Source organism: Patella vulgata, chromosome 6, assembly GCF_932274485.2.
Source record: "Patella vulgata chromosome 6, xgPatVulg1.2, whole genome shotgun sequence".
Lineage (NCBI taxonomy): Eukaryota > Metazoa > Mollusca > Gastropoda > Patellidae > Patella > Patella vulgata.
The window spans coordinates 70569153-70641241 of NC_065884.2; the positions used below are offsets into that span (position 1 = coordinate 70569153).

A 72089-nucleotide genomic window follows, 5' to 3' on the forward strand; every position below is an offset into this window, starting at 1 on the left:
TAACGAAAGACTGAAAGCCTAATTTAATTTGTCAGTCATGTACACTTTCCCAACAAAATAGAACAGATGGGAACAATCCGACAAGTAGTTCCTGAGATATAAGCAAAGTGGAAAAATAATAGTGTTTCACACCGAAACTGTGTGAAAGCCTAACACTCGTTCTAACACAAAACAAAAACAATATAAATAATAAGGGAAAATCTAAAGATGTGTTATGTAAGAGCTAAATCTGACTATTTGAGGTCTTTTTCTGGCTTCAATTGTTATATAAATTATTATTTAGACATTTATTCACATGCCAGGCCCATAATCAACTCTCTAGACCAAGTTAGATTACACAATGTTTGCCATATCCTCGTTAAACACTAATATGGATGCCGCTCACAAGACTTGCTGAATATAGGACTGAAAATCCAGACTTTGTGTATTATCGTGGCATTGGTACTTGACAATCGAGACTATTTAGGATATTTCTTGCCAAAACTTCAAACATTAATAACTTTGCTCTGAATAAAGTAATTTGACTGAAATTTCAATATATTCATTTTTCATTATCAATTTTTAAACTATCATAGCAAGAACGGCCAGCTATTTATCTAAATCTTACATAGTGCATCTTTAACACAGAACGTAACTATATCAACAAGTCTCCTCTAAAAACTTAGTTTTGCCTTGCAAATTATGTTTGTTTATTGGACTTTTGTAGCCCTTTAGAGATGGTCCACACGCTATATAAAAGTACATGAACATTAATTTTAATTTTACTATGACATAAGAAATATTACTATAATACAATTTTACTACAAGCTGATCTTGATTTTTGCAGTGGCTTCACATTCTGCAAATTGTTTATCACCAATGTCTTTCATTGTTCTCAATGCCTTCGCTACTGCTGAGGAGATAACCTGAACAGCCAGACTGACCTTCATCTTCTGTTGAGCAAATTGTATATGTTTCATTGATAGTTTGTTAGCTAGCTTCAGACCAGATTCATTTTGAACATCATTAAGTTCTTTTATAAATTTCCAAAGGACCTGTCCATCATCACTAGTAAATCCACCGTAGGCTTGAAGAGTGTTTCGAAATAATTTGATCATATGACAAGCATCAGGAAAGATATAAATAGTGTGGAAGTCTTAAACTCATCAGTAGAAGTGGAAAAATCAAGCTTGGCTCCAAGCAATCTACACATAGCCATATTAGTGGCATGCCCATCCATAGTTATAGCATATACATTAAACCCTAGCTCAACAGTTTTTCAAGACGATGAGTGACCAGTTGTTTTTGTGTTTCTGCAGATAAACCGCCTGTAAAAAAGTATAAAACAGGAGCTTTCTAATGCCCACAACCATAAATACCAATACTTCTTTGGCTTCAACCTCTTCAACTTCTCCATAACCTAAATCAACATAACCCGTGAAATGGCCATTGTATTGGTTGTAATCCACTTGTTTTCTGATGGACATAGCATCTAACATGAGACAGCAACTGAAAAGAAAAATATTTTCTTATTGAGCATATTTTATTGGCACTTGCTTTTGATCTATGTATGCACCTTTTCACGTCCCTTTTTATACGCCCACATTGAAATGTGGTTGTATATTGTCGTCGCCCCCGTCCGTCCGTCGGTTCAACATCCACAAGCAATTGTGGACGCCCTAGAGGCTAAAGTTAATATCCGATTGACTTTAAATTTATACACAGTGTTTAAGGTCATGAGACAAAGAAATCTATTCATTTTCAGCGATTTTCGATAATTACTGCCAGAGTTATGGTCCTTGATCACTTCAAAATATCTTGTGGACGCTCTAGAGGCCAAAGTTAATATCCTACTCTGCCACAAGAACATTTCTCCGAAATAATATACACCAGCTTAAATAAAATGTTACAATGGATCTAATTTTATATGGCAACACCGATCTTCCAGATGATACCAATTATAACATATTTGTAATAGTGCAAAAATTTATTAAAGATAGCAAACGGTTTTGAAGCTTTAATTATTAAATCTATGTCTACATTATGTAATATTTTTTTTATAACCTTAAATGTAATTATAATATACATGTATATCTAAACATAACACTCCAAGAAATGTATATATGTTTGTAACTCACTACCTATACATATGTCCACCATTGTTTACTGTAAACATAAGATTAAATTATTTTATATGTTTGGAGAGAACCTATATAGGCATTTGCCTGTTGTTCAATCCATTTCAGTTTATTGAATAAAATATTGTTTAAACTAAAGTTAATATCCGATTGACTTTAAATTTATACACAGTACTTAAGGCCATGAGACGAAGAAGCCTATTGATTTCCAGCAATTTACGATGATTACTGTCAGAGTTATGGCCCTTGATCACTTTGAAAAATCTTGTGGACGCTCTAGAGGCTAAAGTTAATATTCGATTGACTTTAAATTTATACACAGTGTTGAAGGTCATGGGACGAAAAAGTCTATTCATTTTCGGTAATTACTGCCAGAGTTATGGCCCTTGATCACTTCAAAAAATATTGTGGACGCTCTAAAGGTTAAAGTTAATATCTGATTGACATTAAATTTATACACAGTGTTTGAGGTCATGAGACGAAGAATCCTATTGATTTTCATTCAAAGATTTCCGATAATTACTGCCGAAGTTATGGCCCTTGATCACTTTGACATTAAATTTATACAGTGTTTGAGGTCATGAGACGAAGAATCCTATTGATTTTCATTCAAAGATTTCCGATAATTACTGCCCTTGATCACTTTGAAAAATCTTGTGACGCTCTAGAGGCTAAAGTTATCATCCGATTGACTTCAGATTGATACATAGAGTTTAAGATCTTGATACGAACAAGTAAATTTTTATGACTTGAACAGCTAAATCCATGATTTTAAAAGTTTTGTATACTAAGCATGGACAACTCACAGGCAGTTTGTAAAGTAGTTTAGTCCCTCTGGATTTTTCTGGTGGGGGTTCCCTTTGTCAGTTATGGACGGAGAGCCTGGCCAGGAACAGCATCTAGTCAGTCAGATGAGATCTCGTGCACACATTGGCATGCACGTTAAAGAGACCCTGACAGTTGGCATTCGAAATAAGATTAGGTAGTAGTTGCGCTGCTGTCCGGGCAAAATTTCCCTCATCATAGCACACTGCATGGCGTAAGCGGCCTTCATTTGCTCGGTTGGTGCAGAAAAGTAGGACATTAAATCCTATTTCATTTCATTAACTAATTTAGTGCTAAATAACATATCTTGTCAGCAAGATAGACTATTTTAATGGAATTTCTACACTGCCTGATATACTATAAAATATATTAGCTTCAATATTTAAATAAAACATTCGTACAAGAAGCTGAAGAACACACTATAAATATAGACTACTAACTGATTCTACATGTTCATCAGGTTTCATGCTTCGGACAGTTTCTTCTTGGAAATCTTTTGTGGCCTTTGTGTATTCTCTCACCTTCAACGAATTTTCAGTTTTCCTTTGATTTACTATTGGAATCTAAAAGATGGTTTACCTGAAGATGAGCTGGAATAATAAAAAGGGTAGGGATAACGCCATCCCTTAATCGGACAATTTGCCCAGTTGCGTCAAAATTATCCTCTGTGAAGTGGTCACTACACAGAACAGATCCAGAACCTGCCTCACGTTCCCGACGACAATTAGTCATCCAAGTTTTAAAATTTAAAGGATGTTTTTTCTTGTCTGGAAATCTGGAATAAAACATTTGTTTATAAAACTTAATTGTATAGACACTGCAAAAATCCTCATAACATAAAGTACCGCTGGTTGAATAAGTATGTCAATCATGCAGATTGATAGGCCTTAGGCCTACACTCTATACTTCGCTAACCCTGTTCTGTGAAGCGTAACTTCATCGATAGATACATTGGTTGTCCGAAGTGGCAAAGTGATCCTAAACACGATAGGCCTATATGATCTTCGATCCATTTCTATAGGTCCGCCAGGCTAGAGTATGACAGCAGACTATGTTCGGCTTGGCCCATCGAGATTATTATTAACGCTGTGTATATTTTGCCGTCTGACGGTTCTTTACTTTATTTACTATTTAGCCGTCACTTCCGTTTGACATGCGCAGTTGTCTGATGCAGTTTTCGCTTTGGCAATGATGCCGGCTCTTTCAACTCGTGGGCTATTTTACCCTGACATTAATTGCCGTCGGTCAGTTCAACTATTTTACGATCTCACGACGAATTTTATTTTACCGTATCACGACGAAATTGGACAACAAGTTTATGATATAAATCGGAGTTTTATTACTATTTAGTAATTAGTATTAGGCCTACACAGATTCAGATTGACTGACTTGTTCATTCATTTGATTTGTGTGTTGACTGTTTGGTCGTACGTGGGTGTTTGTCCGTTTTTTTGTCTTGTGTAATTGTTTAAGTGTGGTGGTATCAGGGATCGAATTTGACGGACGCAAACACGCAAAATGCGTGTTGATTTTGTAGACTGCGTGTTAGAAAATATGTCAAAAGAAAAAAAATGCGTGTAACATTTTTTCGCTTATTGTTACTGAATATGATTATTCAATAAAAAAAAACCAATATACACACATATCATAATTGACCTTTTTTTGTGTTCGACCATCTGTCCTTTCATTATTGTCGTTATATTCCATCAAACAAATTCTGACATCGGTGAAAAATATACGTTATTGGCGAATGGCTTTCACGCGACACAAACAGTTTTAATAGTAAATAAACACGTACCGTTTTGATTTTTCTGGATGATATTTAACATAAGTATTGAAAAAATGTTTTCCTTTTGATGTTATTTACGATATTTTATTGCTTAATGATGAATAAATACTGTTATAAACTCCTGAATATTCAGTTGCAAATGCCGATAAGGAGCTTTGTTTACGTCACGTGACTTCTCGCTCACTTTTCCAACCGTTAGCATTATCCCGGTTATACATCTTGACAAATTGTTTATACCGATACTTTGATTTTCCAAAGGAATCATTGATTTTCAGATTGAAATAGATTTTAATAATGCAGAAATATAAATAATGCCAACATTGCCAACTATATATTTTGAGAGTTCCGGTAGACTGATTGATTAGTGATTATCATTCAGCAGACGTGCGGTCCGTGATCCGAAAAATTGCTATTTCAGTATTTGACATCAATGGATACTTTTTGACATAGTACTTATGTTTTATAGTTTAATTTACTATCCTTGTATTATATAATGCATCTTGAAGAAGGTGTACGCTTGAGTGAGAAAAAACGAGTTTTCAAGGGTAGCTATAAAAATAAATATGCACGGACGAAAGAACACAAACTTTTTTTTATGTTTTTTTTTTGTGCCTCCGCCAAATGTAAATATTTTAAATTTAAATAAAATATTATAATTAATATTTTGAAAATTAAAACTAATAAACAACAACTTTTGCAAGTTTCTAAATTTTGTTTGTAAATTCGGTACTGTATGCTAAAAATAATATTGACTAGAAATAATAATATTGACTAGAAAGTGTCAAGTGAATACTCCAGGGGTATTCCCAACTTTTTATGCATATTTATTTACATTTGAAAGAAAAAACCCTGATAAACTGAAAGTATTGACATTTTATAAAATATTGCAATATAGTGATTATATCGCAATGTTTTCAGGAATATCGCCCAGCTCTAGTGTTGAGGGCAGTTTTGTGTGTTCATTCTTGGGTTTTATTAGCCATTAGCCTTGCCACGTACAACCGGGGATTCGAAACCACGCCAGTTGACTCAATGACAGACTTTGTGGTACAGCGCGCACGTGTACCAGTTGACTAGCTAGTAGTAAGTAGGTACTAAGTAGTAGGTCTGATGGGGGTGTTCCCACTTAGCCGGCAGGCTTTGATGTCAAATTTTGCCGCTAATCCAGAGTTAATCCTAGAACAATGGTGTTATAAACTATAGTCCATATCTTTTTTAAGACTAAAACTGTATTGATTTTAACAAATTTAACTTTTATTAAATAACATTAAATAGCTTACACATATAAAAATATATTGATTTTAACAAATTTAATATTTATTAAATAACATTAAATGATTTACACATATAAAAATGCATTACAATTTACACATTTAACTTTTATTAAATAGCATTATATAATTTATAAATAAATGCCTTACAACATAACAATCATTTTACAGCCCCACTAAATAGGAAATATTTGTTCCATACCGATTTACACTTAAATATATATATTAATATAGTGAATTGAATTCATGTTTGAAATCATAACGCCGGCATGAACTGTGTTTAAAATGTCATTAATTAGTTGGTTAATAAATTTTATTAAGAGGGATTAAGAGCTCATTAACGCTGAACACTAGTGAACAGTTCTGGAGTGACTACTTTTAAACAGACTATAGTTTTAAGATCAATCAAAGGATTAACAGTCTGCCGGCTAAGTGGGAACACACCGCCTGAAGATATGCTATTACTATTACGTTGTTGCAACAATCATGTGTAACTCTAATTTGTTATTATTACTGATTTATAGGTGTTGACGAGAATTTTAAATTTTATTCTGGCTCTCACCGGTAGCCAGTGTAGCTGCTTCATATACAATGAGATGTGATCATATTTTGAGGTTCTTGTGACAAGTCTTGCAGCGTTATTTTGAGCGATTTGAAGTCTATCAAGAGCTGCTTCTGGTGCTCCAGATAAAAGTGAATTGGCATAGTCTAAGTGTGAAATGACCAAGGCGTTGATAACAGATTTTAGAGCACCTGGATTCAGGTAGTTCCTAATTTTGGAGATCCTATTATCCTATTGTGTGGCAAAAAATTGTGAATGAAGGACAGACAAACCCATTGTAATGTGGGGACAATAAGAAAAACACAAGAACTAGTTAAATTTGTTGAAAATGCTAGAGCAAGGTCACATATTTTTTTTTAGAAAAATAATAAATTAGCAACACTATTTAATCGTTATATTTTTTTTAGAAAATAATAAATTAGCAACACTATTTAATCGTTGAATATAAGTCTTGTATATTAAGCTCTATGATATGACATATCATAAATTGCTGTAGCACCTAGTGCAATACCAGTGTTTTGCCTTTGGTGTTTTGCTTAATCCAACACATGATTGATGAAACCAATTCAAACAACCATCACAGCCAATCTGGCCCTCATCAAGGTCATTGTCACAGACATGACAGCACCAATCAACTTTTTTTCTTTTTTTCATTGCCGGAAGAACAAGCTTCCACCCTGATTCCGAAAAGTACTTTTTGATTCTGTGGACATCAATATTTCTATCCCGGAAAGCATCGGATATTTGGTCTGCCTTTTTAATGTGGACTTCTGCTAGGGTTGTACTAATCAGAGCCATTTCAGCGGAGTGACTGTCAACAAACCATTGGAGCATAACTGAAAAATTGAAGAGATTCATATTTAATGTCCTATGTTTGTGTACTATTTATCAGGCTAATGCCAATCAGCATGCATAGATAAAATTCTATCATCATTATGGTTACGTCACTTTCTGTCATGTGGAACACATGAATACTCTGTTTATTACCATAGCTCGTGGAATTATAATTAAACTTCACCTTCTTTTAAAGTAAGTTTGTTTGAAAAGACTTCTCGCTTTGTGTTGCCACCACAAGGCTTTTAACATTGTTCTTTCTAGGCGCAAGAAAGTACATTATTAAATAGTAATAAATAAAACCAAGTCTGAAGAACAAACAAATGCAAATAACTTTTTACTTCTAAATCCATTATTCTTCGATTCTCCCCAAAAAGTCAACAAAAATGGCCATGCAAAAGGGGGCAGGGTAATGGAAAGGGTGAGAAAGACTAAAAATAACTTTCGTCCTACATTCGTGCGTAGAAATATTTGTGAGCTGTGACCATATGCAAGTCAAAAAAAGGGGATTTACATAGGCTAAGCCTGTTCCCCAATCCCATTCAGACATCCCGAATAAAATATTGTTTATAAAAAAAAAGTCAAAAAAGGGGTGACGTAGGAGCGAGTTTAACGTATTAGAGCAGGTTATCCAGTTCAAGACACCAACGACTGTCATTCAATTTGAACTCTTCGCGTATTTCGCCGAACATAACTCATTAGAAATTACAGTAAAGACAAAGGATTAAATGTAAATCAGTTTATATACATTCATATTACATATCGAGACGTCGTAAAATATGGACAAAAAGAAACGAGGCGTTGTTGCAGGTTTTTGGTACTTCCACATCCGGATAAATTAGACCAACAAGATCGATGAATTCTTGACTGCACCTTTCACTTCTGGTTTGAGGTAGTACGTCCTGTAAGTCTTGGACATTTATCGGGACATCGTAATCAACTGTATTAAATATAGCTGTGGAGTAGAACATTATATCTGGTTTACCACTAATTACATCACAATTCCTCTGCTTTCTGATTATGATGTATATTCCACTGAGTAGTTATATTGTCTAAATCCGCCTGAAGTTAAGGCATAAAACACTATTGAAGACATTCTTTGTGAATTGGATCTCCATGGTTATAAATACCCGAATCTCGGAAATCTTTGAAAAAATTAATCCAAAAATCAGTGCATTGTTTGCGAAGAGTACCCCACCAAGACTCTATTCTCTGATTTCCTGTACTTTTTCCAGTTACAAAAGCTTCTATCCCCCGAAAAAGTATCATCATCATGCCTTCTAAAGTAAGGTTGGAGAATTTTTATTCCATAGTTGTCTGTCCCCGGGTCACACCTGACTATACGTGGAACGATTCCAATCTCCAAAATAATTGTAAATAATAGGAAGCAATAACGTTTGGGTCATTATTTGTTAGATCAGCCCCTAACCACAAAATTTTACGACTGACCCCATCATTTGCTCCGTGGATAGCAAATCCGTGTGGCTTGAGCTTGTCATATCCATCGATATGCCGAATGAAGTTAATCCCTGGAGCAGAATATTTTCTTCTTATTAAACGACGTGCTTTTCTCCTTGCTATCCCATCTGGATCCAGAACTCTTAAGATGTCCAGTACCATCTGCCTCCTCACCACGAACCCATAATTCCGAATAACACTTTCTCACATTGTTTGGCAGCCTAAACATTTTCCACTTGAGTTAAGTCGATTCGAAAGGCGCCATTTCACCAACATAAAGTGTTTTTCGCAATCCCATTCGCTTCAGAACTGGCTTCAGGTGCCGTACACTGATCCTTATTCGATGATTACATATCAAGCTCATAACAATCTCTGAATATGAATAACCCAGGTGAAAGTAGATGAAAATCAAATTGTCTCTAGAAATGAATGTTAATGGTGCGGGATGGTAAGGAGGGACCATTTTAATAACTTAATGTTACGGCAGAATGCCGTTTCCTTTCTTATTTAGTCCAAGTCTGTAATTTAAACGTAACGTAATCCAAATCCGAGTTTCATACTCGACCGGTATTAGCGAACGCCCTTGATGTGCAGAAAAACGGCATGTGTTTTAGAGACCATGCATTTCTAACGCCTGTTACCCTCTCACAAGTTGTAAGTTTACTTGAGAATTATGTAAAAGTGTAAACAGATATCGCAGATCATTTTCATATTATTTTTATTCACTGTCAAGTCATAATTCTGTCAAATTTAACGATTTACTTTCGGGTGTTTTTTCCCCACGCAAAATCGATATTGCTTGTGTCATGTAAGTTTGTATTCCTTGATAGGTGATGCATTCCATATTATGAGTCGTTTTAGTGCCAGCATCACTCATCAATACTTATTATTTATTAGTTATGTAGAACGTATATGTTATAGAGTTTATTGTAAATACATGCATGTGTATTTTTATCTTTTCAGTGAAACCGTTCTTCGTTCTCTCTTTCATCACACAATCATCCAACGTTCATGTATTCTGTAACGTATATATACCTACTTTCATTGTCATCATAATGAACGAGTTTATCAAACATGGGTACAGGAATAAACGAATAACGATTGATTTTTCTACTTCCTTTTTTATTTTTAACGAACCGTCATTGCAGGAGCAATACTTAATGTTTTTTCACCACACGTCTAACACGTACATCCCATAATTTATTGTACACTGATTGCCTAATATGAAGTTGGAAGTCGGAAGTCCCTCCACGACCTCCGTACAGATAGCAATATTATTATAAAACTTAGAAAGAGTCTGTTAACATACTATTCACAGGGTTATCAAATATCCTTTCCCTCATTATATATAACTACTATTTAGGCGTCGAATTCTAACTACCAAGGGATCGTTGACGTACACGCCAATGTGTACACGGGATCTCGGTTTATCGTCCCATCCCAACGATTAGACATTTGTCCTTGTCAGGCCGCCTGAGGTAAATCACACCGGAAAATCCCGATGAACTTTCTCGGTCAACACGGTTAGATCTATTTGATAAGCTCAACTTCAAGTTTGGTTAATGATCACAAGATGTAAACAAGACTAGCGCTAATCCCAATCCTAACCGTTGACCTAGCTCTATCGCTTACCCTAACTAACCTACAATCTCACCAACAATCACGTGCCTTAACCTCATATACATCTTAGCGACGTTGGTGAAATTTGAGTTGGCCTGAACAAACAGATCTAGCCGGACAACACCGGGAGCGAACCAGCGTCTTACTAAGCCACTGTGATTCCCCAGTGTAACCATAAACACAAATATTTTCTAACTTGGCCTAATACAAACACACTGGTAAACCCGTCCCAGGATAGGTCACGTCAATTGTATGCATCAATAGAGAAAGGTTATGTGACGTCAATAGAAAAAGTTGTCACGTGGTATGACATCAATAGAAAGGGGAATACCCTGATTTTAAAATTCAAACCAAACACATCGCCTGGCTACAGTAGATCGTTAAAATTAATAATTACTGATATACATTTCAACTGGCTGCACGTAAGTAGTATATCAATACTAAATTCTAAAAAAACAAACATGATTACGCCAGACTGCAGTAAATATTAATAATTAGTAACTGCAGTTAAACGTACATTATGCATGAACTAAAAATGAATTGAAATGGAGTTTAACGTCCTACTGTTCTGCTCCTAACCTGGGCTAATGAAGACGGGCATACGCCATACAGTGTGCTATGAGGAAAATTTTGCCCGGACAGCGGCACTACGGCCTGCTCTTATATCGAATTCCAACTGCCAAGGGATCTTTTACGTGCACGCCAATGTGTACACGGGACCTCGGTTTTTCGTCCCATCCAAACGACTAGACAGCTTTCCTTGTCAGTCCCTCCGTCCTGCATCACTGACAAGGGAGAACCACGCCGGAAAATCTGGATGAACTTTCTCGGCCAATGCAGGGATCGAACACCCGACCTCCAGGCTAGTGAGCTAGCGTCTTACCCACTTAGCCACGTGATCCCCGCATGAACTAAATCTGCTTAATGCAGGTCTTTCTATAGGACTGAAATGTTATCTAAATCATTATTTAAACATTAACTTATCCAGACCATAATCAACTCTCGATGTCATCGCTACTCTGCGATATTTACTGGATTTGAATCCGATCTGCTGCTCAACGCTCATTGATGATTAAATCCAAAATGGATAATCGAAACTATATTTTTTATCGTAACGACTGTACTAATGATGATCGAGGCTAGGTCTAAAATTCAAAAGCTAATATCTCGGTTCAGAGTGATCAATTTGACTGAAATGATCAACAAATTACCTTTACATTATCTAGTTTTTATACGCCCACAATTTCTTGTGGACTTGTATATTGTCGTCGCGTCTGGACGTCCGTCCACAATTGTTTGTCGACACTCTACAGGTCACAATTTTTATCCGATTTCAACGATCTTGAAATATAGATCTCGGCTGCTTTCGATATTGGCATATATCGGACCGTAACTTCATGAATTATGGCCCCTGATTGTACGAAAAAACACGTTTTAGCCTGTGGACACCCCCACCCCCCCTACGCAAATAGTGTAAACATCTGGTATATCACGGTTATGGCCCCTGATTGTACGAAAAAATGCGTTTTTTCTTGTGGACCCTATAGAGGTCACAATTTTATTCCGATTTAATAAACCGTTTGAATATATCACCGTTACACCGTAATCATGGTTGAGTTCGAATTTCGTGAAAATCAGACCAAAACTGACGGACAAAATGACTTCCCCCGTACGCTAATAGTGTAAAAATATGTCATCAAGGTTGTGGACCCTCGAAAGGTCACAATTTTGATAAAACTTGACATGCATGTTTATAACCCCAAGATCTTGGTTTCCTTTCGATATTTGCGCATATCGGATCGTAACTTCCTGAATTATGGCCCCTGATTGTACGACAAATCACGTTTTTAGCTTGTGGTCCCTCTAGAGGTCACAATTTTTATCCGATTCAAAACAACGTTTTAGTATATCACCGTTACACCCGAATGATGGTTGAGTTTGAAATTCGTGAAAATCGGACCAAAACTGCCTGACAAAATGGCCACCCCTCGTATGCAAATAGTGTAAATATATGGTACATAAAGGTTGTGGACCGCCTAAAAGACACAATTTTGATCCGATTTTGATGAAACTTGACATACATCTTTATAACCCAAAGATCTTGGTTCCTGCCGATATTCGCACATATGGCCCTGAATTGTTTGTTTAGCTTGTTCTCTATCCATCTATCCAAATGTGGGCGCTGCCTGGCGGTCGCTGGTTAACTATTATAGTGAGAACTACCAGCTCTATCTAAACTCCCATAATGCACCTGTAACATTAATAATTACTGATTATTAATTTAAAAAATGAAATGAATGGGGTTTAACGTCATACTGTTCTGCTCCTAGATACACATTTAAACTGGCTGCACTTGGGTGTAATGTTATATAGATTTTTGGTTTTGGTTTTTTACGTTTTAATGGGTTTTTATAATTCAGAACAATAATACAGGCAAAGACTTAACAGTAAAAATAACCCAGATAGATGGCTTACTGGAGTGTTATTTCATCCATTGTATGGAACCAGAGGTGTTCAAACAAATAGGCATTAAGTACAGACACGGTTTGTGTAGATTTATCAAACACATCACCACAAACACTATGGGAAACCGTAAAAGTAAAGCACTATTGTGGTCGTGTAAGGATGGTGATTATGATAGCATTGTGCCGTTGCTGAAACGCGGAGCCAGCGTTGAATATACTGATTTTTATGGTAATACTCCACTGCTTGCAGCTATCAAGAATCATCATACAAATTGTGTAGAGTTGTTACTGAATAATGAATATTCCCCTGCCAATACAAAACACAGGGACAAGACTGTGAACACACCTTTAATGGTGGCAGTAAATAATGTAGATATTGTCAGATTGTTGATAAACAGTGGGTGCCAATTAAATAAGACGAATCGGTTTAAAGATTCTGCACTACACCTGGCTGTCCGATTTAAAAATGTTAAAGTGGTTGAATTACTTGTGAAAAGTGGTATTGATGTTACCCTTAAAAATAAGAATGGCCGTACCGCACTACACATGGCTTCCATTCTTAACTACGAGAGAATTGTCAACATATTGGTATCGAAACAGCAAAACAGTGCTGAAGTCCGAGATGCATTGGAGTCTGGTGAAAGGGCGCTGGTCAAAAAATTACTTAAACACGTCGCTTTCTTGGATGTTGGGTTACTAGAAATCCCTTACCGTAACGAAGACTCACAAATGGTGGAGATTTTAATGGAGAGATATCTGAACCAGGATTCTACCACTTGCAAATGTTTGTTATTTTATCCTGTGAAGTATCGTGACTTAAAGTGGACTAAAATATTAATCGAACGCGGTATTCCCTTCGATCCGTCGTTGCTAGATGTCGCTTATGCAAACAGAGATTTCGAAATGGTGGATATTTTAATCGAGAAGGGCCTAGAACATACTATTGATAAACAAAGTAGTAAACCAATGATAAATTATGCTGTGAAACATAGCGACCTAAAGCGGGTTAAAATATTACTTGAACAGGACAGCCACTTCGATTCGTCGTTACTAAACGTCGCTTATATACACAAAGATTTCGAAATACTGAATATTTTAATAGAGAAGGGCCTGGAACATAATATTGATAAGACAAGTAGTACACCAATGATATGTTATTGTGCAGAGTATAATGACCATGATTGGGTTCAAAAGCTGTTGAATCATAAACGCTACACCTATATTCTAAATCGTGTAGGGTCGTTTCTAGATCAGACCGACATTTACACAGCCACCAAAGCGGTTGTCAAGTATTTTCATGTTGATAGAAATTCAATCGGATTTACAACGTACGAATACTCTTGATGTTTTTTTAATCCAAAGTAGGACTTTAAAAGTCATTGAATACGGTCATACATCATATCAGTGTGCTTGAAGGGCAATTTTGCTACGGCCTTTTTTTATTTCGAATTCCAAATGTCACATGACAGGAATTCATCATTTGTCACGAATAACTCAAAACAATGTTCTCATCTTGCGGCTAAGCGAAGTTTACACGATCGACTGACTCATCAGACAAATGGTCGGATGGACAGCTTGTGGCATGGATAGGATCAGTTCTATTCATGACCAACTCATGCAATAGCCAATCAAATTGCGTTATATTAGACAACGTCATGTGACCTGAATTCCTGATTAAAGATGTCTTTTTCTGTCCCTACGAGTACTTTGACGTCCTATAGAATTGATTTTAAACCTATCCACGACTGAATTAGAATATTTAATAACGGTAATAATATTGCTAGAATTTTTGCTCTTGAAATTAATGGTGGCAGTATATTTCATTAATTGATATCTTTGGCAAGTTAGTAATTTCAAACATATTCACATATGTAGTGTGTACTAAATCAACTTAGGGTTTAAATGACATATTGTTCTATAAAAAAGAGTTATTTAGCCAAAACATGTGTCGATAAAATACCATCAGATATCACGTGCATGGAACTTTACCATTGCATCATTTGGCTTAATTTAACCAATCATATCGTTAATTGCACAGGTTCAGGGTCATGATCACACTTGTTTGTGCATGATATCCATAAGTCTTATAAACGAAATCATATTAAACTTTAAGTCAGACTTCCATTAGATTCCAGAGAGGTTCCGTTTGAGTTCCTGGCTAGGGTGGGGAAATGGTTTTAGCTAGTATTGCTATGCTTGTGCTTGTATCCATATTATGCAGCTATATATATATATAATGTAGAAGCGAACTGTTGCATTGTTATTCCTGGTAGGACAAACGTCTTAAGAAAAGAGTAAGAAGTAAATACACAACGTGAAGACAGCTAGAGACAAATATTCTAGACGATCACAAGGCTGCAGAAATATGTAGTAAGAAAAGATGCATGAGTCGTACGTAGGATGTGGCGCCCGGTATCTGAAATCGCCCACTTTCCACGTCAGACAAAAGACCTATGGTGCTACATAACATTGTATACGAAACATGGACTTTGTGGAGCCCGCGGCATCTACACCAAGACGGGGGTGAGAAGCGTCGCCTTACTGCGAAATTATTGAGTTACTAAGAAGGAACAAATGTTAATGTTGCCATACAATGTATAGATTAGACGTTTGAATGTTGCATCCGACGGTTGTATTGATTGATTCTATCGTCTAAACGTCGCTTAAATGTATGCGGAGAGCGAAATATGTGTGTATGTTTGACACTCATACAACAGTGTATATTTAGCAAATAACTCAACTTTAGCAAGATTGTCAACTTTGGAACACTGTATCCACAGCTGAATTTCCAATGCCTGAAAAGGCACAGATGTATGTTCTTTCTAAACCTTAGAGCTTATTTCTTACCCCATAATATGTTGTTCTTAAATCGTATAATAGAACACAAATACTTTTAACAACCACATTGTTTAATCGCGGATGTTAGTGACATTTTAAAACGTTATATCTTTCAAATTATTTTGAGGAATCCTTCATATCAAGTATGCTGGAAAAATTTGATTGAAACAAAGCGCTAAGCTAAGAAAAATACAAGGCATGCCGACAAGTTGAATTCCATATTTTAAAGAACCCTTTTCTGTATCTGTGCAGCTCGTCAGAAATGTCTTTGTGTTTATTTGTTGTATATGGGTATAATTTGGGTGTTTATTCCCTCGAAGCCACAGTTATTGACCGTAACGGATTAAAGGAGGTCGTTTTCGACGCCTTCGTGGGAATCCAGCTCCTAGAGATTAGAATGGATTAAAAATATAACAATGGAGTTATAGATTGTTATGATCAGAATTTACACTTTCACAATCTCCAATGTGATTAATTAACTAACATTTTAACACGTTTGGAATATGACTTTAAGAAATAAAAACAAATTAATTTAATTTCACCAAATAAAGACACCCTGTCGAAATACTCGACTTAAAGTAAACAAGTCTCTAACTCAATATCATCCAAAATCTTCTACATTGCAAACACGAATTATTTGTCAATTTAAATCAACATTGATGTTGTGAACTTACGGGGAAAAGATGGGCTTTTGATAACCAATAATTAAGACAAAATAAACATTTTACCATTGGTACACGAATCGTGTACCATGGTGAATTTCAGTGCCATTTGTAACAAGGGACTCGTAGAACGAGGCTAGATATATCCCACAAGTCATGTCAAACGGTGACGTTATGTTCTTATTTGGAAAAGCATGCACAATAAACACAATTGTTAAAGAGTGGAATAAACAGACGCTAGAGATTGTCACTCGATTGTTCATGTGGACGTATTATACCGTCGCCCCTGTTTGTCCGTCCACAATTTGTTTGTGGACACTCTACAGGTCACAATTTTCATCCGATTTTGACTAAACGTAAAGTGTGTAAAAATATGGCATATCAAGGTTGTGGACCCTCTAGATGTTACAATTTTAATCTGCACATCGGATCATAACGTACGAAAAATCGCGCTTTTTAACTTGTGGTCCCTGTAGAGCTCACAATTTTTATCCGATTTAAAAACAAAACGTTTTGATATATCACCTTTACACACTAATGATGGTCGAGTTCGAATTTCGTGAAAATCGGACCAAAACTGTCGGGACAACAAATTGCCCGCCCCTTGTACGCAAATAGTGTAAACATCTATTATATCAGGGCTGTGGACCTCCTAGAGGTCACAATTTTGATGAAACTTGACATGCATGTTCCTTTCGATATTCGCGCATATCGGGCCGTAACTTCCTGAATTATGGCCCTTGATTTTAAGAAAAATCTCGTTTTGAGCTTTTGGTTCCTCTAGAGGTCACAATTGTTTGTGAATATATCACAGGTATACACTAATGATGGTTGAGTTCGAATTTCTTGCAAATACAGTGTGCTATGACGGAAATTTTGTCCGGACAACGGCAATACGACCTACTCTTCAATCGAATTCAAACTTTTACGTGCCCGCCAAAGTGTACTTGGAACCTTGGTTTTCCGTCCCATCCGAACGACTCGTCAGCTGTCCCTGTCAGGCCGCCTGTCAAGCCACAAATACAAGGGTAAACCAAGCCGGAAAATCTGGATGAACTTTCTCGGCCAATTCAGGGATCGAACACCCGACCTCCAGACTGGAATAATATAATATAATATAATATAGGTTTTTACTGTCTGCTAGAAGTAACCAATAGCTAACAGACAAGACTGGCTAACAAACAAGTTTAGACAGACAAGATTGTCTGCTAGAAGTAACCAATAGCTAACAGACAAGACTGGCTAACAAACAAGTTTAGACAGACAAGATTGTCTGCTAGAAGTAACCAATAGCTAACAGACAAGACTGGCTAACAAACAAGTTTAAGACTGGCTAACAAACAAGTTTAGACAGACAAGATTGTCTGCTAGAAGTTACCAATAGCTAACAGACAAGAATAAATCTAGGTCAAAATATTCACCTCTTAGCACAATGGATTGATCTGTTCTAATCACGTGAGTGATCAGTTCTATCCAGTGATCACCCACGATACTAATTTATAGTAGAAAACACAGAATAAAAGAAACGAAACGAAATGCAATATTAATAGTAGATTGAACCTTACAATTCACCCTGAAGTTATTAATGTGCTAAGAAAATGTTTATATTTTCTTAAAAATAATAAATTGTTCTTTTAAATGGTATGTGATAATATAATATACTTGGAATTTGATTTTTCATATTTCATTTCGCTGCGACAAGACAGCATCCTATATCAATACGGCCTCGATATCTACTACCCCACCCCTCTAATACCTTACAATTCACCCTGTAGATGTTAATGTGCCAGGAAAATGTTTATATTTTCTTAAAAATAATAAATTGTTCTTTTAAATGGTATGTGATAATATAATATACTTGGAATTTGATTTTTCATATTTCATTTCGCTGCGACAAGACAGCATCCTATATCAATACGGCCTCGATATCTACTACCCCACCCCTCTTATACCTTACAATTCACCCTGTAGATGTTAATGTGCCAGGAAAATGTTTATATTTTATAAACGATTATAAATTACTCTTTTAAATGGTATCGTTATACTTGGAATTTGGTTTTTCATATCACATTTTGTTGCTGCAAATGAAGGCATCCTGTATAAATACCGTCTCAAGGTCTACTGCTGCCCCATCCCCCACTCTTATACCTTACTATTCGCCAAGAAGATATTAATGTGCCAGGACATTGATTATATTTTCTTAAAGATGATAAAAAGTTCTTTTAAATGGTATATGATAATATACTTGGAATTTGATTTTTCATATGACATTTTGTTGCCTGAAATAACAGCATCCTGTATAAATATACCGCCTCAAGGTCTGCTACCCCCCCCCCCCCTTATACCCCACTATTCACCCTGTAGATATTAATGTGCAACGACAATGTTTATATTTTCTGAAAGATAATAAAAATCTCGTTTAAATTGTATTCGCAATTTGATTTTTCGAGTAGCATTTCGCCGCTGTATAAATATCGTCTCGATGTTTGGCACCATCCCACCCTTATCGTTTCCTTATATTCATCAAGCTATTATACTAGGAAATGTTTGTATTGTATTGAAAACTATAGCTGATGTAAAGTATTCTGTCGGTCAACAATTTGGTCTTCGCCTTGATAGGGCTGCTGTTACAATGCAATGTTTTTAATTTGATGTCAAACAATAAAGTAACAATAGAAAGAACACTGTCGCACTTCATATTTTAACGCGACAATACGACATTTTCACCCGACACCACGACACTGAAAATGTCGTATTGTCGGTTTAAATTGTCGTATTAAAATATCGTGATGTCAGGTTGTCGGCCATGTTCCCCTCAATATACAGCATGATTATGTACACTGATCCTGGTGTTGATCAAGAAAGTCCCCCGGGATTTTACAACGTGGCGTCCACCTCACTCGGTAAACCTCAGCAGATTCCAGTACCCTACATCTAACCTCGGCTGTATGAACTACTTTCAAGTTCCCGGATTACCAACGACGTTGTCCATGACGACGCCTTTGAAGAATGTTTTATCATACAAATATTTCGAAGTCTGAAGCTATTTTTCATTTAAGTTTATCCGATTGTCTTCCAAAAAGGACAACTTTGCACTAAAAATTCTACACATGCTTCGAACGACGCAATTTTGATAACTTGTTTTCAAAGCGGAGAGTTTTCCTAATAAGTAAACCGGCGCCGCGTCACAATTGTATAGGCGTAGGGACATATCACTTACCGTAATACAGCCGAGGCTAGATGTAGAGTAACGGAATCTGCCGAGGTTTGCCGAGTGGCGTCCCACTGTCTGTAGTGCAGGACGAAGGAACAGGCAGAGAAAAGTGTCTGTGTAGATGGAACAACAACACATGCTCGATGAAGAAATGCCACTGTACAAAGAACATGTCTCTTACATTGTGAATGAAATGGGGTTTAACGTCTTACTGTTCTCCTCTGACTAGGCTAATGAAGACGGACGTTAAACCCCACTTCATTTAATTTTCCTATACTCTTCTGCTGCAATAAGACTATTCAAGATGGACATACGTTATGCAGTGTGCTATGACAGACATTTTCTATGGACAGTGGCGTTTTGTCATCGAATTCAAACCGTGAAGAGTTATTTTATGTGATTTGACTCTAATAACCAAAACGGTGGTTACGATCAATGTTCAACGACCAATCTTGTCAAAACTACAACCATTTGAGAACTGCACCCAAGATGTAAATTGGAATGACATTTTCAATATATTCATTTTGCATTATCTATTTTTGAATGGCCAGGTATTTATCTAAATTTCATATAAAAACAAAGACACTTTAAAGATTTAACCTTACATCAAATAGATAGTGCAATGCATTTCCCGACAAACAATGTCATTTCATGAATCCATTACTATAACATTCAAGGCAATATAATGTGTAATATTTTTAATGAATTAAAATAGGTAATTGTAGAGGTAAGTCAGGCAATACTGACACCTGTTAAAAATTAAAGCAGTTCTGAAAAGTCAGGCAATACTGACACTAATTAAATGAAACAAAACTATTCACGACAGTCAGGCAATATTGGCACATTATATTGGCTACAAATTAAATTATCCACGCCTATGGCAAATCCTATATCGTTGAGATGTACACCATCATGCTGTAACAAATTGTGGCGGTTCCGCCACATCCCTCGGTGTCCCGAAAATATAAAGATAGGGCACTTTCTCTCCATTTCCATTTATCTTCCTGGGAATCATACCTCTCAACTGTGGTATTTTGTGTACATGACCGACAGTGCACTTTTCATCCAAATCATCTGCAAGACAGTCCATCAAAACATCGCCTATATCATCTTCGTCTTCCCATGGTTCTGCAAGACAATCCCTCAAAACATCGCTTATATCATCTTCGTCTTCCCAGAATTCTGCAAGACAATCCCGTAAAACATCGCCTATATCATCTTCGTCATGACCGTTCTGTAAAACCCGTTGTATCATAAGACGTTGGTTCATGATTGACTTTTTTATGACGTAAGTTGAACACGACTGACCCAAGTTAAATGCGTTTTGTAGGAACCTAAACGCGAAATATCCTATGTAATGTAGTCTGTACAGAAATTATTATACACACCAAATAATCACAGTCTAGGGCTAAACATCGAAGAATACGAGTCCAGAAATCAACGCTCCTCGATTCATCGGCAACAAAACGAAAAAACTATGTTCCCAGATTACCAAGAGACGGATTTCTCGGGCCATTACTTCAGGACAAGAACTGTCACTTGTGGATATTGCAATTGTCAATGGTTTCTTTTACGTGTACGCTAACTGCAGTCCAAAGACTGTTCTAAAGAAGAGGAATTATTTAAAATTTAATAGGCGCCCAGTTTTGACATTAAAAAGTGATACCCATATATTTAATTCTATTACTTTTACATCCGGGTAACGTCATTGATATATTAACAATCCATTGCATGTCTAATCACTGTATGAAACTATTCAATATATCAGGATAGGTCACGTGAATTGTATGGCATGAATAGAGAAAGATTACGTCACGATGTATGACGTCAATAGACAGGGGAACACCCAGATTTTAAAATTCAAAACAAATATAATTACGACTAACTACAGTAGATCGTTTCTACATACATATTTGTATAAATAAAATGTCTACAAACACAATAAAAACCTCACTGGTTTGAACGAATAAAATGAATAGTCAGATCGTTATGTTCCTTAACGCCGTCACATATGTAACAATTAATATAATAGATATCTGAGTAACTTCCTAATTTATGATGCAGGATGGGGTATTTTTATCAATAGGCCACTCTAGTCCCTTTAAATAGGGTGTAGGGGGGTCACGGTGGCTAAGTGGGTAAGACGCTGGCTCGCTAGCTTGGAGGTCGGGTGTTCGATCCCTGCATTGGCTGAGAAAATTCATCCAGATTTTCCGGCGTGGTTCCCCCTTCTCAGTGATGCAGGACGGAGGACAGCTGTCTAGTCGTTCGGATGGGACGAAAAACCGAGGTCCCGTGTACATATTGGAGTGGACGTAAAATATCCCTTGACAGTTGGAATTCTATTTAAGAGTAGGCCATAGTGCCGCTGTCCGGGCAAAATTTCCCTCATAGCACACTGTATGGCGTATGCCCGTCTTCATTAGCCTAGTTCTTTAAATAGAGTAAATACTACGTTATTGTAGCTATTAGCTTATTGGGATACAATGTTTCAGCTTGAGAGATACAAGTGACGTCAGTACACTCGGGTCAAAAAACATGTGATCGGTGCATGTTTTCTCCAAATGGCTGATTATGATTGGTTTGCCCTTATCCAATCAGCTGGGTTTAGTAACTAGTTCACTTCATCTTAGTTATAAACAAGTCATTTGGTTTTCTATCTCACTGAACAAGGAAGGATTTTTTTTCACAGTAACTGTTTACGTTTAAATGCTTTGTATGGGGTAAATCCATTATTTGTAATAATATTAACTACATGAATATACGTTACAAATATAATGTTAAAATAAATATAATATTAGCGACATGAATGTAAATGATATACTAAATACAATTAAAGGGACTACCCCGATTTGAAAATAGTCTCAAAAATAAAAGTCCGAGTTCGTATGAAATTTAAGCGCCACAATATAGAGGAATGGTGTATTTACCCTGCCTCAAAATTTCAGCTCAAAATATTGAGTTGTTTGGACGTGAACGTCAAAAATGCTTATCCGGACACGTAACCCTTTTAAGATTTCTGGTCATTTTTTTCGTTGGGTGACCTGATACTCTATCGCCGTTCCTTTAGAGGTCTATGCAGTGAATGGCCCATGTGCCGTACTGAATAACGAAAGGTACATTTCACCTACACATTGTTTTTATAAAATAAATGTCTGGTTTTTTATCCAGACACCGCATAATACAGCTTGGGACACCGTTCTTCATTTTCAGATGAATACTGACGGGTGTAAGTTGTTTGAAAACATATCACAAATATTGAATTAGTTGGTCGGCCCTTAGGTGCGGGATGTTAAGGAGTTTTAACACAAAATTAAGCAGTTTCATTCTCCAAAATATTATCGGGATTTTTTTTTAATAAATGTGAACGTAATAATGTAAATGCTGTATTGGTAGCTGATAAAATAAGAGACTTTATTATATTTAGACTCAAAACAAGACCCTAACATTGGTGAGATCATTGGTGTATTTCATAAGAATGGTGTATAGCTTTAACTGTAAATACCTAACACACCCCCGGTGAAGTTGAGTCAGGGTTATTGTTTGCATTTTCATTGAACACATGTATGAAAAATCACGTTTTAGGTCACAATTTTAAACCAATCTTGATGAAACTTGAAATGCATGTTTATCACCCAAAGATCTTGGTCCCTTTCGATATTTGCGCATATCGGATCGTAACTTCCTGAATTATGGCAGCTGATTGTACGAAAAATCGTCTTTTGTTTAGCTTGTGGTCCCTCTGGAGGTCACAATTATTATCCAATTTAAGAAACCGTTTGACTATATCACCGATACACCGTAATGAAGATTAAGTTCGAATTTTGTGAAAATCGGACCAAAATTGCCGGAAAAAATGTCCGCCGCTTGTACACGAATAGTGTAAAAAATATGGTATATCAAAGCTTGTGAACCCTGTGGAGGTCACAATTTTAATCTTATTTTGATGAAACTTGATATGCTTGTTTATAGCCCAAAGATCTCGAATCCTTTCGATATTTGTGCATATCGGATTGTAACTTTCTGAATTATGGCCCCTGATTATACAAAAAATCGCCCTTTTTTAGCCTGTGGTCCCTTTGTAGGTCACAACTATTATCTGATTTAAAAAACCGTTCAAATATATCACCGTTACAAAGTATTGTTGGTTGAGTTCGAATTTCATGAACATTTGACCAAAACTGACATACAAAATGCCCCCCCCCCCACCGTACGCAAACACTTTAACGCTGGTATATCAAGGTTGTGGACCATCTAGAGGTCACAATGTAGATCCAATTTTGATGAACCTTGAAATGCATGTTTATAACCCAAAAATCTTGGTTGCTTTCGATATTCGCGCATATCGGATCGTTACTTCCTGAAATATATCAATGATTGTACGAAAAATCGCGTTTTTAGCTTGTGGTCCCTCTAGAGGTCACAATTTTTATCTGTTTTACAAAAATTTTCAAATATATCATCGTTACACTGTAATGTTGGTAGAGCTTGAATTTCGTGAAAATCGGACCAAGACTGTCGGACAAAATGGCCGCCCCTCGTACGCAAATAGTGTAAACATCTGGTATATCAAGGTTGTGGGCCCTTTAGAGGTACAATTTTGATCCGATTTGGATGACACTTGATATACATGTTTATAACCCATAGATCTTGGTTCCTTGTGATATTTGCGCATATGGATTGTAACTGCCTGAATTATTGCCCTTGATTGTACGAAAATTCGCGTTTTTAGCTTGTGGTCCCTCTAGAGGTCATAATGTTTATCCGTTTTGAAAGACCATTTTAGTATATAACCGTTGCATCCTAATGATGGTTGAGTTTGAAATTCGTGAAAATCGGACTAAAAGGTCACCCCTCGTACTCAAATAGTGTAAATATATGGTATATCAAGGTTGTGGAACCACCGTTTTATATGGTGATTTCTTTTTATCTTCTGTTTGTAAGTGCAGTGTATACATGTCTTTGTCACCGTTTTTATAATAGTCAGACCTTTTATGCTCCGTAACGACGTCACATTAAGACGACTGTATTGGCTTCTTTACTTTCTATGTAACACCTCAATCGTTTACATGAATAAAAGTCTTTTATGCTCCTTAAGGCCGTCACATGTAAAAAAATATATAGATATTTGAGAAACTCCCTTGTTTAATAAGTATGCCAATAATAATATATAATTTAAAGAAATTGTGTATGTATATATAACATGACATGAACTGAAATGGGGTTTAACGTCCTACTGTTATGCTCATATACTGGCTATTGAAGACTGGCATACGCGATACGGGGTGCTATGGGGGAACTTTTGTCCGTGCAGCGACACTATGGTCTACTTTTATATTGAATTCCATCTGTCAAAGGAACCTCGACTTTCCGTTTCATTCGAAGACTAGACAGCTTTCTCGGTCATCGCAGGGATCGAACACGAAACATCCAGACTAGCGAGCTTGCGTCTTACCAACTTAGCCACCGTGGCTCCCTGTATGTATAACTTGGCCTAATACAAACACACTGGTAAACCCGTCCCAGGATAGGTCACGTCAATTGTATGCATCAATAGAGAAAGGTTATGTGACGTCAATAGAAAAAGTTGTCACGTGGTATGACATCAATAGAAAGGGGAATACCCTGATTTTAAAATTCAAACCAACAAACACATCGCCTGGCTACAGTAGATCGTTAAAATTAATAATTACTGATATACATTTCAACTGGCTGCACGTAAGTAGTATATCAATACTAAATTCTAAAAAAACAAACATGATTACGCCAGACTGCAGTAAATATTAATAATTAGTAACTGCAGTTAAACGTACATTATGCATGAACTAAAAATGAAATGAAATGGAGTTTAACGTCCTACTGTTCTGCTCCTAACCTGGGCTAATGAAGACGGGCATACGCCATACAGTGTGCTATGAGGGAAATTTTGCCCGGACAGCGGCACTACGGCCTACTCTTATATCGAATTCCAACTGCCAAGGGATCTTTTACGTGTACGCCAATGTGTACACGGGACCTCGGTTTTTCGTCCCATCCGAACGACTAGACAGCTTTCCTTGTCAGTCCCTCCGTCCTGCGTCACTGACAAGGGAGAACCACGCCGGAAAATCTGGATGAACTTTCTCGGCCAATGCAGGGATCGAACACCCGACCTCCAGGCTAGTGAGCTAGCGTCTTACCCACGTGATCCCCGCATGAACTAAATCTGCTTAATGCAGGTCTTTCTATAGGACTGAAATGTTATCTAAATCATTATTTAAACATTAACTTATCCAGACCATAATCAACTCTCGATGTCATCGCTACTCGGCGATATTTACTGGACTTGAATCCGATCTGCTGCTCAACGCTCATTGATGATTAAATCCAAAATGGATAATTGAAACTATATTTTTTATCGTACCGACTTTACTAATGATGATCGAGGCTAGTTCTAAAATTCAAAACTAATATCTCTGTTCAGAGTGATCAATTTGACTGAAATGTTCAACAAATTAACTTTACATTATCTAGTTTTTATACGCCCACAATTTCATGTGGACTTGCATATTGTCGTCGCGTCTGGACGTCCGTCCACAATTGTTTCATGAAAATCAGACCAAAACTGACGGACAAAATGACTTCCCCCGTACGCTAATAGTGTAAAAATATGTCATATCAAGGTTGTGGACCCTCGAAAGGTCACAATTTTGATAAAACTTGAAATGCATGTTTATAACCCCAATATCTTGGTTTGCTTTCGATATTTGCGGATATCGGATCGTAACTTCCTGAAATATGGCCCCTGATTGTACGACAAATCACGTTTTTAGCTTGTGGTCCCTCTAGAGGTCACAATTTTTATCCGATTCAAAACAACGTTTTAGTATATCACCTTTACACCCTAATGATGGTTGAGTTTGAAATTCGTGAAAATCGGACCAAAACTGCCTGACAAAATGGCCACCCCTCGCATGCAAATAGTGTAAATATATGGTACATAAAGGTTGTGGACCGCCTAAAAGACACAATTTTGATCCGATTTTGATGAAACTTGACATACATCTTTATAACCCAAAGATCTTGGTTCCTGCTGATATTCGCGCATATGGCCCTGAATTGTTTGTTTAGCTTGTTCTCTATCCATCTATCCAAATGTGGGCGCTGCCTGGCGGTCGCTGGTTAACTATTATAGTGAGAACTACCAGCTCTATCTAAACTCCCATAATGCACCTGTAACATTAATAATTACTGATTATTAATTTAAAAAATGAAATGAATGGGGTTTAACGTCTTACTGTTCTGCTCCTAGATACACATTTAAACTGGCTGCACTTGGGTGTAATGTTATATAGATTTTTGATTTTGGTTTTTTACGTTTTAATGGGTTTTATAATTCAGAACAATAATACAGGCAAAGACTTAACAGTAAAAAAACCCCAGATAGATGGCTTACTGGAATGTTATTTCATCCATTGTATGGAAACAGAGGTGTTCAAACAAATAGGCATTAAGTACAGACACGGTTTGTGTAGATTTATCAAACACATCACCACAAGCACTATGGGAAACCGTAAAAGTACAGCACTATTGAGGTCGTGTAAGAATGGTGATTATGATAGCATTGTGCCGTTGCTGAAACGCGGAGCCAGCGTTGAATATACTGATTTGTATGGTAATACTCCATTGCTTGCGGCTATCACGAATCATCATACAAATTGTGTAGAGTTGTTACTGAATAATGAATATTCCCCTGCCAATACAAAACACAGGGACAAGACTGTGAACACACCTTTAATGGTGGCAGTAAATAATGTAGATATTGTCAGATTGTTGATAAACAGTGGGTGCCAATTAAATAAGACGAATCGGTTTAAAGATTCTGCACTACACCTGGCTGTCCGATTTAACAATGTTAAAGTGGTTGAATTACTTCTGAAAAGTGGTATTGATGTTACCCTTAAAAATAAGAATGGCCGTACCGCACTACAGATGGCTTCCATTCTTAACTACGAGAGAATTTTCAACATATTGGTCCGAGATGCATTGGTGTCTCGTGAAAGGGCGCAGTTCAAAAAATTACTTAAACACGTCGCTTTCTTGGATGTTGGGTTACTAGAAATCCCTTACCGTAAAGAAGACTCACAAATGGTGGAGATTTTAATGGAGAGATATCTGAACCAGGGTTCTCCCACTTACAAATGTTTGTTATTTTATCCTGTGAAGTATCGTGACATAAAGTGGACTAAAATATTAATCGAACGCGGTATTCCCCTCGATGCGTCGTTGCTAGACGTCGCTTATGCAAACCGAGATTTTGAAATGGTGGATATCTTAATCGAGAAGGGCCTGGAACATAATATTGATCAACGAAGTAGTAAACCAATGATAAATTATGCTGTGAAACATAGCGACCTAAAGCGGGTTAAAATATTACTTGAACACGACAGTCACTTCGATTTGTTGTTACTAAACGTCGCTTATATACACAACGATTTCGAAATAGTGAATATTTTGATAGAGAAGGGCTTGGAACATAATATTGATCAGACAAGTGGTACACCAATGATATATTATTGTGCAGTGAATAATGACCATGAATGGGTTCAAAAGCTGTTGAATCATAAAACTTACAACTATATTCTAAATTGTGTAGGGTCGTTTCTAGATCCGACCGACATTTCCAAAGCCACCAATGCGGTTGTCGAGTATTTTCGTGTTGATAGGAATCCAATCGGGTTTACAACGTACGAATACTATCGATGTTTTTTTTTCGGTAGTACATCAGCTCAATGTGCTTGAAGGGCAATTTTGCTACGGCCTTTTTTTATTTCGAATTCCAAATGTCACATGACAGGAATTCATCACGAATAACTCAGAACAATGTTCTCATCTTGCGGCTAAGCGGAGTTTACACGATCGACTGACTCATCAGACAAATGGTCGGATGGACAGCTTGTGGCATTGATAGGATCAGTTATATTCATGTCCAACTCATGCAATAGCCAATCAAATTGCGTTATATTAGACAACGCCATGTGATGTATGGCTTGGCAACCTGAATTCCTGATTAAAGATGTCTTTGACTGTCGCTTCGAGTACTTTGACGTCCTATAAAATTGATTCTAAACCTATCCGCGACTGAATTAGAATATTTAATAACTGTAATAATATTGCTAGAATTTCTGCTCTTGAAATTAATGGTGGCAGTATGTTTCATTAATTAATATCTTTGGCAAGTTAGTAATTTTGGTTTTAGCTAGTATTGTTATGCTTGTGCTTGTATCCATATTATGCAGCTATATAGAGAATAAAATATAATCATTCATAAGTTGAGATTGATAGGATTATTAAATAATATAATATCACTAGTTAGGTGTGTATATTATCAGGTTAAACTGACCTGTAGTAAATTAGAGTAAAATTAAAGTTAAATTGAGGGTCTCTAGGGCGTAGGTTTAAAAAAAAAATGTTTTGATATAACTAAGGAATAATAATGATAAGGAAACGGAATAGGGAATAAAATAAGGAACTAATGTTGTCTCCGGATCGCAGTAAAAAAAATGGCAAATCTAAGAATAACGTTTGTGAGTGATTAACTCTAGTTTCCAAGGTGGCCGTGTGTGTTTTGTTGTTTCGTATATAATGTAATTTTCGGACTCTAGTCCAAAGTCTCAAGATTTTAGTTTTAGTCGGGTTAAACTAAATTTGAGTAATTTTAACTTTTAAATAAAAAGTTGAATTGCTATTATTTGTCTTTTTGTGTTGTCCATATATGTGGCTAAATAAGTAGAGTAGCGTAATTTTGAATCTCTAGTCCAAGGTTTCAAAATTAAGTAATTTGACTTTTGAATAAAAAGTTAGGTTATGGAAAAAATCCCATATAGTTAAATATAGGGATGTAGGTTATAGTTTTCCTGGGGAAAAACTAAAATTATTGGCTCGTTAAATTGTGAGATTATCGCAAAGTCATTAATACGAGTTTAATACGAGGTTAAGGTAACCATACGACACTTTTTAGAAAAGTGGAGGTATACGGTAATTTTATCCGTATATAATTTTGTGTAATTAAATTTTGCTTTAGAAACGTAATATAAACGTTAAATATATATTTGATAAATGCTATTATGTCATTAATTAAATTTTGCTTTAAATTGTTAATGCGAGGTGGTTAGGAATGTGTAATTTGACATTAGGTCGGATTATTATAAACAATAGGTTCTAACACTGTTAAATTTGACGTGTGTGAAAGTCACAATATATAGGATATAGTTAACTGTATGTGTCATTAAAAGTTAGGTATATTCTGATTGTAATGTTTATATAAATATTGACTGGTGTTTGGGGGGAGTGGGTGCGCAACCATTTCCTTCAACATAGTTGTATTCTAAATAATGTTTATATAATACTAATGATGGAATAGGTAACGCGCGATTGTTTCATGTATTGGTGTATTTGTGTTAGCTCACATACCAAATGGTAGATTAATATGATTAGGTCAAAAAGGTCACATTACTGACTGAGAAATATCTATATATATATTTGTGACTGTCGTTTGTCTGTTCGGGGTGGGCGGCTACACTAGGTCTGCCCCGAGTCTGAAATTTGGGGTATAGGGGTAGCTCGGACCGGTGAGTAACATAGGCCAGGTGGCGTTAGTCTACCACTTCCGGTTTCGGAGTTATGACCCCCGAGCGAAGTCTGTTCGGGGTTGGCAGCTACACTAGGTCTGCCCCGAGTATGAAATTTGGGGTATAGAGGTAGCTCGGACCGGGGAGTAACATAGACTAGGTGGCGTTAGTTTACCACTTCCGGTTTCGGAGTTATGACCCCCGAGGGAAGCCGGGTATCCTGCTAGTATAATACTAATGATGGAATAGGTAACGCGCGACCTGTTTCATGTATTGGTGTATTTGTGTTAGCTCACATACCAAATCGTAGATTAATATGATTAGGTCAAAAGGTCACATTACTGACTGAGAAATATCTATCTATATATATATTTGTGACTGTCGTTTGTCTGTCTGTCTGTTCGGGGTATAGGGGTAGCTCGGACCGGGGAGTAACATAGGCCAGGTGGCGTTAGTCTACCACTTCCGGTTTCGAAGTTATGACCCCCGAGCGAAGCCGGGTATTCTGCTAGTAAAATAATAATGGCGGAATTCTAAAACAGAAACGGAAATTATACAATTGTAGATTACTAAGGTAAGGTCATGAGGTCAAAGTTAGTTTGAAGTTTTATAATTAAAGGGACAGATCAAAGTTTATTAATGATTAAATAAAGTTAATTTTAATTAAGAGTAAGATTTGCTAATAAGTTTTCAGAATAATATATTAATAATAATATTAGACTAATATCAAAATAAAGTTTTAAAGATTTAGTAGTAATAAGTTCTTTATCTGATGGCAATGACATGTTTAATTGACGGATAAAATTGTACAAACCAATCATACTTAGAAGAACAAAAAAGAAAGTTTTCAACTTGATATTATGGTAGCTGATACAGACCAATACAAATCCAAGAAGAAGAAATGGTTTACCAGTTTACCAAATTTAGATTTCCTGAGACGGAAGTTAAAGTGACACTGAACTTTATAAAATATTACGTGATGTGTTATTGTGTTTTGAAATTAGGACACTTGAAGATTTAACAAAGACAATTTGTGTTTTCTGTGCTTAGGCTTAGTGAATTTTCATAGGATTTTACAGTGATGAACTTTTTGGAGAGCTTTTGCATGCAACTTTTGACTTTTTATTTTTGATTATTTGTGTTTTTATTTCATAGCTTTGTTTTATGGTATAGTAATCATATATATGTGCATGAATAATTATAGGGTTTAGTACATGGCAGATTTTAAGAGTCTCCTACCTCTTCATTTCGCATAAATCTTAGAAGACGGGGAGGTGATAATTATATATGTCGATTTTCGAGATTTCTGCTACATTTATGAATGCTTATATAACTCTACCTAATACCGAGCAAACAGTCTTTAAGAGAGGGACGAATGTAATAATATAGCTAGAATTTTTGCTCTTGAAATTAATGGTGGCAGTATATTTCATTAATTGATATTTTTGGCAAGTTAGTAATTTCAAACATATTCACATATGTAGTGTGTACTAAATCAACTTAGGGTTTAAATGACATATTGTTCTATAAAAAATAGTTATTTAGCCAAAACATGTGTCTATAAAATACCATCAGATATCACGTGCATGGAACTTTACCAATGCATCATTTGGCTTAATTTAACCAATCATATCGTTAATTGCACAGGTTCCGGGTCATGACCACACTTGTTTGTGCATGATATCCATAAGTCTTATAACGAAATCATATTAAACTTTAAGTCAGACTTCCATTAGATTCCAGAGGGGTTCCATCTGAGTTCCTATACAGCCGTGAGGCTGGCAAGGGTGGGGAAATGGTTTTAGCTAGTATTGCTATGCTTGTGCTTGTATCCATATTATGCAGCTATATATATAAAATGTAGAAACGCTGTTGCATTGTTATTCCTGGTAAGACAAACGTCATAAGAAAACAGTAAGAAGTAAAGACAGCTAGAGACAAATATTCTAGACGATCACAAGGCTACAGAAATATGTAGTAAGAAAAGATGCACGAGTCGTATGTAGGATGTGGCGACCGGTTTCTGGCATCGCCCGCTCTCCACGTCAGACAAAAGACCTATGGTGCTACATAACATTGTATACGAAATATGGACTATGTGGAGCCCGCGGCATCTACACCAAGACGGGGGTGAGAAGCGTCGCCTTACTGCGAAATTATTGAGTTACTAAGGAGGAACAAATGTCAATGTTGCCATACAATGTATAGATTAGAAGTTTGGATCATTGAATTGTGTAAACAGTCGTACAATATGTTGCATCCGACGGTTGTATGGATTGATTGTATCGTCTAAACACCGCTTAAATGTATGCGGAGAGCGAAATATGTGTGTTTGTTTGATACTCATACAATAGTGTATATTTAGCAAATAACTCAACTTTAGCAAGATTGTCAACTTTGGATCACTGTATCCACAGCTGAATTTCCAATGCCTGAAAAGGCACAGATATATGTTCTTTCTAAACCTTAGAGCTTATTTCTTACCCCATAATATGCTGTTCTTAAATCGTATAATAGAACACAAATGCTTTTAACAACAACAAATGTTAGTGACATTTTAAAACGTTATATCTTTCAAATTATTCCAAGGAATCCATCATATCAAGTATGCTGGAAAAATTTGATTGAAACAAAATCTCCATTAGGCAGAAGAAACCCTGAACTACTTAGCGCTAAGCTAAGAAAAATACAAGGCATGCCGACAAGTTGAATTCCATATTTTAAAGAACCCTGTTGTGTATCTGTGCAGCTCGTCAGAAATAATGTCATTGTGTTTATTTGTTGTATATGGCTATAATTTGGGGGTTTATTCCCTCGAAGGCACAGTTATTGACCTTAACGGATTAAAGGAGGTCGTTTTCGACGCCTTCGTTGGAATCCAGCTTTCAGGGATTAAAAATGTAACAATGGAGTTATAGATTGTTGTGATCAGAATTTACTTTTTCACAATCTACAATGTGACTAATTACCTAACATTTTAACATGTTTGGAATAGGACTTTAAGAAATGAAAACAAATTAATTTAATTTCACCAAATAAGACACCCTGTCAAATTCTCTACTTAAAGTAGCCAAGTCTCTAACTCAATATCATCCAAAATCTTCTACATTGCAAACACGAATTATTTGTCAATTTAAATCAACATTGATGTTGTGAACTTACGGGGAAAAGATGAGCTTCTGATAACCAATAATTAAGACAAAATAAACATTTTACCATTGGTACACGAATGGTGAATTTCAGTGCCATTTGTAAAAAGGGACTCGTAGAACGAGGCTAGATATATTCCACAAGTCATGTCAAACGGTGACGTTATGTTCTTATTTCGAAAGCATGCACAGAGATTGTCATTCGATTGAGACTTCTGGCGTATTTCGCCGAACATAACTGATTAGAATTACAGTAAAAACAGAAACGATTAAATGTCAATAAGTTTATATACATTCGCATTACATTATTATATGCGTTGCGACCCATTTGTGTCAATTTCTAGATCTAAAATATTAGCGACTAGAAGAATGCCCGGCTTCGCTCGGGGGTCATAACCCCGAAACCGGACGTGGTAGTCCAACGCCACCTGGCCTATGTTACTCCCCGGTCCGAAATACCCCTATAGCCCAAATTTCAGACTCGGGGCAGACCTAGTGTAGCCGCCAACCCCGAACAGACAAACAAACAGACAGACAAACGACAGTCACAAATATTAGTATAGAAGATTTAGCTCATTTAAGTTAATTCCTCTTCTTCGTGTATACTTTTTAATTTCTGGAGCTGGCTTTGGATTTGGGAATATTTATATTAAGATTCATATTGAATACTTGGATGATATGATGATTTTCATCATTAGTTGCCAATTGGTGAATAAAATTCAGAGTGAACATAAATTCACAAAATCTTTAACACCGTTAATTGGGTCCTAACAACAGCATGCCTCCCTTCAAACAAAAGCCAACAAGTCCAGTTCTGCGCCTTCGTGGGAAAGATTAATTTTGGTCACGCTCTGTAACAGCGCCGTCGTGGGAATACACCAATTTGGGAACAGAGAACGGGTCATCATCTCGGGATAGATTCAGATATTTTATGTACCATTGTTATTTATTGACTATTTAGCTGGGGTAAGCTGTTTTTACTAAAATTGTTTCGATTATTCCTGTTTTTCTACACCCACATTTTCATGTGGACGTATTATACCGTCGCCCCTGTTTGTCCGTCCGTACACAATTTGTTTGTGGATACTCTACAGGTCACAATTTTTATCCGATTTTGACGAAACTTGAAATATAAGTCTATCTTCCAAAGATCTCCTTTCCTTTCGATATTGGCATGTATCGGACCATACTTCATTGACTATGGCCTCTGATTGTACGAAGACCACGTTTTTAGCTTGTGGATATTCTAGAGGTTACAATTTTCATCTGATTTTGATGAAACTTGAAATGCCTGTTTATAACCCAAAGATCGTGTTTCTTTTTTCACGAAATTCGAACTCGGCCATCCTTAGGGTGTAACGACGATATAGTAATATGTTTTTTTTTAAAATCAGATAACAATTATGACCTCTATAGGGTCCACAAGCTAAAAATATGATTTTTCGTACAATCAGTGGCCATAATTCAGGACGTTACGGTCCGATATGTGCGAATATCAAAAGGAACCGAGATCTTTGGGTTATAAACTTAGATTTCAAGTTTCAACAAAATCGGATAAAAATTGTGACCTCTATAGGGTCCACAACCTTGATATACCATATTTTTACACTATTTGAGAACGAAGGGCAGCCATTTTGTCTGTCAGTTTTGGGCCGATTTTTACAAAATTCGAACTCAGCCGTCCTTAGGGTGTAACGGTGATATAATAATACGTTTTTTTAAATCGGATAAAAATTATGACCTCTATAGAGTCCACAAGCTAAAAACGCGATTTGTCATACAATCAGGGGCCATAATTCAGGACGTTACGGTCCGATATGCGCGAATATCGAAAAGAACCAAGATCTTTGGGTTATAAACATGCATTTCAAGTTTCATCAAAATCGGATCAAAATTGTGACCTCTAGAGTGTCCACAAGCTAAAAACACGATTTTTCGTACAATCATGGGCCATAATCCATGAAGTTATGGTCCGATACATGACAATATCGAAAAGAACCGAGATCTTAGGGAGATAAAGCTATATTTCAAGTTTCGTTGAAATCGGATAAAAATTGTGATCTGTAGAGTGTCCACAAACAAATTGTGGGCGGACGGACAAACAGGGGCGACGACAATATACGTCCACATGAAAATGTGGGCGTATAAAAAGGTTGTACCAAGTATCATATTGGAGCTTATCTACTATTTAGCCATGAAGCAATATTTATTACTTTAATCGTCTGCTGTAATTTATGTTGATTATTTGTTAACCAAAGAATATAGAAATATTAACTATCAACAAGATTCCTATTTTCATTTATTCAACAATGACGATTCTAGAAAACATACAAGAATCACACTCGGGTTATATTAGACCACTTTGAAGTTGCTAAATTAACGGCCTGGAATAGCAAGAAAATGCGTTTGCGGCTGTGAAATTTTCTTTGGGATGGAAGGGGGCGGGACTAAACGGTACGCTCCACTCTTTCGCCTCTTGCAGACGACTGACTCCGCCTAATATTCATCGAGCCTATGCTTCACGAGAGCATTTTTGTGTAAATGTACCTGATACCTCTAGATTTATCTTGGTAAGAGGACACCGATGAAAGACCCTTCATAAAAGGCATCTGGTTATTAACATTTTAAAAGTCCCGTCATGATCCAAATGTATAAATAATGAATTACACCATACCATATATTAATCGTTCATGTTATACATACAGGGAGCCACGGTGGCTAAGTTGGTAAGACGCTAGTCTGGATGTTGCGTGTTCGATCCCTGCGATGACCGAGAAAGCTGTCTAGTCTTCGAATGAAACGGAAAATCGAGGTTCCTTTGACAGATGGAATTCGATATAAAAGTAGACCATAGTGTCGCTGCACGGGCAAAATTTCCCTCATAGCACCCCGTATGGCGTATGCCCGTCTTCAATAGCCAGTATATGAGCAGAACAGTAGGACGTTAAACCCCATTTCATTTCATGTCATGTTATACATACATACACAATTTCTTTAAATTATATATTATTATTGGCATACTTATTAAAGAAGGGAGTTTCTCAAATATCTATATATTTTTTTACATGTGACGGCCTTAAGAAGCATAAAAGACTTTTATTCATGTAAACCATTGACGTGTTACATAGAAAGTAAAGAAGCCAATACAGTCGTCTTAATGTGACGTCGTTACGGAGCATAAAAGGTCTGACTATTATAAAAACGGTGACAAAGACATTCATACACTGCACTTACAAACAGAAGATAAAAATAAATCACCATATAAAACGGTGAGAAAAAATCAAGGGACATTTATATACTGCACCGAGCAGAAAAATAAAAATAAATCCGTATAGACAAGAAATATCAGTGTAATAATTCCAAATAAACAAGTGCTTCCCCAATTGTGATAAAAAAATGTTAATAAAAACCTCTCTTTATATGTTACTGCAATAGCTGGATGTACACTTTTAGCATATTTGGAGAAACAGCACTATTCATCCTTGTCACATATAAGAGATTCAGGATTTTGCCAAAATCCGCGGTGAGTTCAAAAGGTTATACGTGTCAATGCTGTTTTTCGTTATTGAAAACATGAATTTTGTCGTTGTAATCCGTTGGACAATTTAATTTAGATCTTGAAAGTAGTTGTCCTATGATAATTAGAAAAGCAAACAGTGTCCTTTGCAAGTTTGCATGGATTAGTTGATTTATTTTTTGATGATAGGTCATTGCCACCTATTTGTAGAACCAGCGGCTGCCAGGCAGGATACGCCCACGTTTTTGCAAGAGATGGATACAGAACAAGCTAAAAAAAACCCCGATTTTTCGAACAATCAAGGGCCATAATTCAGGACGTTACGATCAGATATGCGCGAATATCGACAGGAACCAAGATCTTTGGGTTATAGAGATATATTGCAAGTTTCATCAAAATCAGATCAAAATTGTGACTTCTAGCGGTTCCACAACCTTGATATACCATATATGTACACTATTTGAGTACGAGGGGTGGCCATTTAGTCTGATTTTCACGAATTTCAAACTCAACCATCATTAGGATGCAACGGTTATATACTGAAACGGTTTTTCAAATCGGATAAACATTATGACCTCTAGAGGGACCACAAGCTAAAAACGCGAATTTTCGTACCATCAAGGGCAATAATTCAGGCAGTTACAATCCGATATGCGCAAATATCACAAGGAACCAAGGTCTATGGGTTATAAACATGTATATCAAGTTTCATCGAAATCGGATCAAAATTGTACCTCTAAAGGGTCCACAACCTTGATATACCAGATGTTTACACTATTTGCGTACGAAGGGCGGCCATTTTGTCCGACAGTCTTGGTCCGATTTTCACGAAATTCAAGCTCTACCAACATTACAGTGTAACGGTGATATATTTGAAATTTTTTGTAAAACAGATAAAAATTGTGACCTCTAGAGGGACCACAAGCTAAAAACGCGATTTTTCGTACAATCAGGGGATATATTTCAGGAAGTAACGATCCGATATGCGCGAATATCGAAAGCAACCAAGATTTTTGGGTTATAAACATGCACAAGCGGCGGCCATTTTGTTCGGCAATTTTGGTCCGATTTTCACAAAATAAGAACTCAGTCTTCATTACGGTGTATCGGTGATATAGTCAAACGGTTTCTTAAATTGGATAATAATTGTGACCTCCAGAGGGACCACAAGCTAAACAAAAGACGGTTTTTCGTACAATCAGGGGCCATAATTCAGGAAGTTACGATCCGATATGCGTAAATATCGAAAGGAACCAAGATCTTTGGGTGATAAACATGCATTTCAAGTTTCATCAAGATTGGTTTAAAATTGTGACCTAAAACAAGCTAAAACGTGATTTTTCGTACATGTGTTCAATGAAAATGCAAACAATAACCCTGACTCAACTTCACCGGGGGTGTGTTAGGTATTTACAGTTAAAGCTATACACCATTCATATGAAATACACCAATGATCACACCAATGTTAGGGTCTTGTTTTGAGTCTAAATATAATAAAGTCTCTTATTTTATCAGCTACCAATACAGCATCTACATTATTACGTTCACATTTATTAAAGGGCCAATCCCGATAATATTTTGGAGAATGAAACTGCTTAATTTTGTGTTAAAACTCCTTAACATCCCGCACCTAAGGGCCGATCAACTAATTCAATATTTGTGATATGTTTTCAAAAAACTTACACCCGTCAGTATTCATCTGAAAATGAAGACCGGTGTCCCAAGTTGTATTATGCGGTGTCTGGATAAAAACCAGACTTTTATTTTATAAAAACAATGTGTAGGTGAAATTTACCTTTCGTTATTCAGTACGGCACATGGGCCATCCACTGTATAGACCTCTAAAGGAACGGCGATAGAGTATCAGGTCACCCAACGAAAAAAATGACCAGAAATCTTAAAAGGGTTATGTGTCCGGATAAGCATTTTTGACGTTCACGTCCAAACAACTCAATATTTTGAGCTGAAATTTTGAGGCAGGGTAAATACACCATTCCTCTATATTTTGGCGCTTAAATTTCATACGAACTCGGACTTTTATTTTTGAGACTCTTTTCAAATCGGGGTAGTCCCTTTAATTGTATTTAGTATATCATTTACATTCATGTTGCTAATATTATATTTATTTTAACATTATATTTGTAACGTATATTCATGTAGTTAATATTATTACAAATAATGGATTTACCCCCATACAAAGCATTTAAACGTAAACAGTTACTGTGAAAAAAAATCCTTCCTTGTTCAGTGAGATAGACAACCAAATGACTTGTTTATAACTAAGCAGAAGTGAACTAATTACTAAACCCAGCTGATTGGATAAGGGCAAACCAATCATAATCAGAGTGTACTTACGTCACTTGTATCCCCATAAGCTAATAGCTACAATAACGTAGTATTTACTCTATTTAAAGAACTAGGCTAATGAAGACGGGCATACGCCATACAGTGTGCTATGAGGGAAATTTTGCCCGGACAGCGGCACTATGGCCTACTCTTATATAGAATTCCAACTGTCAAGGGATATATTTACGTGCACTCCAATATGTACACGGGACCTCGGTTTTTCGTCCCATCCGACCGACTAGACAGCTGTCCTCCGTCCTGCATCACTGACAAGGGGAACCACGCCGGAAAATCTGGACGAACTTTCTCAGCCAATGCAGGGATCGAACACCCGACCTCCAAGCTAGCGAGCCAGCGTCTTACCCACTTAGCCACCGTGACCCCCCCCCCCCACACACACACCCTATTTAAAGGGACTAGAGTGGCCTATTGATAAAAATACCCCATCCTGCGTCATAAATTAGGAAGTTACTCAGATATCTATTATATTAATTGTTACATATGTTAGGGTGACCCACCATAAATAAATATCTCCATATATCTCCTTATATCTCGACAATTACGCCACAATATTTATATATATGCCAAGCCTCAAATCAGTTTCACACAATTATAGTCACTAAATAAACGATCATGTTGTACTTAATAAGCTATGACCATTAATCATCTATAAATAATAGACTGAAAACTGGTTCCAAGTGTCGTCCATTACATCCAGACACTTTTGAGTAAAAGATAGGTTACGTGCCCTTGTTTTGAAATTAGTCTCGCTTAACCAGTCTATCGACCATTCTACGTCTGATTGACAGGTCGGGATAATCAAGACTACTTTTTTACGAAACATAACAGAAAGCTAGAACAAGAAATTGAATTTAGAAATAAGCACGTTAGGTAGCTCAACAATCGTTTTAAGAACCTTGTAAAAGTAAAATGAAACTACTGCAAGTATCATGTTCCTGTCTAATCCGAGTGATTCAGAGATATTATTTGTACTAAACCAAAAGATGCCGCTCTTAACGGTACAGTTAATGATAAAGCGATTTAAAAAATGAAACGAACGTAATTTCTAAATCTGCTGTAATAACCAAGAAGCTTAATTTCACTGCTATTCAAAATCGTCAACAATAAATTTTTTACGGCTGTAATAGTTGATAGATTTGTAGAGAATTGCACGTGCCATGGCTATTTATAGTATCATATTGTCAGAAAGTTGGTCTCGGCACGGCGAATGTGTACGCTTCAGTGGTAGTCTCGAACTATCAGCGGTGGACTTTATTTCTGTAGAGCACATGGGCCACCCTACATATGTGACGGCGTTAAGGAACATAACGATCTGACTATTCATTTTATTCGTTCAAACCAGTGAGGTTTTTATTGTGTTTGTAGACATTTTATTTATACAAATATGTATATAGAAACGATCTACTGTAGTTAGTCGTAATTATATTTGTTGTTTTGAATTTTAAAATCTGGGAGTTCCCCTGTCTATTGACGTCATACAACGTGACGTAATCTTTCTCTATTCATGCCATACAATTTACGTGACCTATCCTGATATATTGAATAGTTTCATACACTGATTAGACATGCAATGGATTGTTAATATATCAATGACGTTACCCGGATGTAAAAGTAATAGAATTAAATATATGGGTATCACTTTTTAATGTCAAAACTGGGCGCCTATTAAATTTTAAATAATTCCTCTTCTTTAGAACAGTCTTTGGACTGCAGTTAGCGTACACGTAAAAGAAACCATTGACAATTGCAATATCCACAAGTGACAGTTCTTGTCCTGAAGTAATGGCCCGAGAAATCCGTCTCTGGCCATTGCTAGATTGACTTCTGATTCTTGAGTGAGTGTATATTCTTCCCGTTCAATCAAATCTCTCCTAAGTAAAACAACATGGCAGACCTTCGTTTAATCTGGGGGCTTCCCTAAAACTTTGGACAGTGATTTAAACTATTAAAATAATAATAATAATATCGTCATTTATAAAGCGTGTTAATACCGAAGAAAACAGTTTCCAAGGCGCTGTTGGTTTTTATATTCACTGATTATTTACAGATCAGGGTTTTGAAATAACGTTTTGAGTTGAGATTTGAAATGGCCCACAGATGGTGATTGTATTATTGATTGTGGTAGTTGTAAGTTAATGGCTGGAGATTTTAGAAGATGTTTTTTCTGAGAACGGAGATTTCTGCTGGTAGTATAGGGTTCGACAAGACTTTTTATATAAGATGGAGCTTGGCCGTTTAACGTTTTGAAGACGAAGAGGAGTAACTTGAACTTAATTCTTTGCTGAATTGGGAGCCAATGTAAAGATAGCAATACAGGGGAGATGAATTGATTTCTTTGTCGTGTAAAATTAAGAAATTATTTTTTAATTTTAAAATTTAATGATATATAAAAATTACTGATAAAACGCCGAAAATGAAACATAAAGTCAATTTTTTGTTTAAATGTTGATTTTGTGCATGAAATGTTGACATAAGAATGTAGAAACATGAATCATTATTTTAGAATTTTGCGTTCATGTCTAAAATATTCAAACTGGAATGTAGAAACAAGAATCATGAATATTGTCCCATTTGGTCTTTCAAAACAAAGTAGGGGATGCTTTGGATTTATATGGCCACAAAATCAGCAGCAGCACCCCGCCCCTCCAAAAAAACGAGGACGACATCTGCTAGTGGCAGTGGTAGGGCCCTCTATCGGATTTTCAAAGTCCTGGACAGTGGGACCCCTTCTATCTATTGTGGGCTCGTGCCGGCGATGCCGAGTCCTACTTTTCACTGATATACGTGTTGGTTTTTTTCGTCATTTAGTGGGAAACGGTGTGATACTTATATAATATATATATAGTGGTGAAATCAAGGGAACTTTGAACCCATTTATATTCGTGTTTTGAACGCAAGATCTGTTATAAATGTCATTGGTAATCTCGGAACATCGTTTTTTCGTTTTGTTGCCGATGAATCGAGCAGCGTTGATTTCTGGACTCGTATTCTTCGATGTTTAGCCCTAGACCGTTATTATTTGGTGTTTATAATAATTTCTGTACAGACTACATTACATACGATATTTCGCGTTTAGGTTCCTACAAAACTCATTTAAACTTGGGTCAGTCGTGTTCAACTTACGTCATAAAAAAGTCAATCATGAACCATCGTCTTATGATAAAACGGGTTTTACAGAACGGTCATGACGAAGATGATATACGCGATGTTTTGATGGACTGGCTTGCAGATGATTTGTATGAAAAGTGCACTGTCGGTCATGTACAAAAAATACCACAGTTGAGAGGTATGATTCCCAGGAAGATCAATGGAAATGGAGAGAAAGTGGCTGACTTGCCCTTAAAGATATCTGTCATGTTTTAATATATATTTCTTTAAGAAATAACGATTTTGACAAGTGACTTAGCAGAATATTTCTTTCAGTCCAATGCAAGGGAGGTTGCAAAGATGACAATGTATAAGTTTCCAGAAGGAGAATGTTCAGGAAGATCTTCAGTGTAAACAACAAATAACGGAGAAAACATACAGAGTGTGCTGCTGGAAATCGCCAAATGGGGAACTCCTGCAAACCTCGAGATATGTTATAGATTGCTGGAAGGGCATTCCATTAAATTCTTCACTGCAAAACTATTAATTCGTGAGAAGAAACAAGATATGCCAACTACATTTCTTAGATTTTGCACTTGATCTGATAACAATGCCAGAATTAACACTAGAAGTTGTAGATGTGGACGGATACACAGGCAGGTGCCTTGTGTGGTGCTTTACGTTTGGGACAAAGCCCTTTAAAAGCAGAAACTATACATTGAGTAGCTATTTCGAGCTGATAATTTTTTTTATATATTTTTCGATTTGACATAATCATGACTATATAGTTATATCGGGTATGTGTTAAGACTGGCCTATCAAACCCCCTGAGATATACGAGTAAAAACCTTAACCAATAACTAACTCGACACAAGCTAGGTCATTTCGGGACTAACATAAGGTTTTAATTTTATTTCAATAATTCGCTTGAGCGTAGGGGTCGTTAGCAGTGGGGGGGACCGGAGGACCGGACGAAAACCCACGAGGTTGGCCAGGCGACCCTACTTCTTGTCACGTACAACCGGGGATTCGAAACCACGCCAGTTTACTCAATGGCAGGCTTTATGATATAGAACACACGTGCGAACCATTCGGCCATCCAACCCCCCACTAACAGACAAGATTGTCTACTAGAAGTAACCAATAACTAACAGACAAGACTGTCTGCTAGAAGTAACCAATAGCTAACAGACAAGTTTAGGCAGACAAGATTGTCTACTAGAAGTAACCAATAACTAACAGACAAGAATACATCTAGGTCAAAATATTCACCTCACGTGATCAATTCTATCCAATGGTCGCCGTCGATACTTATTTATAGTAGAAAACACAGAATATAACACAAAGAAATGAAATGAAATGAAATGAAATGGGGTTTAACGTTAACACAAAGAAACGAAATACAATATTAATAGTAGATTGAACCTTACAATTCACCCTGAAGTTAATTAAATGTGCCAGGAAAATATTTATATTTTCTTAAAGATAATAAATTGTTCTTTTAAATGGTATGTGATAATATACTTGGAATTTGATTTTTCATATTGCATTTGGCTGCGACAAGACAGCATCCTATATCAATACGGCCGCGATGTCTGCTACCCCACCCCTCTTATACCTTACAATTCACCCTGTAGATATTAATGTGTCAGGAAAATGATTATATTTTATGAACGACAATAGTTTCTCTTTAAATAGTATATGACATTATATTTGGAATTTGATTTTTCATATAACTTTTCGTTGCCGCAAATGACAGCATCCTATATCAATATGGCCTCGATGTCTGCTACCCAACCCCTCTTGTACCTTACAATTCACCCTTTAGATATTAATGTGCCAGGAAAATGTTTATATTTTACGAACGACATAAATACATTTACCGCCACCCAAGAGATATGTCTCTATTGTCATTCGATGCGGGTATTCCTGCAAATGGGTGAGAATGATATTAAACCAGGACAAAATAATGATAACATGGTTTTTAAAATAATAGAACTCGCCCATTTTCTGGTAAACATCAAAGGGGTGAAGCATGTGATTGTGGGGTAGCTATGGAAAAGGCGATCGGATCTTTTTAATCAATCCGTTTACCGCCTGAACACCATGTTAAAGGCAACGCCCCCCCCCCCCAGCCCTATAATGACATGTCCAAAACGGAGATTGGCATTTGCCATAGGCGTGGTTGTTTTTTGAATTTGTATATAAAGTGCCAGTATTGCCTGACTTTCCTCAACGGTTTTGTTTGATTTAACAAGTGTTAGTATTGCCTGACTTTATTAATGTATAAGATTCTCATCAACATTATCACATTTCAACCCAGTTTTAGGCATTGGAATCTCAATATCTCAGAAGGCCCTTCAAATTGTTCTAACAGAACGTGGTGTCCTAAATTCTGTCTGTTGGTGATACTTATCCTTGAACCACCAGACAGAAGTAGACTCAAGATGGTCTTCAAAGTCATGATTTTGGGTCATTCATTCATAACTCGGTTGGAAGACTACACTGAGAATGTTAATCGTAATTCCAAAAAACATGGGATTAGATGGCAATCATATCCAAACATTTTTGGGGGGGACTTGGCGTGTGTACTTTGTACCGAGGACCAAAATGTATTTACCGCCACCTGAGAGACATGTCGCCGGCTACATTCGACTGTGTTTTACTCCAAATGGGGGAAAATGGCATTAAACCGGGAAAGAATAATGACAATATTGTTTTTAAATTACTGAAACTCGTCCATTTCCTAGTTAACATTAAAGGGGTCAAACATGTGATTGTGGGACAACTTTTGAAAAGGCGATCTGACCTATTTAATGACTCGGTCTATCGCCTCAACACCCTTTTAAAGGCCAGGGCCTCCACCTGGCCTATCTTTACATTTTGGGTACACCGAGGGATGTGGCGCAACCGCCGCAATTTGTTGCAGCCTGATGGTGTACACCTCAAGGATATAGGATTAGAAAAGTTTGCCCAGAACATAAGGTCAGCCATTGGGATTTGCCATAGGCGTGGAAGCTTTTAATCGGTAGCCAATATAATGTGTCAGTATTGCCTGATTGTCGTGAATAGTTTTGTTTCATTTAATAAGTGTCAGTATTGCCTGACTTTTCAGAACTGCTTTAATTTTTAACAGGTGTCAGTATTGCCTGACTTACCTCTACAATTATCTATTTTAATTCATTAAAAATATTACACATTATATTGCCTTGAATGTTATAGTAATTGATTCATGAAATGCCATTGTTTGTCGGGAAATGCATTGCACTATCTATTTGATGCAAGGTTAAATCATTAAAGTGTCTTTTTTCATATGAAAATGCCTGGCCATTCAAAAATAGATAATGCAAAATGAATGTATTGAAAATGTCATTCAAATCACATAAAATAACTCTTCACGGTTGGAATTCGATGACAAAACGCCACTGTCCATAGAAAATGTCTGTCATAGCACACTGCATAACGTATGTCCATCTTGAATAGTCTGATTGCAGCAGAAAAGTATAGGAAAATTAAATGAAATGAAGTGGGGTTTAACGTCCGTCTTCATTAGCCTAGTCAGAGGAGAACAGTAAGACGTTAAATCCCTTTTCATTTTCATCGAATTCACAAGGTAAGAGACATGTTCTTTGTACAGTGGCATTTCTTCACCGAATTCACAATGTGAAGGGATCTTTTATGTACACGCCAATGTACACAGGAGCATGTGTTGTCCCATCTACACAGACACTTTTCTCTACCGGTTCCTTTGTCCTGCACTACAGACAGGGGGACGCCACTCGGCAAACCTCGGCAGACATCACGATATTTTAATCCGACAATACGACAATTTAAACCGACAATACGACATTTTCAGTGTCGTGGTGTCGGGTGAAAATGTCGTATTGTCGCGTTAAAATATGAAGGGCGACATTATTCTTTCTATTGTTACTTTATTGTTTGACATCAAATTAAAAACATTGCATTGTAACAGCAGCCCTATCAAGCCGAAGGCCAAATTGTTGACAGACAGGAGTACTTTACATCAGCTATAGTTTTCAATACAATACAAACATTTCCTGGCATAATACCTTGATGAATATAAGGAAACGATAAGGGTGGGAAGGTGCCAAACATCGAGACGATATTTATACAGCGGCGAAATGCTACTCGAAAAATCAAATTGCGAATATGATGTTGCACATTAATATCTACAGGGTGAATTGTGGGGTATAAGAGGGGTGAGGTAGCAGACCTTGAGGCGGTATATTTATACAGGATGCTGTTATTTGCGGCAACAAAATGTCATATGAAAAATCAAATTCCAAGTATATTATCATATACCATTTAAAAGAACTTTTTATCATCTTACAGAAAATATAATCAATGTCCTGGCACATTAATATCTTCTTGGCGAATATTAAGGTATAAGAGTGGGTTGTGGGGGATGGGGCAGCAGTAGACGATACCATTTAAAAGAGAAATTTATTATCGTTTATAAAATATAAACATTTTCCCGGCACATTAACATCTACAGGGTGAATTGTAAGGTACACGAGGGGTTGGGTAGCAGATATCGAGGCCGTATTGATATAGGATGCTGTCTTGTCGCAGCGAAATGAAATATGAAAAAGCAAATTACAAGTATATTATATTATCACATACCATTTAAAAGAACAATTTATTATTTTTAAGAAAATATAAACATTTTCCTAGCACATTAATAACTTCTGGCTGAATTGTAAGGTTCAATCTACTATTAATATTGCATTTCGTTTCGTTTCTTTTTGTTATATTATGTGTTTTCTACTATAAATTAGTATCGTGGGTGACCATTGGATAGAACTGATCACTAACGTGATTAGAACAGATCAATCCATTGTGCTAAGAGGTGAATATTTTGACCTAGATGTATTCTTGTCTGTTAGCAATTGGTTACTTCTAGCAGACAATCTTGTCTGTCTAAACTTGTCTGTTAGCTATTGGTTACTTCTAGCAGACAGTCTTGTCTGTTAGTTATTGGTTGGGGGTCAAAACCTATATTATATTATATTATATTATTCCAGTCTGGAGGTCGGGTGTTCGATCCCTGAATTGGCCGAGAAAAGTCACCCAGATGGTTTACCCTTGTATTTGTGGCTTGACAGGCGGCCTGACAGGGACAGCTGTCGAGTCGTTCGGATGGGACGGAAAACCGAGGTTCCATGTACACTTTGGCGTGAACGTAAAAGATCCCTTGACAGTTGGAATTCGATATAAGAGTAGGTCGTATTGCCGTTGTCCGGGCAAAATTTCCGTCATAGCACACTGAATTTGCAAGAAATTCGAACTCCACCATCATTAGTGTATACCTGTGGTATAATCACAAAAAATTGTGACCATTAGAGGAACCAAAAGCTCAAAACGAGATTTTTCGTAAAATCAAGGGCCATAATTCAGGAAGTTACGGTCCGATATGCGCGAATATCGAAAGGAACATGCATGTCAAGTTTCATCAAAATTGTGACCTCTAGGAGGTCCACAGCCCTGATGTAATAGATGTTTACACTATTTGCGTACAAGGGGCGGGCAATTTGTTGTCCCTACAGTTTTGGTCCGATTTTCACGAAATTCGACCTCGACCATCATTAGTGTGTAAAGGTGTTATATCAAAACGTTTTGTTTTTAAATCGGATAAAAATTGTGAGCTCTACAGGGACCACAAGTTAAAAGCGCGATTTTTCGTACGTTATGATCCGATGTGCGGATTAAAATTGTAACATCTAGAGGGTCCACAAACTTGATATACCATATTTTTAAACTCTTTACGTACAACGGCAGTATTGGTCCGATTTTCACGAAATTCGACCTCAACCACCATTACGGTGTAACGGTGAAATACCCCAACGGTTTTTTTTAAATCGGATAAAAATTGTTACCTCTAGAGGGACCACAAGCTTAAAAAGCGATTTTTCATACAATCAAGGGTCATAATTAAGGAAGTTACAATCCGATATGCGCGAATATCGAAAGGAACCAAGATCTTTGGGATATAAACATGCATTCCAAGATTCATCAATATCGGATGAACATTGTGACCTCTAGAGGGTCCACAACCTTGATGTACCATATTTTTACACTATTTGCGTACAAGGGCGGCCATTTTGACCGGCAATTGTGGTTCGATTTTCACGAAATTCGAACTCCGGGACCACAATTCAATAAGTTACAATCCGATTTCGAAAGGAATTGAGATCTTTGGGTTATAAACAGGCATTTCAAGTTTCATCAAAATCAGATGAAAATTGTAACCTCTCGAATATCCACAAGCTAAAAACGTGGTCTTCGTACAATCAGAGAACCATAATCAATGAAGTATGGTCCGATACATGCCAATATCGAAAGGAACGGAGATTTTGGAAGATAGACTTATATTTCAAGTTTAGTCAAAATCGGATAAAAATTGTGACCTGTAGAGTGTCCACAAACAAATTGTGAACGGACGGACGGACAAACAGGGGCGACGGTATAATACGTCCACATGAAAATGTGGGTGTATAAAAACAGGCGCAGATCTTGACTTGTCGTCTTTCGTTTAAAGGGGGGTATGCTGTTGTTAGGACCCAATTAACGGTGTTAAAGATTTTGTGAATTTATGTTCACTCTGAATTTTATTCACCAATTGGCAACTAATAATGAAAATCATCATATCATCCAAGTATTCAATATGAATCTTAATATAAACATTCCCAAATCTAAAGTCAGCTCCAGAAATGAAAAAGTAGACCCGAAGAAGAGGAATTAACATAAAGGAGCTAAATCGCTAATATTTTGGATCTAGAAATTGACACAAATGGGTCGCAACGCATATAATAATGTAATGTGAATGTATATAAACTTATTGACATTTAATCGTTTCTGTTTTTACTGTAATTCCTAATCACTTATGTTCGGTGAAATACGCCAGAAGTCTCAATCGAGTGACAATCTCTAGCGTCTGTTTTTTCCACTCTTTACCAATAGTGTTTATTGTGCATGCTTTCCAAATAAGAACATAACGTCACCGTTTGACATGACTTGTGGGATATATCTAGCCTCGTTCTACGAGTTCATTGTATTCGTGTACCAATGGTAAAATGTTTATTTTGTCTTAATTATTGGTTATCAGAAGCCCATCTTTTCCCCGTAAGTTCACAACATCAACGTTGATTTAAATTGACAAATAATTCGTGTTTGCAATGTAGAAGATTTTGGATGATATTGAGTTAGAGACTTGGCTACTTTAAGTCGAGTATTTCGACAGGGTGTCTTATTTGGTGAAATTAAATTAATTTGTTTTTATTTCTTAAAGTCCTATTCCAAACGTGTTAAAATGTTAGTTAATTAATCACATTGGAGATTGTGAAAGTGTAAATTCTGATCATAACAATCTATAACTCCATTGTTACATTTTTAATCCATTTTAATCCCTAGGAGCTGGATTCCCACGAAGGCGTCGAAAACGACCTCCTTTAATCCGTTACGGTCAATAACTGTGCCTTCGAGGGAATAAACCCCCAAATTATACCCATATACAACAAATAAACACAATGACATTATTTCTGACGAGCTGCACTGATACACAAAGGGGTTCTTTAAAATATGGAATTCAACTTGTCGGCATGCCTTGTATTTTTCTTAGCTTAGCGCTAAGTAGTTCAGGGTTTCTTCTGCCTTATGGGGATTTTGTTTCAATCAAATTTTTCCAGCATACTTGATATGATGGATTCCTCAAAATAATTTGAAAGATATAACGTTTTAAAATGTCACTAACACCCGCGATTAAACAATGTGGTTGTTAAAAGCATTTGTGTTCTATTATACGATTTAAGAACAACATATTATGGGGTAAGAAATAAGCTCTAAGGTTTAGAAAGAACATACATCTGTGCCTTTTTAGGCATTGGAAATTCAGCTGTGGATACAGTGTTCCAAAGTTGACAATCTTGCTAAAGTTGAGTTATTTGCTAAATATACACTGTTGTATGAGTGTCAAACATACACACATATTTCGCTCTCCGCATACATTTAAGCGGCGTTTAGACGATACAATCAATCCATACAACCGTCGGATGCAACATATTGGACGACTGTTTACACAATACAATGATTCAAACTTCTAATCTATACGTTGTATGGCAACATTAACATTTGTTCCTTCTTAGTAACTCAATAATTTCGCAGTAAGGCGACGCTTCTCATCCCCGTCTTGGTGTAGATGCCGCGGGCTCCACAAAGTCCATGTTTCGTATACAATGTAATGTAGCACCATAGGTCTTTTGACGTGGAGAGCGGGCGATGTCAGAAACCGGTCGCCACATCCTACGTACGACTCATGCATCTTTTCTTACTACATATTTCTGTAGCCTTGTGATCGTCTAGAATATTTGTTTCTAGCTGTCTTTACTTCTGCTTCACGTTGTGTATTTACTTCTTACTCTTTTCTTAAGACGTGTGTCTTACCAGGAATAACAATGCAACAGTTCGCTTCTACATTTTATATATATAACTGCATAATATGAATACAAGCACAAGCATAGCAATACTAGCTAAAACTATTTCCCCACCCTAGCCAGCCTCACGGAACCTCTCTGGAATCTAATGGAAGTCTGACTTAAAGTTTAATATGATTTCGTTTATAAGACTTATGGATATCATGCACAAACAAGGGTGATCATGACCCTGAACCTGTGCAATTAACGATATGATTGGTTAAATTAAGCCAAATGATGAAATGGTAAAGTTCCATGCACGTGATATCTGATGGTATTTTATAGACACATGTTTTGGCTAAATAACTCTTTTTTTTTATAGAACAATATGTCATTTAAACCCTAAGTTGATTTAGTACACACTACATATGTGAATATGTTTGAAATTACTAACTTGCCAAAGATATTAATAAATGAAATATACTGCCACCATTAATTTCAAGAGCAAAAATTCCAGCAATATTATTACATTCGTCCCTCTGTTAAAGACTGTTTGCTCGGTATTAGGTAGAGTTATATAAGCATTCATAAATGTAGCAGAAATCTCGAAAATCGACATATATAATTATCACCTCCCCGTCTTCTAAGATTTATGCGAAATGAAGAGGTAGGAGACTCTTAAAATCTGCCATGTACTAAACCCTATAATTATTCATGCACATATATATGCTTACTATACCATAAAACAAAGCTATGAAATAAAAACACAAATAATCAAAAATCAAAAGTTGCATGCAAAAGCTCTCCAAAAAGTTCATCACTGTAAAATCCTATGAAAATTCACTAAGCCTAAGCACAGAAAACACAAATTGTCTTTGTTAAATCTTCAAGTGTCCTAATTTCAAAACACATCACGTAATATTTTATAAAGTTCAGTGTCACTTTAAATTCTGTCTCAGGAAATCTCAATTTGGTAAACTGGTAAACCATTTCTTCTTCTTGGATTTGTATTGGTCTGTATCAGCTACCATAATATCAAGTTGAAAACTTTCTTTTTTGTTCTTCTACGTATGATTGGTTTGTACAATTTTATCCGTGTTAGCTCACATACCAAATCGTAGATTAATATGATTAGGTCAAAAGGTCACATTACTGACTGAGAAATATCTATCTATATATATATTTGTGACTGTCGTTTGTCTGTCTGTCTGTCTGTCTGTTCGGGATTGGCGGCTACACTAGGTCTGCCCCGAGTCTGAAATTTGGGGTATAGGGGTAGCTCGGACCGCGGAGTAACATAGTCCAGGTGGCGTTAGTCTACTACTTCCGGTTTCGGAGTTATGACCCCCGAGCAAAGCCGGTCTGTTCGGGGTTGGCGGCTACATCTGCCCCGAGTCTGAAATTTGGAGTATAGGGTAGCTCGGACCGGGGAGTAACATAGGCCTGGTGGCGTTAGTCTACCACTTCCGGTTTCGGAGTTATGACCCCCGAGCGAAGCCGTTCTGTTCGGGGTTGGGGGCTACACAAGGTCTGCCCCGACTCTGAAATTTGGGGTACAGGGGTAGCTCGGACCGGGGAGTAACAGGCCAGGTGGCGTTAGTCTACCACTTCCGGTTTCGGAGATATGACCCCCGAGCAAAGTCTGTCTGTTCAGGGTTGGCGGCTACACTAGGTCTGCCCCGAGTCTGAAATTTGGGGTATAGGGGTAGCTCGGACCGGGGAGTAACATATGCCAGGTGGCGTTAGTCTACCACTTCCGGAGTTATGACCCCGAGCGAAGCCGGTCTATTCGAGGTTGGCGGCTACACTAGGTCTGCCCCGAGTCTGAAATTTGGGATATAGGGGCAGCTCGGACCGGGGAGTAACATAGGTAAGGTGGCGTTAGTCTACCACTTCGGGTTTCGGAGTTATGACCCCCGAGCGAAGCCGGGTATCCTGCTAGTCCTATATATTGTGACTTTCACAAACGTCAAATTTAACACAGTGTTAGAACCTATTGTTTATAATAATCCGACCTAATGTCAAATTACACATTCCTAACCACCTCGCATTAACAATTTAAAGCAAAATTTAATTAATGACATAATAGCATTTAGCAAATATATATTTAACGTTTATATTACGTTTCTAAAGCAAAATTTAATTACACAAAATTATATACGGATAAAATCTACCGTATACCTCCACTTTTCTAAAAAGTGTCGTATGTTTACCTTAACCTCGTATTAAACTCGTATTAATGACTTTGCAATAATCTCACAATTTAACGAGCCAATAATTTTAGTTTTTCCCCAGGAAAACTATAACCTACATCCCTATATTTAATTATATGGGATTTTTTCCATAACCTAACTTTTTATTCAAAAGTCAAATTACTTAATTTTGAAACCTTGGACTAGAGCTTCAAAATTACACTACTCTACTTATTTAACCACATATATGGACAACACAAAAAGACAAATAATAGCAATTCAACTTTTTATTCAAAAGTTAAAATTACTCTTTTTTAGCCTAACCCGACTAAAACTAAAATATTGAGACTTTGGACTAGAGTCCGAAAATTACATTATATACGAAACAACAAAAAACACAAATTAACGAATCATAGTCGAAAACACGGCCATCTTGGAAACTAGAGTTAATCACTCTCAAACTTTATTCTTAGATTTGCCATTTTTTTTACTGCGATCCGGAAACAACATTAGTTCCTTATTTTATTCCCTATTCCGTGTCCTTATCATTATTATTCCTTAGTTATATCAAAACATTTTTTTTTAAACCTACGCCCTAGAGACCCTCAATTTAACTTTAATTTTACTCTAATTTACTACAGGTCATGTTAACCTGATAATATACACACCTAACCAGTGATATTATATTATTTAATAATCCTATCAATCTCAACTTATGAATGATTATATTTTATTCTCTATATAGCTGCATAATATGGATACAAGCACAAGCATAACAATACTAGCTAAAACCATTTCCCCACCCTAGCCAGCCTAACGGCTGTCTAGGAACTCAAATGGAACCTCTCTGGAATCTAATGGAAGTCTGAATTAAAAGTTTAATATGATTTCTTTTATAAGACTTATGGATATCATGCACAAACAAGGGTGATCATGGCCCTGAACCTGTGCAATTAACGATATGATTTGTTATATTAAGCCAAATGATGCAATGGTAAATTTCCATGCACGTGATATCTGATGGTATTTTATAGACACATGTTTTGGCTAAATAACTCTTTTTTATATAACAATATGTCATTTAACCCCTAAGTTGATTTAGTACACACTACATATGTGAATATATTTGAAATTACTAACTTGCCAAAGATATTAATTAATGAAACATACTGCCACCATTAATTTCAAGAGCAGAAATTCTAGCAATATTATTACAGTTATTAAATATTCTAATTCAGTCGCGGATAGGTTTAGAATCAATTTTATAGGACGTCAAAGTACTCGAAGCGACAGTCAAAGACATCTTTAATCAGGAATTCAGGTTGCCAAGCCATACATCACATGGCGTTGTCTAATATAACGCAATTTGATTGGCTATTGCATGAGTTGGACATGAATAGAACTGATCCTATCAATGCCACAAGCTGTCCATCCGACCATTTGTCTGATGAGTCAGTCGATCGTGTAAACTCCGCTTAGCCGCAAGATGAGAACATTGTTCTGAGTTATTCGTGATGAATTCCTGTCATGTGACATTTGGAATTCGAAATAAAAAAGGCCGTAGCAAAATTGCCCTTCAAGCACACTGAGCTGATGTACTACCGGAAAAAAAACATCGATAGTATTCGTACGTTGTAAACCCGATTGGATTCCTATCAACACGAAAATAGTCGACAACCGCATTGGTGGCTTTGGAAATGTCGGTCGGATCTAGAAACAACCATACACGATTTAGAATATAGTTGTAACTTTTATGATTCAACAGCTTTTGAACCCATTCATGGTCATTATTCACTGCACAATAATATATCATTGGTGTACCACTTGTCTGATCAATATTATGTTCCAAGCCCTTCTCTATCAAGATATTCACTATTTCGAAATCGTTGTGTATATAAGCGACGTTTAGTAACAACATATCGAAGTGACTGCCGTGTTCAAGTAATATTTTAACCCGCTTTAGGTCGCTATGTTTCACAGCATAATTTATCATTGGTTTACTACTTCGTTGATCAATATTATGTTCCAGGCCCTTCTCGATTAAGGTATCCACCATTTCAAAATCTCGGTTTGCATAAGCGACGTCTAGAAACGACGCATCGAAGGGAATACCGCGTTCGATTAATATTTTAGTCCACTTTACGTCACGATACTTCACCACAGGATAAAATAACAAACATTTGCAAGTGGGGGAATCCTGGTTCAGATATCTCTCTATTAAAATCTCCACCATTAGTGAATCCTTCGTACGGTAAGGGATTTCTAGTAACGCAATATCCAAGGAAGCGACGCGTTCAAGTAATTTATGGACCAGCACCCTTTCACCAGACACCAATGCTTTTCGGAGCAGGCGTGCAGGACTGTTGGATACCAATATGTTGCCAATTGTTTCGTGGCCATGCATGGAAGCTATGTGTTGTGCGGTCCGGCCTTTCTTATTAGTTAGAGTAACATCAATACCACTTTTCACAAGTAATTTAACCACTTCAACATTATTAAATCGGGCAGCCAGGTGTAGTGCAGAATCTTTATACCGATTTGTCTTATTTAATTGGCACCCACTGTTTATCAACAATCTGACAATATCTACATTATTTGCTGCCACCATTAAAGGTGTGTTCACAGTCTTGTCCCTGTGTTCTGTATTGGCAGGGGAATAATCATGATTCTTGATAGCTGCAAGCAGTGGAGTATTACCATATAAATCAGTATATTCAACGTTCGCTCCGCGTTTCAGCAACGACACAATGCTATCATAATCACCAATCTCACATGATCCCAACAGTGCTTTACTTTTACGGTTGCCCATAGTGCTTGTGGTGTTTTGTTTGATAAATCTACACAACCCGTGTCTGTACTAAATGCCTATTTGTTTGAACAGCTCTGGTTCCATACCTTGGATGAAATAACAATTGTTGTTCTCCGGCAAATCCAGTAAGCCATCTATCTGAATTTTTAATGTTACGCCTTTGCCTGTATTATTGTTCTGAATTAAACAAAATACCATTAAAACTTAAAAAATCAAAACTAAAAATCTATATTACAATACACCCAGATTATACCCAACTTATATGTGGTTTAATGGCCCAGGGCGAGATATTAAGTAACATATTGATATTGCGCGAAGACCTTCATCCTGGGTATCCCCAATGGTCTCATTCTGCTCTACTCCGCTATACACTGGGTTTATCCATGGGGTTTACACGTATTCAAATTATCTGCCCGTTACCGTAGCTTGATTCTACGCACCAATAAAAAAACCAGTTTAAAAACACCAGTCTTGGCCTCATAGCTTACTGTTATGTTTGTGTTTTCTCTGATTGATAATAACTAATCTAAAGATTATAAAATTATAAAATGAAATGAAATGGGGTTTAACGTTCTACTGTTCTGCTCTGAACTGGTCCAATGAAGACGGGCATACGCCATACATTGTGCTATGAGGGACAGCGAACAACTGACCTTTTACGTGTACGTCAATGTGTACACGGGGCCTCGGCTTTTCGTGTCATCCGAACGACTAGACAGCTGTCCTTGTCAGGCCCTCCGTCCTGCATCCTGCATCGCTGACAAGGAAGAACCACGTCGGAAAATCTGGATGACCTTTCTCGGCCAATGCAGGGATCGAACACACGACATCCAGGCTACCGAGCCAGCGTCTTACGCACTTAGCAACCGTGACCCCTCTAAAATTAGGCTTAAAATATGCTTTAGGACAGTTTTTGCTCGGTCATAATCATCGTCTTCACCTGTGTTTGGAAGCGTTTCGAAAATATCAACATCCGGTTCAGCATAATGTAATAAAAGCGCACCTTTTCTTCTTGAGTCTTCATACAAACTTATCATCAGTCTTTCTAATCTTCTCGATCAGCCATTTTTTCCAACGAGGACCAGCGCTTCCCTCTTCAAATTGTGGGATGGGGGAAAAGAAGTCATTGTTTACCTTTCCTCTTCTTTTGGGTTTTTTTGTCAGTCGAATGAAACATCACATTTCGAAAAATGTTTTCAAACTGGACCGTATTTACCTCGCTTATTGATTTCTTGAAATCCTTGCCGCATGGGAGAACGCTAAATCGGTGACTTGCACATTTTAGGTTTAAGTATTTGGGGGAGTGGTTAACGCTAACCCTCATCCTAACGCTGGACCAAGCCTAACCCTAAAACACAATCCACATATGACGTCAGATGTGCAGGCCCGTCTCCGATCTAGCGTTCCCTTGTCGCCAGATGCCATCTTTGTGTTTTTCTCTGATAGATAATAAATAATCAGGAACACACTGGATTGATAATAATGTAGGATTTTATTTCAGATGGCCAGGCATGTCTGCATGTGTCATACTGCCTTAGATTCTTACAAGAGGAACCATTCTAGTGAAGTTGTATATTAGGAGTCAGACTACATAACTGCGTTACTATACACTTACGACGTTCATAACAATATGACGGCTTGTTTGATCCAACAAAATGAGTTACTTCCCTTCACCAACTTCCTTTTCATTTAACGGGTTTTTGATTGGTCGATAAAAATAGCACAGTCATCAAGGGCAGATAATTTGAACTCAGGGGTTAGTAGGGTGGAATGGGATGAGACGACTGGGGATACCCAGGATGGAGGACTTTATTCCGAGGGCTATATCTTTATATTATTATTATGCAATGTCTTGAACGAGAATATTAAACCACTTATCAGACACGTGCTTTTTAATGAAACACGTCAAGCGAGTCCAATATTTCATCTAGTATAAAAAATGTAGGATAGGCAAGTTGCCTGTAAATATTTGAAGTAATGGTACGCCAACATCAAAGGGTGATATCACATCTGTACCTTAAACCACATCACATTACATTAATTTATACTTCACTACAATTTATTATACTACTCACGTGCAGCCAGTTTAAATGTGTATCAGTAATTATTAATGTTACAGATGCATTATGGGAGTTTAGATAAAGAGCTGGTAGTTCTCACTATAATAGTTAACCAGCGGCTGCCAGGCAGGATACGCCCACATTTTGCAAGAAATGGATAGAGAACAAGCTAAACAAACAATCAAGGGCCATAATTCAGGAAGTTACGATCCGATATGCGCGAATATAGACAGGAATCAAGATCTTTGGGTGATAAAGATATATTTCAATTTTCATCAAAATCGGATCAAAATTGTGTCTTTTAGGCGGTCCACAACCTTTATATACCATATATTTACACTATTTGCATACGAGGGGTGGCCATTTTGTCAGGCAGTTTTGGTCTGATTTTCATGAATTTCAAACTCAATCATCATTAGGGTGTAACGGTGTTTTAAATCGGATAAAAATTATGACCTCTAGAGGGACCACAAGCTAAAAACGTGATTTTTCGTACAATCAGGGGCCATAATTCAGGAAGTTACGATCCGATATGCGCAAATATCGAAAGCAACCAAGATCGTTGGGTTATAAACATGCATTTCAAGTTTCATCAAAATTGTGACAACCTTGATATGACATATTTTTACACAATTAGCGTACGAGGGGCGGTTATTTTGTCCGTCAGTTTTGGTCTGATTTTCCCGAAATTCGAACACAATCATGATTACGGTGTAACGGTGATATAGTTAAACGGTTTTTAAATCGGAATAAAATTGTTACCCCTATAGGGCCCACAAGCTAAAACGCGTTTTTTCGTACAATCAGGGGCCATAATTCATGAAGTTACGGTCCGATACATGCCAATATCGAAAGCACCCGAGATCTTAGGAAGATAAACCTATATTTCAAGTTTCGTTGATATCGGATAAAAGTTGTGACCTGTAGAGTGTCGACAAACAATTGTGGACGGACAGGGGCGAGGACAATATACATTTCAGTCAAATTGATCACTCTGAACCGAGATATTAGCTTTTGAATTTTAGGCCTAGCATCGATCATCATTAGTAAAGTCAGTACGATAAAAAATATAGTTTCGATTATCCATTTTTGGATTAAATCAATGATCGTTGGGCAGCAGATCGGATTCAAATCCAGTAAATATTGCAGACTAGCGATGGCATCGAGAGTTGACTATGGTCTGGATAAGTTAATGTTTAAATAATGATTTAGATAACATTTCAGTCCTATAGAATAACCTGCATTAAGCAGATTTTGTTCATGCATAATGTACGTTTAACTGCGTTTCTAATTATTAATATTTACTGCAGTCTGGCGTAATCATGTTTGTTTAGAATTTAGTATTGAGTATACTACTTACGTGCAGCCAGTTGAAATGTATATCAGTAATTATTAATATTAACGATCTACTGTAGCCAGGCGATGTGTTTGTTGGTTTGAATTTTTAATCGGGGTATTCCCCTTTCTATTGATTTCATACCACGTGACAACCTTTTTCTATTGACGTCATACAACGTGACATTATAACCTTTCTCTATTGATGCATCCAATTGGCGTGACCTATCCTGGTGTATTAAATAGACATACTGACTGGGCTCGTCAGGCTGGGATGGGTTTACCAGTGTGTTTGAATTAGGCCAACTTAGAAAATATGTGTGTTTATGGTTACACTGGGGAGTCACAGTGGCTTAGTAAGACGCTGGTTCGCTCCCGGTGTTGTCCGGCTAGACCTTTTTGTTCAGGCCAACTCAAATTTCACCAACATCGCTAAGATGTATATGAGGTTAAGGCACGTGATTGTTGGCGAGATTGTAGGTTAGTTAGGGTAAGCGACGGAGCTAGGTCAACGGTTAGGGTTGGGATTAGCGCTAGCCTTGTTTACATCTCGTGACCTTTAACCAAACTTGAAGTTGAGCTTATCAAATAGATCTAATAACCGTGGTTTACCTTTAAAATTCTACAACCTTACTTTAGAAGGCATGATTATGATACTTTTTCGGGGGATTGAAGCTTTTGTAACTGGCAAAAGTACAGGAAATCAGAGAATAGAGTCTTGGTGGGGTACTCTTCGCAAACAATGCACTGATTTTTGGATTAATTTTTTCAAAGATTTCCGAGATTCGGGTATTTATAACCATGGAGATCCAATTCACAAAGAATGTCTTCAATATTGTTTTATGCCTTAACTTCAGGCGGATTTAGACAATATAACAACTCAGTGGAATATACATCATAATCAGAAAGCAGAGGAATTGTGATGTAATTAGTGGTAAACCAGATATAATGTTCTACTCCACAGCTATATTTAATACAGTTGACTACGATGTCCCGATAAATGTCCAAGACTTACAGGACGTACTACCTCAAACCAAAAGAGAAAGGTGCAGTCAAGAATTCATCGATATTGCCGGTCTAATTTATCCGGATGTGGAAGTACCAAAAACCTGCAACAACGCCTCGTTTCTTTTTGTCCATATTTTACGACGTCTCGATATGTAATATGAATGTATATAAACTGATTTACATTTAACCCTTTCTGTCTTTACTGTAATTTCTAATGAGTTATGTTCGGCGAAATACGCGAACAGTTCAAATTGAATGACAGTCGTTGGTGTCTAGTTATTCCAGTCTACTCCGGCAGTCCTGAACTGGATAACCTGCTCTAATACGTTAAACTTGCTCCTACGTCACCTCTTTTTTGACTTTTCTTTGTATAAACAATATTTTATTCAGGATGTCTGAATGGGATTGGGGAACAGGCTTAGCCTATGTAAATCCCCTTTTTTGACTTGCATATGGTCACAGCTCACAAAATATTTCTACGCACGAATGTAGGACGAAAGTTATTTTTAGTCTTTCTCACCCTATCCATTCCCCCGCCCCCTTTTGCATGGCCATTTTTGTTGACTTTTTGGTGAGAATCGAAGAATAATGGATTTAGAAGTAAAAAGTTATTTGCTTTTGTTTGTTCTTAATTTTTCAAACCTGTTCAGACTTGGTTTTATTAATTACTATTTAATACGGTACTTTCTTGCGCCTAGAAAGAACAATGTTAAAAGCCTTGTGGTGGCAACACAAAGCGAGAAGTCTTTTCAAACAAACTTACTTTAAAAGAAGGTGAAGTTTAATTATAATTCCACGAGCTATGGTAATAAACAGAGTATTCATGTGTTCCACATAACAGAAAGTGACGTAGCCATAGTGATGATAGAATTTTATCTATGCATGCTGATTGGCATTAGCCTGATAAATAGTACACAAACATAGGACATAAAATATGAATCTCTTCAATTTTTCAGTTATGCTCCAATGGTTTGTTGACAGTCACTCCGCTGAAATGGCTCTGATTGGTACAACCCTAGCAGAAGTTCACATTAAAAAGGCAGACCAAATATCCGATGCTTTCCGGGATAGAAATATTGATGTCCACAGAATCAAAAAGTACTTTTCGGAATCAGGGTGGAAGCTTGTTCTTCAGGCAATGAAAAACAGTTGATTGGTGCTGTCATGTCTGTGACAATGACCTTGATGAAGGCCAGATTGGCTGTGATGGTTGTTTGAATTGGTTTCATCAATCATGTGTTGGATTAAGCAATGCACCAAAGGCAAAACACTGGTATTGCACTAGGTGCTACAGCAATGTATGATATGTCATATCATAGAACTTAATATACAAGACTTATATTCAACGATTAAATAGTGTTGCTAATTTATTATTTTTCTAAAAAAAATATGTGACCTTGCTCTAGCATTTTCAACAAATTTAACTAGTTCTTGTGTTTTTCTTATTGTCCCTTCATTACAATGGGTTTGTCTGTCCTTCATTTACGATTTTTTGCCACACAATAGGATAATTAGTAGGTAGCCTAGATACTAGATAGTCTTACTGCCAGCGGGTTGGAGTACCCTTGACTTGAAACATGGATTTTCTGATGCCAGTGTTTTTCAAAACCAGATATGCTGCCGATATCCCCCCCCCCCCTTTAAAGGTTTTTAGTTTTTGGACAAAGCCTATACCCTACGGATATTACACTACAGGCCCATCAGAAATGATTTATAATGGGTTGGCAAAAGGCAGATGTCGGGGGTGGGGTCAAAGGGACAGAGCTTCTGGGAAGGGTGGTCGGAGGCTTTACAAAAAAAGTGGTACTGTATATTATATGTCTATATGCCATGGAGACTCCAAATTTGATGGGCCCAGCATATCACATCCCCTATTCTCGCATGTGTGTACTATTTATAAGAAGTGTCACTGACAGATCAAGCTGAGGACAAATGACTGAGTTGCCTCCGACTCTGGTTGAATGTGCTTCAGTCCTCTGCCCATCGATATTTCATAATCAATACAGGACAGGTCTATCTATGATAGTAGGCCTATAGTCAATAAATGGTCATGTTTGAAGAAATTAGTCAACACAGGATCCGATCAGGGTCTGCCAGGGATTAGTTGTCGTGTTGTGTAAATTTAATTCTTCTACAAACTACAATAACAATACAAATTACAGTTACACATGATTGTTGCAACAACGTAATAGCATATCATCAGGCCTACTACTTAGTACCTAATTACTACTAGCTTGTCAACTGGTACACGTGCGCGCTGTACCACAAAGTCTGTCATTGAGTCAACTGGCGTGTTTTCGAATCCCCGGTGGTACGTGGCAAGGCTAATGGCTAATAAAACCCAAAGAATGAACACACAAAACTGCCCTCAACACTAGAGCTGGGCGATATTCCTGAAAACATTGCGATATAATCACTATATTGCAATATTTTATAAAATGTCAATACTTTTAGTTTATCAGGGTTTTTTTTTAAATGTAAATAAATATGCAGAAAAAGTTGGGAATACCCCTGGAGTATTCACTTGACACTCTCTAGTCAATATTATTATTTCTAGTCAATATTATTTTTAGCATACAGTACTGAATTTACAAACAAAATTTACAAACTTGCAAAAGTTGTTGTTTATTAGTTTTAATTTTCAAAATATTAATTATAATATTTTATTTAAATTTAAAATATTTACATTTGGCGGAGGCACAAAAATCATAAAAAAAAAGTTTGTGTTCTTTCGTCCGTGCATATTTATTTTTATGGCGACCCTTGAAAACTCGTTTTTTCTCACTCAAGCGTACACCTTCTTCAAGATGCATTATATAATACAAGGATAGTAAATTAAACTATAAAACATAAGTACTATGTCAAACAGTACCCATTGAAATAGCAATTTTTCGGATCACGGACCGCACGTCCGCTGAATGATAATCACTAATCAATCAGTCTACCGGAACTCTCAAAATATATAGTTGGCAATGTTGGCATTATTTATATTTCTGCATTATAAAAATCTATTTCAATCTGAAAATCAATGATTCCTTTGGAAAATCAAAGTATCGGTATAAACAATTTGTCAAGATGTATAACAGGGATAATGCTAACGGGTGGAAAAGTGAGCGAGAAGTCACGTGACGTAAACAAAGCTCTTTTATCGGCATTTGCAACTGAATACTCAGGAGTTTATAACATTATTTATTCATCATTAAACAATAAAATATCGTGAATAACATCAAAAGGAAAACATTTTTTCAATACTTATGTTAAATATCATCCAGAAAAATCAAAACGGTCCGTGTTTTTTTACTATTAAAACTGTTTGTGTCGTGTGAAAGCCATTCGCCAATAACGTATATTTTTCACCGATGTCGGAATTTGTTTGATGGAATATAACGACAATAATGAAAGGACAGATGGTCGAACACAAAAAAAGGTCAATTATGATATGTGTGTATATTGTTTATTTATTGAATAATCGTATCCAGTAACAATAAGCGAAAAAATGTTACCCGCATTTTTTTTTCGTTTGACATATTTTGTAACACGCAGTCTACAAAATCAACACGTATTTTGCATGTTTGCGTCCGTCAAATTCGATCCCTGATAGCACCACACATAAACAATTACACAAGACAAAAAAGCGGACAAAAACCCACGTACGACCAAACAGTAAACACACAAATCAAATGAATGAACAAGTCAGTCAATCTGAATCTGTGTAGGCCTAATACTAATTACTAAATAGTAATAAAACTCCGATTTATATCATAAACTTGTTTGCCAATTTCATCGTGATACGGTAAAATAAAATTCGTCGTGAGATCGTAAAATAGTTGAACTGACCGACGGCAATTAATGTCAGGGTAATATAGCCCACGAGTTGAAAGAGCCGGCATCATTGCAAATTTCTGATAGGCCTATATATTCGGTATGTAAATTGGCTGCTGACAACGATTGACTTGCTCCAAAGTGAACACATTTGTGTATTTTGAGAAAGCAGGATAAAAGGCTGGTCCAGTAATTGTCAATCCTTAAACGGGCTAATATTAAATATAATAATGTTCTTAAGGTTTGAAAGATTTTCAAAATACAGTTTATTTCAATATTATATCAGAAATTGATATGAGCAGGCATGTTACAAAATTTTTGATACTAAATAAGTGTCCATATTACAAATTTTACGACAATTATTTAAAAATAAAAGTCAGGTTGCAAGGCAATTTAGTAGTCCAGCGTCCACATAGGTTGGCGCTTATTTAGTCTTTTGTAGGTAGTGTGATCCTTCACAAGACACTAAACACCGACCCATAAAGTAATTATCAAAAATAATTAAAATGTGATTGGCTTCTGGCTCTTCCTAGAGCTAACATTTATTTTGAAAAACAGGTACCGATAATTAAATGATAATGTCAATCCAATCTTGCTAATGGGGGACGGACGGGGGTCACAGCAACATATAACAACATTTCAATGTGGGCGTATAAAAACATTCCTATGAATATAATAACTTTACTGTAACTTAACTTTACTGGATAAATGAAAGATCCAATTCACAAAGATTTTTCAGGGACAGTAATTAGGGAATATCCATAATTCGGTTTGCGTTTATCTATGTCATGTATCTTCTATACTAATATTTGTGACTGTCGTTTGTCTGTCTGTCTGTTCGGGGTTGGCGGCTACACTAGGTCTGCCCCGAGTCTGAAATTTGGGGTATAGGGGTAGCTCTGACCGGGGAGTAATATAGGCCAGGTGGCGTTAGTCTACCACTTCCGGTTTCGGAGTTATGACCCCCGAGCAAAGCCGGTCTGTTCGGGGTTGGCGGCTACACTAGGTCTGCCCCGAATCTGAAATTTGGGGTATAGGTGGCGTTAGTCTACCACTTCCGGTTTAAGAGTTATGTCCCCGAGCGAAGCCGGGCATTCTAGTATTTCAATAAAATCATCGGGAGAGAAATGAAAACAATATGCGGTTAAAACAAATATAAGCATACTCATTTAAAACAAAGAACATGAGTATAACTATAGTATAAAATATGTGATTACTAGCAGAATGCCAGGCTTCGCTCGGGGGTCATAACTTCGAAGCCGGAAGTGGTAGACTAACGCCACCTGGCCATTGTTACTCCCCGGTCCGAGCTACATTTATACCCCAAATTTCAGACTCGGGGCAGACCTAGTGTAGCCGCCAACCCCGATCGGACAGACAGACAAACGACAGTCACAAATATTAGTATAGATGATTGCTTTTAATACCAATAAAAAAAATAAGGAATCATCCATTTTTTTTTATTTGAGCTTCAAAACAATCCGACACAAAAATGTAGTACCGGTAGACAATTCACAGACGCTCAAACACAGCTAGGAATGAAGACAATATACATGAGGTTAAAACAAATGGATATTCATTTCAAAACAAAAAACAATATTTCGATGAGTATTAACTGTAAAATAAAACCATGTACGAACAATCCAAACCATTAGCCAAAATTCGAAGTACTAAAAAAGTGGTATAGGCAAATGGACTGTTCACATTGTACAATATACACGACAAACAGTGGTATTGTCCGGAAGAGTAAGCTTACCATGCCTGGCGCGATAGCTGCATCCAATCCATTAGACGATTATTATCTCGGTCATGAACAGTGTTAATATATGTTGTAGACATAATCAGGAAGATAGTATACGCGTCAATTAAATATATCTAGAATAATAGCCGAAAGATACATGTTATATTTACTAGTCAAGACATTATGACGGCCATAAAATTTTTTAAAGGTTTTAATAAGTTTAGTTTGCAAGTATCCCTGTAGTTGAAATTTAGATGACAAATGCCTCGATCTACTTAATAAATCAGAAGAAAAAGGAAAAAGCCCTCGCGTATCGCACTAGCTGAGACACATACACTCCATAAGCTGGTGATATTGGAATGTTACTGCTAATGAATGGAAAGTTAACAATCGGAAAGTCACAGTCATCACATGTATCATACATTTTAACCCAAGTTTATGGCAATTGTCACAATCGAGACGCAGATCCAAGTAGGAAGCGTACTTGTCACTGTCAGTAGTATTTTTTATTTCGTAATAGGTGATTAATATCAATAACAAATATAAGTATACTCATTTAAAAATAAATACTATTTAGTATAAAATATGTGATATATTATATATATATATATATATATATATATATATATATATATATATATATCAATAGATGTATGAAGTTAAAACCGTAGTAGTGTTAGTATAGAAAAAAATAAAGGTTAAAAATGCCTAAAGAAAGTATATACTATTGTTTCATTGTCTACATGTTTCGCCTGAGCTTGTCAAGACATACAATAACAATAACAATGACGTGACGTCATGGAAGAATAAACATACAATAATATAATAATAATGAAGTAGATAATATATTCTTCCATGACGTCACGTCATTGTTATTGTTATTGTATGTCTTGACAAGCTCAGGCGAAACATGTAGACAATGAAACAATAGTATATACTTTCTTTAGGCATTTTTAACCTTTATTTTTTTTTTCTATATATATATATATATATATAAGAAAAAAAAATATATAAAACGATCTAACTCCCAGTTAAACATATAGGTAAAATTCAAGTATTAGAGAAAAAACACTAAAAATTAAAATTTTGGCTAATACTTTCATCGTTATCAAACGAATCGTCAGGCCATTTTAATGCGTTACTATGCTGTTACAATAACGTTACGTCATAACAGAGGACAATTACTATGTGAAATATAAAAATTAAAACGAAATAACATTAATTAAATATCAAACATAATTAAAATAATCACCCTTTAGCATTCAAAACTGGGTTATATTTAGCGATAAAGTTGCTTTCTTTTGTTTCCAAGAGATCATTATCACTAATATTGAGTTTGTACAAAGGAAAAATCTTGAATTGACCTTTACCACAAATATCCAAATGTTCGCTCACCGGCAAAACTCTATTGCTTGCGAGTTTTATATTAGAACGATGTTGGTTAATTCGTAAATTCAACTGATCAGTAGTTTTTCCAATGTACTTGCCATTACAACCATTACATATTAATAAGTAAATTACATACTTCGATTTGCAATTCATATTTTGTTTAACATAGAATTTAACATCTTTAGTAATTTGGACAAATGTTCCTTCTAATATATCGGAACATGTCATACATCGTAGTTCCCCGCACTTGGATACACGGGTACCGAAATATCAGAATCAAACTTTGATGATGTTAATATTCTTCTAAGATTTTGAGGTTGTTTTAGACTACATGTATTTATAATTTTTGAATTATTTAGGATGTATTTTAATTTACGACTAGTGTTCTTTAAAATATCCAACCGCCCCTTTACAATGTCACAAGTGTTATATTATTAGAATCGTTGTCTTTTATTTTGGGTTTTCTGAGATCACCAATGTTAAGTTTAGAGGCGTTTTCTATACCAATATTTATAAAGTTTAAAGGATAATGTTGTTTTGTAAGGAATTCCCTTAGCTCTTTCAGACGTTTTGATTTATCTTCTTCCGAAGATACTATTGTACATATCCGTCTTGCAAGATTATAAGGAATATTCTTTTTGGTATGCGCTGGATGACATGAACGAAAGTCTAAGTATTGATGTGTATCAGTGGTTTTCTAAAATAAGTCGGTTCTTATTTCTCCAGTGGATAAGAGCCTTACTGACACATCTAGAAAGTTGAGACTGTGCTTTTTTTCGATCGTGAAATTTAAACTTTTGTTCATCGAATTAAGCAGGGAATGGAGTTGAATAAGGAATTCTGGATTATTTGGCAATATTATGAAGCAATCATCAAGAAATCTCCTCCATGCTGCTTCAATGAATAATTGTGTTTCACGACCAAAATTCTGTCCAATTTCAGAATACCACAATTCTTCCAAAAAGAACATGAATATAAACTACATGGACGATGTGATTATGACTACTTTTAACATCAATTAAAAACAAACAAAAAATAAAACTAACATTAAGGAATCATCAATATTTGGTTTTAAGTAGCTAAGTCTCTAACTCAATATCATCCAAATTCTTCGACATTGAAGACACAAATTATTTGTCTATTTAAATCAACATTGGTGTTGTGATCTTGCCGGAAAAGATGGGCTTTTGATATCCAATATTTAAGACAAAATAGACATTATACCATTGGTACACGAATCGTGTACCACAATGCGTTTCAGCGTCATTTGTAACAAGGGGCTCGAAGAACGAGGTTAGACATATTTCATAAGTCATGTCAAACGGTGACGCTATATTCTTATCTGGAGAGCATGTGCAATAAATAATTTCGGTGTAGACTGGTATAACCAGACTCTGGAAATAGCCATTCGATTGAGATTTCTGGCGTACCATAGTACAGAATAAATTGTAATTTACAGACATCCATACACAGCCAGCAGAAAAGAGGACAGTATGCGGTTAAAATGTATATGTATACTCATTTAAAAACGAAGAATATATCATTTCAATCTGTCTTAACTAAAGTATAAAATAGATAATTATGATTACTTTAACTGTCAAAACCAAAACAACAACAAACATCATTATGGACGTATACAAAACACACCCAATAATCTGTTTATATTTGTTCGAGAATAGCCTTCGCATTAATGCAATCCTTCACTTCAAATGCGAAACACTGCAATATAATATTCCTCCCAAGTAAGACAAATATTTAATTGATGTTGGTGACTGGTTTTGCCTCAAATTATCTTTTATGAAATCATAATCAATATCTTCGGTTTCCCAGGCTTCTTTCAAAGTGAAGAGTTCTAGCAAAACATACCCTACTGACCAAATATCGCTTGCTTCAGTTGCCACATTTCCATAAATCAATATTTTTCTGGAGCCATATAAGCCGGAGTACCCGGCATCAAATTGGTACATGTTGCTGTCTGACTAACCTTTATTTTACTAAGTCCCAAATCACAAGTTTGGTTACAAGGGTGTCTTTTGCTATAAGGATGTTCGCAGCTTTAATATCCATATGGATAATTTGTGGCTGGATGTTGTGAAGATATGCAACTGCTTGGGTAATTTGTTTACCAACGATGGGTTTTTTGTCCACTTCAATTGTCATTTTTGACATCGAATCAAAAAGAATTGTTTCCAGATTTTCTCCATCTATGAGTTCAGATACAATCATGATACTACTTTCAGTAACTATCCCCATTATCTGAACAATATTAGGATGGCGCACTCTACTCAGAATACCACATTCCCGTTTTACAGAGTTGGCAACAGCTTTCAGCTGTCTCTTTAAGACGAAACTTTTTAACGGCTACATCTGTGCCCATCCACTTTGCACGATATACACGACCAAATGTTCCTTCGCCAATTATGTATTCTTCTGAATTCCAGTTATATCTGGGGTACTAAAATATCTAGAAACAATTTTCTTTTCAAATTTATTATACACCTTAACATAATTTGATATTTCTTTAATTTCATCCTTTTGAATACAACAATGGTATGTACCTGGTTCCCGAATCCAAATACAACAAACGCCCACACCAGCTGCCATTGTTTTTGTACCATTCATAATAAATTTTACTTTGGAGGTCATTAACTATTACTCCAATGACAATTTCCTCATCAACATAACCACATATTTCATGTGGTTGGTGCACTACCGAACACTCTTTTTCTTCTTTAAGTTGTGGTTTGAAATACAGCAAAAAACAGAACCCCCAACCTTCAATGATCGCACTAAAAAATAATTGTCAGTGCAAGGGTTATAATCCTTTGTTTCAGTATGGTCATCAGTTTTGGCACTCAAATCATAACATTTTGGCCTGCTGAAACACACCTGTCTGACGACAATTTCAGGATCATATTATGACGAATTGTTTCTAACGTAAGACAACACCATACTTCTGTTTGTTTCCAAATGCTCAAACTCCAATTGCTTAGTACATTTTGAAATTTTTACTTGCTTACTCACGAAAGATGAATAGTTGCGAAGATAAGAAATCTCCATACTCTTTGTTTCTAAATGCTCAAACTCAAATTTGCTAGCACTTTATGAAACTTCTACTTGTTCTGTGTGCTGTTTATGTAGGTGATGCTCTGAAGAGTCTTTATCACATTTTGTGTCATTAAATACATGCGAAATTTTGAAGCATATAAACTATGGCATTTCATGTATTCATTTAGAGAGCATTCTTGATCAGATAAAATTGTGAATGTTTTAATTTCTTCCCTCTTAAATTACCTAACTTAATGTCAAAGTTTTGTTCTTCACCTTTGATAAAAAAAAAACCCCTCACAAATTCTACTTTTCAATGAATCAAAGGATGTTTCATCTAATGGAACGGTTATTTCTCTAGTTCATCCACCTTCCATAAGCTTTATTTGTTTATAAACACCCTGCAATCTCATCATTCCCACTACCAGCAGAAAATAGATCAGAACATTGTGTGCTGTTCTGCCTTAGTCATTTTGCACGTCGCCTTTAAAAAAAGCGCCGCGCGACGCAAAGAAATTAAATAAAATGGGGTTTAACGCCCTACTTTTCTGTACCAATAAGGGTTAACTAAGAGAAAAAGTTCACCCGACATAACTTATCTTGTAATTAATTATTTGTTATAATATTTCACGACCAATACACTAAGAACTTCCAATTTAAATCATAGTTCCTGCTAATAGGTTAGTGTGTAGGGGTATATTACACTTTATCATAGTGTCTTTATATTATTATGTTATGTATACGGGGGATCACGTGGCTAAGTGGGTAAGACGCTGGCTCGCTAGCCTGGAGGTCGGGTGTTCGATCCCTGCATTGGCCGAGAAAGTTCCCCCTTGTCAGTGATGCGGGACGGAGGGCCTGACAAGGACAGCTGTCTAGTCCTTCGGATATGAGACGAAAAACCGAGGTCCCGTGTATATATTGGAATGCACGTAAAAGATCCCCTGGCAGTTGGAATTCGATATAAGAGTAGGCGATAGTGCCGCTGCCCGGGCAAAATTTTCCTCATAGCACACTGTATGGCGTATGACCGTCTTCATTAGCCCAGCATAGGAGCAGAACAGTAGGACGTTAAACCCCATTTCATTTCATTTCATTTTGTTTCAATTTAGCCACAACTTCCAACTTGACCCGTTCTTTTCTTCCCGTTGCTAATGGAATGGTTTAGGCATATCAATACATTTAGTTTGTATTTTGTTATAATATTGCATTCAAAATATAGATCTGATAGACCCACTGGCCTACTAAGAGCAAATCAGATCTGATAGTCCCACTGGCCTACTAAAAGCAAATCCCCGACGTTTTGTGAAAATGTGTAGGTCTATGACTCGTCACGGGACCGCGGTAGCTCAGTATAGCGTTTGCTCGCTGACCAGGTCTCGATTTGGCTCCCGGTGTTGGCCGGGAATTTCTTTAGATGGCTTGGTTTAATATCAAAGGAGAATGTTTGGGTGCACAATCTGGATTACGTGTTGAGGTAAACTCATTGAAATATTTATCCTGTAATTAATTGTGACACGTGTTAATAGTCCAAGAGTAATTTGGGAAAAATGGGAGCGGCGCAAATAGACCAGTATTATCACCAAATTCAATGGGGAAATTAATTGTGGTCTGTACCCAGTTGAGGAATGGTAAAAAGAGTTATCTCCCATTAATCGCGATACAAATATTTCACACTAAGCAATATTTCTCAGATTCTGAGAAACCGTAGAAAGTGTACACACGCTTACTCCGATCACAATTTTTCAGGCAAATTCACATTGGCGCGCAATAATTACGAAAACGGATAGCAGAAATTGTTCAAATATCCGTTGGATATAGTTTGTTTACGTTTCAGCGGTTGGTGAATCACGAGATATATGACCCCCAGA

At 36.6% G+C, this 72089-nt stretch overlaps 3 protein-coding genes across 3 annotated transcripts in view; 2 read left to right on the forward strand and 1 right to left on the reverse strand.

Annotated features, from left to right (window-relative positions):
• Positions 1–27087: 27087 nt before the first annotated feature.
• LOC126825517 (ankyrin-2-like) lies at positions 27088–28307 on the forward strand (the record flags this gene model as incomplete). Its single annotated transcript, XM_056101979.1, has 1 exon — positions 27088–28307. A coding segment is annotated over exon 1 (1194 nt), but the record flags the coding sequence as incomplete, so codon positions are not given.
• A 22558-nt stretch (positions 28308–50865) lies between these two features.
• On the reverse strand, positions 50866–59328 carry LOC126825519 (ankyrin repeat and KH domain-containing protein 1). The gene is made up of 2 exons (XM_050555168.2): positions 59236–59328; positions 50866–55992 (listed from the first exon to the last, which is right to left on the reverse strand). The coding sequence occupies exon 2, from the start codon at positions 55813–55815 to the stop codon at positions 54583–54585; it is 1233 nt and encodes a 410-aa protein (XP_050411125.1). The 5' UTR covers positions 55816–55992; positions 59236–59328; the 3' UTR covers positions 50866–54582.
• A 12737-nt stretch (positions 59329–72065) lies between these two features.
• LOC126825516 (E3 ubiquitin-protein ligase TRIM33) overlaps positions 72066–72089 on the forward strand; it is a 13214-nt gene continuing 13190 nt past the window's right edge. Inside the window, exon 1 of the mRNA XM_050555165.1 lies at positions 72066–72089. This exon is cut by the window's right edge and continues 60 nt beyond it. The gene's annotated coding sequence lies outside the window, so the exon portion shown is untranslated.

Coding starts and splice junctions, on each gene's coding strand:
- LOC126825519 (XM_050555168.2), bottom strand. CDS start 55,815: ATGGGCAACCGTAAAAGTAAAGCACTGTTGGGATCATGTGAGATTGGT.